Source organism: Saccopteryx bilineata, chromosome 9 (assembly GCF_036850765.1).
Source record: "Saccopteryx bilineata isolate mSacBil1 chromosome 9, mSacBil1_pri_phased_curated, whole genome shotgun sequence".
Taxonomy (NCBI): Eukaryota; Metazoa; Chordata; class Mammalia; order Chiroptera; family Emballonuridae; genus Saccopteryx; species Saccopteryx bilineata.
The window spans coordinates 71,411,133-71,472,080 of NC_089498.1; the positions used below are offsets into that span (position 1 = coordinate 71,411,133).

At 40.3% G+C, this 60,948-nt stretch overlaps 1 protein-coding gene and 1 pseudogene across 1 annotated transcript; one reads left to right on the top strand and one right to left on the bottom strand.

Annotated features, from left to right (window-relative positions):
- The first annotated feature begins 14,534 nt into the window (after positions 1–14,534).
- On the top strand, positions 14,535–59,745 carry VPS26A (VPS26 retromer complex component A). The gene is made up of 9 exons (XM_066242794.1): positions 14,535–14,684; positions 22,141–22,290; positions 40,062–40,137; positions 41,742–41,898; positions 42,863–43,027; positions 45,245–45,351; positions 51,496–51,564; positions 54,168–54,310; positions 57,459–59,745. Exons 1-9 carry the CDS (start codon positions 14,682–14,684, stop codon positions 57,570–57,572), a joined length of 984 nt encoding a protein of 327 aa, XP_066098891.1. The 5' UTR covers positions 14,535–14,681; the 3' UTR covers positions 57,573–59,745.
- On the bottom strand, positions 31,789–32,030 carry LOC136313009 (small ribosomal subunit protein eS27-like; annotated as a pseudogene).
- Positions 59,746–60,948: the final 1,203 nt, after the last annotated feature.

Consider the following 60,948-nt stretch of genomic DNA (forward strand, 5'->3'; position numbering starts at 1 on the left):
AGCTCTAAATTCAACTAATCCCAATAAAAATCACAGAGCTTTTTTTTGGTAGAAGTAAGTTAACAATTCAAACATTTATGTGTGAATACAAAGAATTTAGAACAACAAAAATATTCTTGAAAAAGAACTAAGTTGGAGTATCTATACTTTTCTTTTTTTTTTCATTTTTCCAAAGCTGGAAACGGGAAGGCAGTCAGACAGACTCCCGCATGTGCCCGAACGGGATCCACCCGGCATGCCCACCAGGGTGGGGGGGGGTGCTTTGCCCCTCTGGGCGTCGCTCTGTTGTGACCAGAGCCACTCTAGCGCCTGGGGCAGAGGCCACAGAGCCATCCCCAGCCCCAGCCATCTTTGCTCCAATGGAGCCTTGCTGCGGGAGGGGAAGAGAGAGACAGAGAGGAAGGAGAGGGGGAGGGGTGGACAAGCAAATGGGCACCTCTCCTGTGTGCCCTGGCCGGGAATCGAACCCGGGACTCCTGCACGCCAGGCCAACGCTCTACCGCTGTGCCAACCGGCCAGGGCCTACTTTTCTTGAAGTAAGGCTTACTTTATAAAGCTACAGTAGCCCTGGCCGGTTGGCTCAGCGGTAGAGCGTCGGCCTAGCGTTTGGAGGACCCGGGTTCGATTCCCGGCCAGGGCACACAGGAGAAGCGCCCATTTGCTTCTCCACCCCTCTGCCGCGCTTTCCTCCCTGTCTCTCTCTTCCCCTCCCGCAGCCAGGGCTCCATTGGAGCAAAGATGGCCCGGGCGCTGGGGATGGCTCTGTGGCCTCTGCCTCAGGCGCTAGAGTGGCTCTGGTCGCAACATGGCGACGCCCAGGATGGGCAGAGCATCGCCCCCTGGTGGGCAGAGCCTCGCCCCTGGTGGGCGTGCCGGGTGGATCCCGGTCGGGCGCATGCGGGAGTCTGTCTGTCTGTCTCTCCCTGTTTCCAGCTTCAGAAAAATAAAAAAAAAAAAAAAAAAAAAAAAGAGAAAAAGAAAAAAGAAAAAAAAATAAAGCTACAGTAATCAAGACAATGTGATATTGCATAAAGATAGACAAAGAGATCAATGAAACATAATAAAAAGTCCAGAAATAGATCCATAATTATATAGTCAAAAGATTTTTGACAAAAGCACCAAAGCAATTTAGTGGAAATAGGAAATTATTTCCAACAAATGGTACTAAAACCATGTGAACACCAATAAACCTTCAAATCCTACCTCACATTATTTTCAAAATTTAATTTGAGATGGATCACATACCTTAATATAAAAGCCAAATTCTCAGGTCATCCAAAAACATTATTAAGAAACCAAATAGGCAGGTTACAGATGGGAGGAAATATTTGTAATTAATATATCTGATACAGATATTTAATAATAAAATGATAAATATATTTAATAAACTATAACTTAATATAATAAGAAGGCAAACCTCTGAATAAAATATCAGCAAAAGTCTTACAGACACTTTAAAGGGAAGGGATACTAATGGCCCAGAAGCACATGAAAAATGCTTGACATCATTAATTATCAGGGAAATGCAAATTAAAACCACAGTGAGAAAACCACATACCCGTAACAATGGCTAACATTGAAAACATTGACAATATGAAATGCTGGTAAAGATGTAAAGATACAGCACTTTCATATACTGCTAATGGGAGGGTAAAATGGCATAACCATTTTGTAAAATGGTGTGTGGTAGTTTCTTATAAATTTAAAATTACATCTACTGTACCCAGCAGTTCCACTTTAGCTTTGTTCATAGAAGGACTTGTACATGAATGCTAATAGCACTTTATTCACAAAACAGATGTCCATTAACAGAAAAAAAAGATAAATATTCTGCAATCATTCAATGGAATACTACTAAACAATAAAAAAGGGACAAAGTGCTAATACATAGAATAACATTAATTTCAAAATCATTATCCTTAGTAGGTAAAGTGAGACACAGAAGAGTATTTACTATATGATTCCATTACTATGACATTATTATAGAACACTCAAAGCTAACCAATACTGAAAAATAATTAGAATAGTGGTTGCTTCTAGGAAATGGGATTGACTGAGAAGATATAAGAAAGTTTTCTGGGGTTGATGGCAGCATTCTACATCTTGAGAGGTGTGAGTTGAATGAACATATGCATTTGTCAAAACCAATCAAACTGGACACTTCGGATACCCACATTTGTAAGATGTAAATTATATCTTTTTTTTTTTTGTATTTTTCTGAAGTTGGAAATGGGGAGGCAGTCAGACAGACTCCCGCATACGCCCAACTGGGATTCACCCAGCATGCCCACCAGGGGGCAATGCTCTGCCCATCTGGGGTGTCGCTCTGTTGCAACCAGAGCCATTCTAGCACCTGAGGCAGAGGCCATGGAGCCATCCTCAGCCTACGGGCCAACTTTGCTCCAGTGGAGCCTTGGCTGCGGGAAGGGAAGAGAGAGACAGAGAGGAAGGAAAGGGGGAGGGGTGGAGAAGCAGATGGGCGCTTCTCCTGTGTGCCCTGGCCGGGAATCAAACCCGGGACTCCTGCATGCCAGGCCGACGCTCTACCATTGAGCCAACTGGCCAGGGCCTTTTTTTTTTTTTTTTTTTTTTTTGTAAAGATAGGAGGGGAAGCGGTAGAGCATTGGACCAGCGTGTGGATGTCCTGGGTTCAATTCCCTGCCAGGGTACATAGGTGAAGCAACCATCTACTTCTCTACCCTTACCCCTCTTTTTTCTATCTCTCTTTCTTTCCCGCAACCAAGGCTCCATTGCAGCAAAGTTGGCCCTGACACTGAGAATGGCTCCATGACCTCTGCATCAAGTGCTAGAATGACTCCAGTTGCAATGGAGCAACAGCCCAGATGAGCCCAGATCATCACCTCCTAGTGGGCATGCCAGGTGGTTCCTGGTAGGGCGCATGTGGGAGTCTGTCTCTCTGCCTCCCAACTTCTCACTTCAGAAAAATACAAAAATACAAAAATAAAGATAGGAGGGGAGATAGTGAGACAGACTCCTGCATGCACTCCAACCAGGATCCACCTGGCAGCCACTGTCTTGGGCTGATGCTCCAATCAACTGAGCTATTTTTAGTGCCTGAGGCTGACGCACTTGGACCAATTGAGGGGGAGGGGAAAGAGGAGGAGGAGAAGGAGAAAGAGGAGGAGAAGGAGGAGGAGGAGGCCATCAACAGAGCCCATCTGACTCTTTTATTTATTTATTTTTTAGAGGAGAGAGAGAAAGGGGGAGGAGCAAGAAGCATCAACTCCCATATGTGCCTTGACCGGGCAAACCCAGGGTTTTGAACTGGCGACCTCAGCATTTTAGGTGGACGCTTTATCCACTGCACCACCACAGGTCAAGCCAGCTGATTCTTGAACCAATCGAGCCACTAGCTGTGGGAGGGGAAGAGAGGGAGAAGTGGGAGAGGGATGAGAAGAGAATCAAATGATCACTTCTCTTGCATGTCCTGACCAGGAATTGAACCTGGGATGTCCACATGCTGGGCCGATGCTCTATCCTCTGAGCCAACTGGCCAGGGCTTATATCTTTAAATAAGTAACTTATATTCAATAAAAAAGAAAAGGGGAACAGTGAGATAAAACATTAAGTATGGGTACATTTAAGAAAAGAACCATATATTGTGAAAGAAACATTTGGCATTTACAATGGTAACTCAAAAAAGGAAACAAAAATGTTTACCATAATTACAGAAGTGCTGTCTGAAGCTGTTAAACAGAATATATTCCATCTGGTCTGGGAGATTAAGGGGAAAAAGTGTTATACTACACATTGACATGGTTTAAATTAGGTTTTCTCCTCCTCCTCCTCCTCCTCCTCCTCCTCCTCCTCCTCCTCCTCCTCCTCCTCCTCCCTCCTACTCCTTCTCCTTCTCCTCCTCCTCCTCCTCCCCTCCTCCTCCTCCTCCCCTCCTCCTCTTCCTCCCCTCCTCCTTTTCCTCCTCCTCCTCCTCCTCCTCCTCCTCCTCCTTCTTTTTCTTCTTCCTTTATTTTGTTGGTATATTTGTCTTTGGCTCTTTTTCCTTAGCTTTGGCTGTCAACTCTGCAAATAGCTGCTTCTTGACACTCACAATTATTAATCATTTTAGCCTTTGTGAATTTTGTTCCTGCTAGACAGAGGCTCAAATTATTTTTTAACCTAAACCTGGTGCTTTTGTTTGTGAAAGTTAGTCATATTTTTACCTACATGTCTTTTTTTATTCAAAAGGAAAATTTAGGGATGCCACAGTTCTTGGCTGGCAAAACACTATAAACTAGCCCTGGGTAGGCAGTGGCGCAGTGGATAGAGCATCAGACCGGGACACAGAGGACCCAGGTTCAAAATCCTGAGGTTGTTGGCTTGAGCGCGGGCTCATCTGGTTTGAGCAAGGCTCATCAGCTTGAGTCCAAAGTTGCTGGTTTGAGCAAGGGGTCACTCACTCTTCTGTAGACCCTGGTCAAGGCACAGATGAGAAAGCAATCAATGAACAATTAAGGTGCCGCAACAAAGAATTGATGCTTCTCACCTCTCTTCCTTCCTGTCTGACTGTCCCTATCTGTCCCTCTCTCTGTCACAAAATAAATAAATAAATAAATAAATAAATAAATAAATAAATAAATAATTCTTAGCCTGACCGGGCGGTGGCGCAGTGGATAGAGTATCGGACTGGGATGCGGAAGACCCACGTTCAAGACCCCGGGGTCGCCAGCTTGAGCGAGGGCTCATCTGGTTTGAGCAAAAGCTCACCAGCTTTGAACCCAAGGTCGCTGGCTCCAGCAAGGGGTTACTCGGTCTGCTGAAGGCCCGCGGTAGAGGCGGTAGAGGCACGTATGAGAAGGCAATTATTGAACAATTAAGGTATTGCAATGCGCAACGAAAAACTAATGATTAATGCTTCTCATGTCTCTGTTCCTGTCGGTCCCTGTCTATCCCTCTCTCTGACTCTCTCTCTGTCTCTGTAAAAAACAAACAAACAAACAAAAACACACTATAAACTTCTCACAATCTAGCTTGAACTTTCTGGCTTGCCAAATATATAGATAAGTAGAAAGATAACTTGCTCAACAGTTCTGTTACTTCTTGCATCTATTACAATAGCACAATTATTGGGTTTTGATCAGTAGAGTAAATAGTTAGTACAACTTGGTCTCTGTGTAACCTTCTTTGCCAGCTCTCATTTATACTTGGCTTCACCAGTGTTTCTTTGCTGCTGCTTTACTTTTATTTATTCTCTTTGATGTGTTGAAATTTAAGCCCCTAGACCAGGGGTCTCAAACTCAACTCAGCATGTGGGCCGCAGAGCAAGATCACAGCCGTTCGGCGGGCTGCACTAGGTCTACAAAAGGCAACTGTTACGCAACACTTTTCTCACTGCAGTTGAAAACAAAAAAAATATCAGTACAACAAGCACAATCGTACATGCAGTTTACTCAGTGTCACAAAACAACCAGACACTGTAGTTCGCATCACAACTGCTGTTAACTAAGCTAATATCTAGCTAGCATGCTAGAGAAATGAAAAATACAAGTAGGCCCCTAGGCTTACTTAATTTTATCCAAAATATTTTGAACTTCGTGGATTAGTCTGTGGGCCACACAAAATTGTTCAGCGGGCCGCATGTGGCCCGCGGGCCGTGAGTTTGAGACCCCTGCCCTAGACTAGAGTAGGTAGGAAACAGAATAGCTATCAAGGTAATAGGGAAATCTTTTAAGTGAAAAAAAAAATCATCTTCCTTTTTCACTGATAATGTCTTATTTGATGAAGGTTTGCATTGTTTTTTAAAATTTATTTTTATCAGTATTTTTATTTTTTTTATTCATTTTTAGAGAGGAGAGAGAGAGAAGGGGGGAGGAGGTGGAAGCATTAACTCCCATATGTGCCTTGACCAGGCAAGCCCAGGGTTTTGAACCGGCGACCTCAGCATTTCCAGGTCAACACTTTATCCACTGCGCCACCACAGGTTAGCCTGCATTATTTTTACTGTTTTCTTCTCACAGTTTAAATAGCAACGATACCAGTGTCACTACCATTATGAATAATACACTAATACCTAATAAAACTTTTAAATAGGTTTTAGAAATCATTGGACCCCATCAGATTCTATATAGATTATTAAATGTGTTTTGACTATAGTCTTATTCAGATATTTTAACTGGTGTGCCACAAGAATTTTTAAAACATTCAATACCTGACTAGTCTGGGACACTACCTCTTTTCCCTTACACTGTCAAATAATAATAATAAAAATGACAGCAGCCAGCCCTGGCCGGTTGGCTCAGTGGAAGAGCATCAGCCTGGCGTGCAGGAGTTTCAGGTTCGATTCCCGGCCAGGGCACACAGGAGAAGCGCCCATCTGCTTCTCCACCTCTCCCCCTCTCCTTCCTCTCTGTCTCTCTCTTCCCCTCCTGCAGCCGAGGCTCCATTGGAGCAAAGTTGGCCCGGGCGCTGAGGATGGCTTTATGGCCTCTGCCTCAGGCACTAGAATGGCTCTGGTTGCAGTGGAGCAACGCCCCAGATGGGCAGAGCATCGCCCCCTGGTGGGCATGCCAGGTAGATCCCGGTCGGGCTCATGCAGGAGTCTGTCTGACACCCCATTTCCAACTTCAGAAAAATACACACACACACACACAAACACACAAAAAATGACAGCAGCCAACACAGTAGCCATCCAGCGCGAATACCCTGTCTTGAACCATAAATACATAGGTCATATAATAGAGTTGCATTTTATTGGTCATGGTACATAATAAGGTTACATTTGATTGATTAATTCTTTTTTTTTTTTCTGAAGCTGGAAACGGGGAGGCAGTCAGACAGACTCCCGCATGCGCCCGACCGGGATCCACCCGGCACGCCCACCAGGGGGTGATGCTCTGCCCATCCGGGGCGTCGCTCTGTCGCGACCAGAGCCATTCTAGCGCCTGAGGCAGAGGCCAAGGAGCCATCCCCAGTGCCCGGGCCATCTTTTGCTCCAATGGAGCCTTGGCTGCGGGAGGGGAAGAGAGAGACAGAGAGAAAAGAGAGGGGGAGGGGTGGAGAAGCAGATGGGCGCCTCTCCTGTGTGCCCTGGCCGGGAATCGAACCCTGGACTTCTGCACGCCAGGCCAACGCTCTACCACTGAGCCAACCGGCCAGGGCCTTGGCTAATTCTTAAGCTACCAGAAATCCTTATATACAAGTATAGGCCATTGAAAATTTTTTTTTCTTTGAGAAAGGCAGGGAGAGAGAGACAGGAACATCACGCTACTCCTGTATGTACCTGGACTGGGGAATCCAACTGGCAACTTCCATGCTCCAGAGGATGCTCCAGAGGATGATAGTTAAGCTATCAGGCCAGGGCTTAACTTCTTCTTTTTATTGATGAAGACAGAGAGGGGAAGGGAGAGAGAGGGGAGGGTGAAGGAAGAGAGGGGAGGGCGAAGGGAAGTATTCATTTGTTGTCACTCAGTCGTTCATTCATTGGTTGCTTCCTGTGTGTGCTCTGACTGGGGATCAAACCCTCAATCTTCTTGTTTCCAGATGATTCTCTTAACCAACTGAGTTAACCCACCAGGGCTACAATTGACTTTTTAAAAAATCACTTTTGCCCTGGCCAGATAGCTCAGTTGGTTAGAGTGCTGTCCTGACAAGCAAAGGTTGCAGGTTCAATCTTTGGTCAGGACACATACAGAAACAGATTGATGTTCCTGTCTGAAATAAAAAAGGTCACTTTGGAACAAAAAGGATAGATAATTACTAATATTATTGTTTTTTATAAATCAATCAAAATTATGCCTATTTTTTTTTTGTCAGATCAGCAGAAACATTTTTTGGTGTGCTGTATAATTTTATTTTTTTATTTTAATTTTTTTTTACAGGGATAGAGAGAGAGTCAGAGAGAGGGATAGATAGAGAAGACAGACAGGAACGGAGAGAGAGATGAGAAGCATCAATCATTAGTTTTTCGTTGGGACTCCTTAGTTATTCACTGATTGCTTTCTCATATGTGCCTTGACCGCGGGCCTTCAGCAGACTGAGTAACCCCTTGCTCGAGCCAGCGACCTTGGGTCCAAGCTGGTGAGCTTTTTTTTGGCTCAAGCCAGATGAGCCCGCACTCAAGCTGGCAACCTCAGGGTCTCGAACCTGGGTCCTTCTGCATCCCAGTCCGACACTCTATTCACTGCGCCACCACCTGGTCAGGCTGTCCTGTAGAATTTTAGTAATTAGTTTATATATGCCATGAGATAAAAAAGATTGATAATCACTGGTCTTATTTACTAATGTCAAGTGGGCAGTTTGAGAGAGTTAAAAAGAACTCTGTACTGGGAATCAGGACATCAGCATTCTACACTAATCAGTTGTACGATCCTAATCCTAATAAAATTAAAAAGTTAGACTTGTTGATCTCCAATTAGGTCTACAGCTCTAATTGAAAATAAAAACAAGGCCTGACCTGTGGTGGCGCAGTGGATAAAGCGTCGACCTGGAAATGCTGAGGTTGCCGGTTCGAAACCCTGGGCTTGCCTGGTCAAGGCACATATGGGAGTTGATGCTTCCAGCTCCTCCCCCCTTCTCTCTCTCTGTTTCTCTCTCTCCCTCTCTCTCTCCTCTCTAAAAATGAATAAAAAATAAATAAATAAAAATAAAAATGCAAGTTATAATTTAAAAAAATAAAAAATAAATAAAAACAAAATATTTATCATGGGTTTACTGAGTTTTAGGTGCTATGGTTGGTCAGAGAAGTGTGAGATGAAGTTGTAGCTTTTAGCCCCTTAGCTCCACCTTCCCCTAAGTCTGGTAGGGAAGATAACTTATATTAAATGAGAATAAACAGAGTGCTCAGTTAGAATGAGGATGGAAGACAATACTTTTCCTCATGGTTGTGAAGAGATATACAGGCAAAAATCAGAATGTGTTGCTTTAAAACTCTAACTCAACAATCCTTATCTGGAGGAAAGAGAGCAATATCTATGAATCTCCTCATATTCAACTGGATTACTGTGTCTCATTCTGTATTACTCATCCTGTATTACTTAACTGTGCCTGTTATTCAGTAGGCTTCAGTTACATTGTCTTTCCATTCCTGGGAAGAACCAAGCCTTTTCCTAGTTCAGGACCTTTGCATTAGATGTTCTTTCTGCCAGTAATGGACTTCTTTCTTCAGTTCTTCTAATAGGTAGCGCACCCTTTCAGATTTCAGTTTAACAGTCAGGTTCCTATCACATATCTAAAAATAGCTCTTTCTAACCTATCATGTCTCCAAGTTTATTTCTTTTAGTGCTTTTTTTTTCTACAGAAAATGTTTTATTTAATTACTTGTCTCTTGATCTACTCTAAAATTTAAGCTCCTTGGGGGCTGAACCTTCTACTTAATATTATTTTTTCTAACTAGATCTATCCGCACAGCCTACAACACCTGGCATTTAGTGAGCACTCAGTAAATATATATTTAATGAATGAATGCCAGGATCACTGACTACAAATATCTGGCTCCAGCAAATATGCTCAGTTACTTGACAGAAACTTTTATAATAAACACAATCTAAGAAGGGGAAAACATGAAACATTCTTTCTCCTTTGATTTATTCTTGTTTCTGTTACAGTCTTATATAAAAGGGTTCTGCATGGCCCTGGCCGGTTGGCTCAGTGGTAGAGCGTCGGCCTGGCGTGCAGGAGTTCTGGGTTTGATTCCCGGGCAAGGCACACAGGAGAAGCGCCCATCTGTTTCTCCACCCCTCCCCCTCTCCTTCCTCTCTGTCTCTCTCTTCCCCTCCTGCAGCCAAGGCTCCATTGGAGCAAGGTTGCCTGGGCGCTGAGGATGGCTTTATGGCCTCCTCCTCAGGAGCTAGAATGGCTCTGGTTGCAGCAGAGCAACACCCCAGATGGGCAGAGCATCGCCCCCTGGTGGGCATGCCAGGTGGATCCTGGTCGGGCGCATGCGGGAGTCTGTCTGACTGCCTTCCCGTTTCCAACTTCAGAAAAATACAAAAAAAAAAAAGAAAAGGGGTTCTGCACTTGTTTCATTGCACATTTTATCTGTATATCATAATGCTGACTTGAGTATTGGCAATAATAGGAACACATTTTAAAACTTGTATAAAGATGTCCCACTCTAGTAAAGAGGAATTTTTCAGGTACAAAAAGGAATTTTGCAGGTACTCATTTAATCAGGGTGTAGGGCCAATCCATAGATCACTGTTTTCACAGAAATCTCTGTTAAATTAACTTTACTTAGGATTTTTGTAGCTAAGTTTATGAAGGCTATTGAGATGCAGTTTTCTTTTCTGTGATGCCCTTTTCAGATCTCAGTCTTAGGGTTTTGCTGGCCTCAAGAGAAGAGTTGTGTTCTCTCTTCCGATATTATCTGTAAAGGTTTGTGTCAAAAGCTTGGTATTATTTCATTACATTTTGGTAGAAGTCATCAATGAATTCTATGGTGTTTGGGAAGGTTCAGTTTAACTGATGCAGGACTGTTTGAATTTTCTGTATTCTCTTATGTTCATTTCAGAAGTTGTGTTTTATGGAAGGTGTCAAAACTAGGGGCATAAAAGTTGTTCATATATTTCCTATTATTCTTTTGATGTCTGTAGGATCTGAAGTAATGTCCTCTTTTTAATTCATAATATTGTTAATTTGTATTTTCTTAATCAAAGAACTAACTTTTGGATTTCTTGATCTCCTGTGTTTGCCTATTTTCTATGTTATTAATTCTGTTCTTATTTTTGTTTTTCCTTCTGTCTACTTTTATTAACTTTATTTTATTATGGTAAAAAATGCATAATGTAAAATTTACCATCTTAACCATTTTTTTAAGTCTATAGTTCATTAGCATTAAGTATATTCACATTGTTGTGAAACATGTCCATAACTTTTTCATCTTGCAAATCTGAAACTCTATACCCATTAAACAACAACTCCCCTTTCCTCTTACCCCCAATCTTTGGTAACCACCATTCTACTTTCTGTTTCTATGAATTTAACTACTTTAGCTACCTGATACAAGTAGAATCATACAGTATTTGTCTTTTGTGATTGGTTTATTTCATTGAGCATAATGTCTCGAGGTTTGTCCATGTTGTAGCATGTGATACAATTTCCTTCCTTTTTAGAGGGAACAATAGTCCATTCATCTGTCCGTGAACATTTGGGTTGTTTCTACCTCCTGGCTATTATAAATGAACATGAATGTTCACATATGTTATAAATATGCGTATGCAAACATCTCTTTGAGACCTTCCTTTCAATTCTTTACGGTATATACCCAGAAGTGGGATAGCTGGATCATATGGCAGTTATAGTCTCAAGTGTTTGAAGAACCTCTATACTGTTTTCCATAGAGTCTACACCATTTTGCAATCCAAACAACAGTGCATAAAGATTCCAATTTCTCCACATCCTCATTCACACTTATTTTTTTATAGTAACCATCCTAATAGATGTGAAGTGATATTGTGTGGTTTTTATTTGCATTTCTCTGATGATTAATGATGTTGAGAATCTTTTCAGATTCTTGTACATTTGTATATCATCTTTGGAGAAATGTTTATTCAAGTCCTTTGTTTTGTCAGGTTATTGAGTTGTATGTAGTTCTTTATATATTCTGGATACCTTATCAGATACATGATTTAAAAATATTTTCTTCCATTCCATTACTTTTTCACTCTGTTTGTCCTTTGATGCACAAAAGTTTGATGTAGTCCCATTTGTCTATCTCTGGTTTTGTTGCCTGTGTTTTTAGTCTCACATTCAAGAAATCATTGCCATGTCTAATATCATGAAGATCTGTCCCATGTTTTCTTCTAGGAGGTTTATAGTTTTAGATTTTATGTTTAGTTCTTTAATCCATTTTGAGTTACTTTTTTATATGGTGTAAGAGAAGGGTTCAAATTCATTCTTTTGCATGGAAATTGTTTTCCCAACACTATTTATTGAAAAGATGGTCCTTTCCCCATTGAGTTATCATGACACCTTTATCAAAGACCATTTGATCACATATATGAGGGCTTTTTACTTTTAAATAGACTTTATTTTTTAGAGAAGTTTTAAGCTCACAGCAAAATTGGGCAGAAAGTAATTTCCATATACCCTTGCTCCCTCCACATGTTAATATACTTTTTTAAAAGCTTCCTTACATTAAAAAAATAATAAAAGCTTCCTTACGTGAACTTAGATTTCTGATTTTAAACCTTTCTTTTTTATAAATATATGCATTTAAAGGTATGTTGAGAGGGGAGAAACCAGAAGAATGCAGGAGAAGAGGCCTGCAGGAATGACTGGCTCAGCCAGTTAAAGATTAGCCACATCCTATAGGTCTCTAACTGACTTCCTGGAGACTCTTACAATGTTCACAAGAAAAACAAGATCTGTAAATAGATAGGGCCAGGGGTCTGGAAACCCTTTTCCCCTTGCTGCCGGACCCAAACTCCCCTTCCCCACCTTGAATCATGAGGTGCACACAGGACCTCAGACAAAGGAACCACACACCCCCTGCATAGACACTGTAATATAAGATGTAAGACATCTAACTTTAGGGAGCTAGTGCTTTGGTGCTACTAGCCTCATGTGCTACGCTGGCTGCTAATAAATTCTCCTTCCTCTATTATCCTCCATCAATGTTGTTTCCTGCAACAATGTATATTCTATAACAAGCTTTATTGAAAGGAAGAAAGGAACCCTGCTGGGCACTCCCCTCCCCCCCAGAAGAGCGCCAGTTACAGACTAGGGGCAAATTATATAGTGTTTGGGAGAGCCTGAGGGGATACTGTGTCAAAGGTTCTGGTATGTTCCCTTTTATGGTTTTAGGATTTCAGCTTTCTGGAATGTTTCTTCTTGGGGCAGCTTGTCAGCTTCTTGGAATTCCTGTCTCAGGTGCGATAGTCCAGTAAGGGTGAGGTCTGACAGATAAGCGGAACATCAAGAGGGCAGTTTGGAATACACATATCTGTCACTATCTTCCTTTGAACACTACTTCAGCTGCAGCCCATAAACTGTATTTTCATTATCTTTTAGCTGAACCTTTTAAAAATTATTTAAATTTATTTGTTTTAGAGAGAAAGAGGAGAGTGAAGTGTGTGGGGGAGAGAAATCGATTTGTTTTTCCCATTATTTATGCATTCATTGGTTGATTCATGTCTGTGCCCTGACCACAATCAGACCATGCTCTAAGCAACTGAGCTACCCAGCCAGGACTGAAACTATTTTTAAATTTCCACTGATGTCTTCTTTGACACAGAGGTTTAGAATTATGTTGCTTAGTTTCCAAATATTTTTGGGTTTTCTGGATAACATGTTATTTCTATCTGACTCTATTGTGGTTAGTGACTATACTCTAATTTCAAGTCTCTTAAATTTAAGACTTGCTTTGTGGCCCTGCTTTAACAATTTGTAATGATGGATTATTATTTTTTTTTTTCTTTTTGCATTTTTCTGAAGCTGGAAACTGAGAGACAGTCAGACAGACTCCCGCATGCGCCCGACCGGGATCCACCCGGAACGCCCACCAGAGGGCGATGCTCTGCCCATCCTGGGCGTCGCCAAGTTGCGACCAGAGCCACTCTAGCACCTGGGGCAGAGGCCACAGAGCCATCCCCAGCGCCCGGGCCATCTTTGCTCCAATGGAGCCTTGGCTGCGGGAGGGGAAGAGAGAGACAGAGAGGAAGGCGCAGCGGAGGGGTGGAGAAGCAAATGGGCGCTTCTCCTGTGTGCCCTGGCCGGGAATCGAACCCGGGTCCTCCGCACGCTAGGCCGACGCTCTACCGCTGAGCCAACCGGCCAGGGCCTGTAATGATGGATTATTATGGTGCACTCAGACTTTATTTTTTCTGCTTTGGTTATGTATAGAGAGCAGCACTGTGATGGTTAAACACTAAGTTCTGAAATCCTGAAATGGTATTCCATCACCGGGAGATCCTTGAGGCTTACACCGCAGTGAGATTAAAAACACTGCTCTTTAGCTCCATCATAGAACTTTTCAGGAAGGCTTTCTTTCCCCTCTCACAAACCGCAAGGTGCTCTACAAACCGACCCGAGCGCCCTCTACAGCTCGGGGTGCACCGTTCACGATCCGTGTACTGGGGAAGTACGTATATGGTACTCTAACTTTTTTTCAATTGGTCGTCCCTTCAGAGGAAAGAGCTAGTTAAATTCTCAAAACTCGGAGAGGAAGGTGGGTCGAGTTCCAGAAGGGGGAAAGAATGCCTCACCTCTGGATTGAAGAGAGCACGCCTCTTGCGAGGCCTAAGGAGGCCGCGACTCTAGTAACAGCTTCCCTTCTCATCGGTGGCCAGTAACCCACCCACGGACACCGCCTCCCTGACTGTTCGCCTTCCCTTCCCAGCTACTCAAATTTAAACCAGGAAGAGGAACTGGTTGGAGCGAAGAAGCCTGTCAGCAACCGTCCGACACGTGACGTAAAGGACCTCGAGGAGGACCTGCAGAGCTTGGACCACCCTGGCTCCTCCCACTTTACGACATCTCAGTGCACCGCCCTCCGCCGCAGGGTGGAGCGCTGGGCCCCGCCTCCAAGCGGCCTCTCCGGTACCACCTAGCTGGCCCTTGGGGTCGCGAGAGAGGCCTGGAGGAGGGCGGTGCAGGGGGAGGGGAGGGAAGGAAGAGAGGGGTCACGTGTGGTCGGCGGCCCGAGGTCACGTGACGGAGCGCGGGGGCTGGGAGTTCTACTGAGGGAAGCGGAGTGAATCGCGGGGGACGCGGCAGCGCGGCTGATAATGGTGAGTGTGCGGCGCCCCGCGCGCTTGCCTGCAGCCCTCGCTCCGGAGCGCGCTGCGGGACGGCCAACGGCGGTCTCCGCGTCGTGAGAGGGGTCTGGGGGAGCGGCGGGAGGAGGCAGGAGAGTGGGGCGGGGAGCCAGGTTAGGCCTGTCGGGCCACGGCGGGGTCTCTTCTCGGGCTCAGCGAGGCCCCAGCACCTGCGGGCGGCGGCGCGCTCTCCCGGCCATGTCGGAGCCTTTGCCCGCGTTCCTCGACCGGCTGTGGGGGCCCTGGCTGGGCGCTCGGACCCCGCCTCAGCGGGGGCTCGCCGCCGCCTCCCCTTCCAAGGTAGCCGGTCCCTCCGCTCCCCCCAGGCGGGCAGCTTCGATTTCTCAGACGTGGGGTGACTCTGGACTCCCCCAGTCCGGACGGGGGAGGAGGACGCGGTCACTCTCTCCCGGAGTATCATTAGCTTGATAAACTACGTGATTATTTTGTGTTTAAACACAGGTATGGTGACATTCTGAGGTTTCCCGACCCCAGTTCCTCCTGATGTTGACACTTGTAGAATGGAAGAGAAAAAGAAAAGGACGTTGGAATAGGGAACGTCTTTAATTCAAAGGACCAAGTTTTGTGCCCGCTGGTCTAAGCACTGGAAGCATTTCCTTCCTCAAACCATTTCTAGAAACTTGGCGCTTTGGGATGTTGAAACGGCCTAGGAGCAGAGGGAGGAGAAGCAGAGGACTGGGACGCAGTGGGAGCGCGGCGTGGGCACCGTGGCCTTTACCTGCCTCTGTGCTGGCAGTCTCTGCATATTCCCTCATTTGGCTCATTTAGGGCAGTGATTTTCAACCTTTTTTTTTCATGGCACAAACACACACTAATTATTAAGGTCAGTGTCCCCGACTAAATACAACCATTTTCATCTCATGGCACAAATAATTTAGTTACTAAAGAAGAAGAGGTCAGGGCCCCTTTTTCTTTAGTAATTAGTTTGAGTGCGTGAGAAACAAAGGTTGAAAATCACTGATTAGGGTACTATTCGTTTCTTCGTTTCATTTAACAAGCATATATTGAGCGCCTACTGTATGCTCTTTTTATACTACCTGCTTTGCCAAAGCTCACCGGGTCAATAAATCGCATGACGCTTTTCACCAAAGACCAAGCTACGTTTTTTTTTTAATTGATTTGAATAAATACAAGTAAAGACAGACATGTTCATTCTTCAACTTGCAGCATTTTTTCCTTTCATTCAAGAAATACTTACTTAGGTATGCTCAGGGGCCCAGAGCAAGACTGAAACAGCCCTTGCTCCCGTAGTTTCCAAGAGAGAGGGAGATAGACATTTGTGTAATTATTTGTATAACGTGGGAATTGTAGTTGCGATAAATACCAACAAGGAGGTGTTGGGAGACCTTGCCTAGTCAGGAGTTAGGGAAGTCTTCTTTAGTTCAATGTAATTTGCAAAGAAAACTTAAAAGGCCCTCCTATTTTTAGCTTACATTTAAAATTGTTACTTCTAATAAATTTTTGAATTATGCTCATGAGCAGGTTTTTTTTTTTTTTTTTTTTTGTACTTTTCTGAAGCCGGAAACGGGGAGAGACAGTCAGACTCCCGCATGCGCCCGACCAGGATCCACCCGGCAGGCCCACCAGGGGCGATGCTCTGCCCACCAGGGGGCGATGCTCTGCCCCTCCGGGGCGTCGCTCTGCCGAGACCAGAGCCACTCTAGCGCCTGGGGCAGAGGCCAAGGAGCCATCCCCAGCGCCCGGGCCATCTTTGCTCCAATGGAGCCTTGGCTGCGGGAGGGGAAGAGAGAGACGGAGAGGAAGGAGGGGGTGGGGGTGGAGAAGCAAATGGGCGCTTCTCCTATGTGCCCTGGCCGGGAATCGAACCCGGGTCCCCCGCACGCCAGGCCGACGCTCTACTGCTGAGCCAACCGGTCAGGGCCAGAGCAGTTTATTTTTATTTTCAAATTAGCCCTCGTACTAAAGCTTATAACCTTGAAATGGACACACGTGTAATATACGTATGAAAATTTGCTGTTTCATTGCTGTGTATGGGCTAAGTGAATAAATTTTGAGTCTCCCACTCACCTTGAGTTTCATTTCTTTACATTCACTGGACTTAGTGAAATTTTTTCAGTGAGAGCTAAAAAGTTTGTCTTTTAATGTAGCTACATGTACTTTTGCTAGATGGTAATACACAATGTTGGGTTTACAAGTTATATGAACAATCTTAAGTTAACCTAAAGTCAATGATAGGAGGTTTAGGTCACGATTAGAAAACTGTAAGAACAGTTGCTATATAGAATTTTAATAGTCATATATGCAGTCTAGTTATTTAAAGGCTAAGATGTGTGGCGCAGTGCCTGGTCAAGGCACATATGGGAGTTGATGCTTCCTGCTCCTCCCCTTTCTCTCTCTCTCTCTCTCTCTCTCTCTCTCTCCCTCCCTCTTCCCCCCTCTCTAAAAATCAATAAATAAAATATTTTAAAAAATTAAAGGCTAAGATGTTTCGCTTATCTGTTAATTGCTTAGTATTGTTCGTGAAAATCTCATATTTTAAGTGCTTACTTGAAGATATCTTTTTAAGAAGAATTGAGTAGTTTTTCACTTTAAAGACCTCAAAACTGCCTTATGTTAATACATGCATCCTAACCTTTTTTACAATTTATATTCTCTTTCTTCAAGTCTTCACCATCGTGACAATTCTGTATTTTGTATCCTCTTTACATATTGGGAGAAGTATTTTAATTTGATTGTGAATAATTAAAAGATTTTAATTTTATGACTTTTTGTTTGAAGTGACAGAAGGTGCACATCTTGAAATAAATAGCAAGACTTAGGGTTGAGCATCTTTTCTCCAACTCCTTTTAGAGGGAAAACAAAAAAGACAAACGTTTTTCTCAGATATTTTTCCTCTCTGTTATCTACCTGTTAAATGTAAGAGATCCACAGTTTTCTGAAGGCTTTTTGTAAATCTGATTCCTTTTGATAATACCTAGAGTAAAAAACTGGATGTTAACCCAGTGCTAAATTCTCATGGCATCATTAAACCTTGTTAAAGTGTTGTAGTTTATTTTTCAAACTGTTATTCTGCATATGCAATATTATGTTTTAAAAATATTTCTGATTCCTCCCAAATCTTAGTTTTGATTGTGTTGAAAATTAAGTCTGCTTTTAATTTGTAGTTATGAAATATGTAAAGAATACAGAAAATAATAAAGGATGACTTTTTTACATGTTTTAAATGCCTAGGAATTGTTAATTTTTATGTATTGTGTCAAAATAAGACTTATTGTTTAATTATAATGTTATTGTGACGTTTTATAAGGACTTTTAAGTCTATTTTGCATTTTAATTAGTAGCAATTTTGATATTTTTTTGATTACTTGATTTTTTTTTAAATTTATTCATTTTAGAGAGGAGAGGGAGAGACAGAGAGAGAGAGAGAGAGAGAGAGAGAGGAGAGACAGAGAGAGAGAAGGGGGGAGGAGCAGAAAGCATCAACTCCCATATGTGCCTTGACCAGGCAAGCCCAGGGTTTCGAACCGGCGACCTCAGCATTTCCAGGTTGACGCTTTATCCACTGCGCCACCACAGGTCAGGCCTGATTACTTGATCTTTTAAAATCGGCCTTCAAATCCAAAGTTTTTAGCTGTATGTGTTAAATATATGTATGTGGAAAAATGTTACCATCATATTTTCTTTTATCTGTAAAGTAACTTTTATAGTGTGCAAATCTCATTTTTCGTTGAGGCAGCTCTGGAGAAGTATTAAGGGGAAATGAGAAAATTAAATTTTATTGTCCTGTTTCTATTTTGTAACTCAAGTGAGTCTGTTGTTTTCTACCCTTTCCTAATTGCTACACACACCCCCACATACCCTTGGCTCAGTGCATTGCACATTATTGATTAATTTGTAAATATCAGATGATATATTGAGCTGCTATACATTTTTATATTTATAGCACTTAGGAGAAAATTTAGTATTTTGAGTAAATTTTGAGTTTAAACCTTGGGGTATAAAAGCTAACTAGGAAAGGACCAGTGCATGTGACCTATCTTTGATGTTTTCCAGTCTCTAAATTTGTTAGTTTTCTCCCTCTTGAAAAGATTTTATTTATTGATTTTGAGAGAAAGAGAGAGTGAGAGAGGTAGCAACTTGTAGTTGCTTCACTTCAGTTGTTCATTGTTTGTCGTATTCATTGTTTGACTCAGCAAGCCCAGGGATTTGAACCTGGGATTTTGGCATTCCAAGTTGACTCTGTGCACTGCGCCAAAACAGGTCAGGCAGAATAGTTTTCTAATTAAAATTTTCTGGTTGAAATTGAGTTTGTTATTTGTAATGTTGCCAGGAAAGATTAAAAACATCTTGTCAGAAGGAAAATTTGCTGTTCATGTCTTTGGAATATGTCAGAAGTATTAATTGGCAATTTTTTTAGTTTATTTCTTGAAATTAGAATTCTTTTGTTAATACAGGATTAATAAAATAAGCTCAGAATTTAGGAAAACACTGTCTCCTCTGACCATAGTGTTATCCTGTGACCTACATAGCTAGTTTTAGGAAGATCATTAGCTTGCTTGCTGTTACCCTGCCCCCTGAGGACAGAACTGAGACTTAATGCAAGTACCTTGTTCAAGACTGCTTCTGAACCAATGCGGACTTTGAAGGAGAGCTAGTTTTACCAGATATTCCACATTTTAGGTTCTTTTGTGTTATTAGTACAGTATGTATTCAAAAATTAATTTACTATTCAACAGGTATTTGAATGCCTTCTACCAAATGCCACACACTGCCCTTAGCCACTGTGATGAGCAAACAATAAGGTATCTGTCCTCGTGGAGTTTACAGTCAGGGAGGGAATCAGGTACTAAATAAGCACTAACACAGATTATAATAAATGATGAAGGAAAACTACTTGGTGGTGTGAGACCTATATTTGGAGAATCTGTGTAACTTTGATTAAAAGTTAGGGAAAGCCTCTTCTTTATGGACGTGAGTCAAACAGACTCAGATGAATTAGTTTAAGGATACTTGATTTAGGACAAGAAGGAGACTGATAAATGTGATGAACTTGGATCATTTGAGGATGGTAGGGCTGGAGAAATGGATAGAGCCAAGTATATGTTAGGCAATATTGTGTGTATGTGTGTTTAAAATAACATTTCATTGAAGAAAATATTTGCTATATAAAAGTGCACAAATAAATGTACACCTTGATTAATTTTTTTTAATTAAGTGAGAGGTGGGGTGGCAGAGAGACTCCCACATGCGCCTCAGACTGGGATCCACCTGGCAAACCCTCACCAGAGAGATGCTCTGCCTATCTGGGCCTGCTGCTCCAGTGCTCTGCTACTGAGCTATTTTAGTGCCTGAGACGAGGCCATGGAGCCATCCTTAGCACCTGGGGCCAACTTTGCTTGAATCATTCGAGCTATGGCTACAGGAGAGTGAGGAAGGGAGGGGGAGAGAGAGAGAGGGTGAGGGAGGGAGGAAGGAGAGAGAAGGGGGGCAGAGAAGCAGATAGTCGCTTCTCTTGTGTGCCTGGGAATTGAACCCAGGACTTCAACACACCAGGCTGCCGCTCTGCTGCTGAGCCAACCCTGAGCCAACTGGCCAGGGCCACCTTGATTAATTTTTACAAAGTGAATATACCTTTGTAACAAGCACTCACCTAAAAACAACAGAACATGCTAGCAGCATCCAGAAGTTACCCTTATGCTTTCTTCAACCAGTTCTTGACTTCTAATACTAATTATGTATGTTATATGTTTTTTACTTTAATTTAAAATTTTAATTTATTGTGTTGACATGGTTTCAAGTGTCCTACTCAATATAACGCTTTACACCCCTCATTGTGCCCTACCCCATGCAAGGTCTCTTTACACCCCCATTTCCCTCCCTTGTTTTTGACTTTTTAATAAATGGAATCATATAGTATGTATTTTTGTGAATGGCCTATTTCATTCAACATTATGTGTGTGAGATTCATCCTTGTTGTTTGTGGTTATATTTCATTCCACTGCCCACTGTATGAATATAGATTAAAATTTATCCTTTTTTTTTTGTTGATGTGTATTTCGATTGTTAACTGGGGCTATTGTTAATAATGATGTGAACATTCTTATATTGTCTTCTGGTTCACGTGTGTACGAGTTTCCGTTTAGGGTTGATACCTAAGGGTGTAATTGCTGGGTCATGGGATATGTCCATCTTTACTAGATAATGCCAACTATTTTCTAAATAGGTGTTCCAGTTTATATTATTACCTGCACATTGAAGGATTTTACACAGAATGATCCGATTTATGTTTTTAAGAAATCATTGGTTGTTGTTAGGGCAGAGTAAGAAGGGATGTAGGACAACAGGATAGGAGATGATTCTCTGTAAATTTTTAAATAGACTGGAAAACTATCTTTAGTGACAATCCACATTTATATCTGATACTGGAATTACTAATGGATTCTGTATTAATATTATGCTTGGGTATTCATAAGCAGTTGATCTTTGTCTTTTAAATTCAAGATTTATAGAACATACTTTACAGAATTATCTGGTCACATTCAGGATTTACAGAACAAGGTATATACATTTTCTTTGGAAAATGCACAGAAATGTACTCTCTTCCATTAGAGCCAGTTTTTTTTTACAAGGGCTGTAACACATCCTGTTCAGACCTATATAGTAGTAGATTTTACAGGAAGTAGCATATCATAATTCATTTGGATTTGTACGAGTAATTTGGATTTATGAGTTCTGCTATAATGAAAGAATCTTATAAAAGTATAACTAGACCCTGACCAGTGGTTCAGTCAGTGGATTGAGCGTTGACCTGGTGTATGGACATTCCGGGTTTGATTCCTGGTCAGGGCACCAGGAGAAGGAACCATCTGATTCTTGCCTTCTCCCTGTCTTGTTTCTCTCCTTCCTGTCCCACAGCCAATGATTCGATTGGTTTGAAAGTGGCTGTGGGCACTGAGGATAGCTCAGTTGGTCCAAGTGGTCAGCCTCAGGTGCTAAAAATAGCTTGGTACTTGAGCATTAGCTCCAGATGGGGTTGCTGGGTGGATCCCAGTCTGGATGCATGCAGGAGTCTGCCTCACTATCTCCCTTCCTCTCACTTAAAAGAAAATTTAAGTATAACTAAAGGTAAGTTAAAATCCAGATGTTAATAATAACTTTTTAGATTTCTGATATATGTATTTGATTAGTGGTTATCTGTAGAAATGATTGAAATGATAGTATGATTAAATTTGTGTAGTTTTTATCTTTTTTATTATAAAAATATGAATTTATCCTCTTAACAAATTATTAACAGTATTAACTATACACATTGTATTAAATTTAAGTTCTATCTGTGAATTTACAGATTTACAGTCTCATGAAACTGTAGGTCATAGGTAATTAAATTTGAATTGCAAAACATAGTGACTGACAAAACATCATTTTGAGCATTTTTCTTTTATTTCAGAGTTTTCTTGGCGGCTTTTTTGGTCCCATTTGTGAGATCGATGTTGTCCTTAATGATGGGGAAACCAGGAAAATGGCGGAAATGAAAACTGAAGATGGCAAAGTAGAAAAACACTATCTTTTCTATGATGGGGAATCTGTTTCAGGAAAGGTAAATCGTTTGTAAAATGCTAGAATTAGTTATCAAAGTGGTCTGTGCTGTTTTTAAATTTGAATGATTTCATTAGGGATGGAATCCTTTATTGGAGGGTCAGCTAAAATCCTTGATTCATTAGTGCATTCACAGGAAGTGTTCTTAAACTGGAAGGGTTATGGGGCAGAGTCTAAATTAAATTGTGTGCAAAAATTTGTGTGTTTGTGACTATCTGCTTGAGACAGTTTCTCCAATGAGGCTGCACTCCATGCAAAGTTTGTTCTGTAACATAGAGTTGAATTACAGAGATTAAGGATAATTCTCTAGTACAGTGGTTGGCAAACTCATTAGTCAACAGAGCCAAATATCAACAGTACAGTGATTGAAATTTCTTTTGAGAGCCAAATTTTTTAAACTATATAGGTAGGTACATTCCTTATCAAGGTAGCGCCTGCCTGCCTGTGGTATTTTGTGGAAGAGCCACACTCAAGGGGCCAAAGAGCCGCTTGTGGCTCGTGAGCCACAGTTTGCCGACCACTGCTCTATTATACCTTTTTAAGTTTCTTTCTCATTCTTTATCTCTCTGTACTACTACCATTGTATCTCTTATTTTTTGGTACCCTGTAGAGGACTCAAGTATATACATAATATTTGAAGGTTTCACTTTCTCTCCTTTTCCATATCAAGTGATATATAAGATTCTTATACCTAGAGAAAATGATTGACATTCATTAGTGTGTGATACTGAGGAATGGTAATACCATAGACAAAATCAAGCTATAAAACATTTGAAATAGTTAGCATACTTTTTCCCTACTATTGGATATTTAAGTAGTTTTTATTTTTCAGATGGCTTGTAATGTGTCACTGTATCTTTGGAAATACATCTATATAGATAATTTCTTCTCTAAATTTGTGTTGGATAAGATTATTGTTTTAGAATGAATTCCTGGAAGTGAATTGTTGGACCAGAAGACATGAATATTTTAAGGGTGTTGATACATATGAATTTGGAAAATATGCATCAAATCACATTTCCACTTATAATATCTTGTTTTACCCAGAGTAATGTTGAATATGATCACTTTTTAATCTTTGCTGTTTTGATAGGCACAATGATATTCTTATAATTAGCATCTCTTTGGTTGCTAGATAGGTTGAACTTAGGTCTGTTACTTCTGTTGCCACCTTAGTGTTATATCTGAAACTAGAAAGCCCGGCGGTCATACGAAATGACCGCTGTTCTAGATATTATAAATTGTAATTAAAATGATTTTTGCAAAGGTGTCTGCTAATTCGAACTGAATTACCCAGGGCAGGCAGCTGGACATTATACCGGCTTTTATTTATTGTTTTTTTGTTTGTTTGTTTGTTTTTTATGTACCTTGACCGCGGGCCTTCAGCAGACCAAGTAACCCCTTGCTTGAGCCAGCGATGTTGGACTCAACTAGATGAGCCCTCGCTCAAGCTGGCGACCTCAGGGTCTCGAACCTGGGTCTTCTGCATCCCAGTCCAACGCTCTATCCACTGCGCCACCGCCTGGTCAGGCTATACCGGCTTTGATCTAAGTTACGATCACAGACAATGGCCATGGCAATGCTGATTGCTGGCTCATTGCTTGCTATAGCATTAGAGGCCAACTTTTTTTCAACTTCGTGCATCATTTTATATGCAGTAGCAAATGGGTTAATGTCTTGAAATAATTCCCCCATTTCATTAAGTAAGGTCTCAGGAACTCTTTTATTCCATTCTAAACGTGCCAAACTGGCTTCTGAGGGATCAAGTATATATAATTGAGCAAACTTTCTTTTCCCGTCAGAAGGATGCAAAGTTCCAGTTTGATAGTAAACTTGACCATGAAGTCGAAAGCAATAAAGTCCTGGTCCAGGCAAGTCAATTGGTTTGTTTCCCATGGACGCAAAAGCAAACGAACTATTAATGGATCGAATGCTATCCATGTACTGTTTACTATTTGGATGCTGATTAGTCAATAATTCAAGAGTGGTGGATAATTCTCAATTAGTGGAACTACAATGTTTCTGTACTTGCAACATTGAGAAAATCCTTTCTTGCCAAGGTCAAATCGATTAGTTTCTAACTTGAAGTTTAAGGACTGACAGTGTTCACATTTAATATTCATGTCACCAGAGGAATTCTCAAAAATTAAAGTTTCTCTGTTTGAAACTGTTTTAATCCTTTTTGCGTTTCGGTCAGCATTACTCTGTCGTTTTTTTTGCATTTCTCTGCTGCCTTTGTTCAAGGGACTCATTTTGTCGAGACAGGCTTTTTTGTCTTGCATCTGAGGCAAGCCTTGTTTCTCTATGCTTATCAGTTTCATTTTTTTTTTTGTTTGTATTTTTCTGAAGCTGGAAACGGGGAGAGACAGTCAGATAGACTCCCGCATGCGCCCGACCGGGATCCACCTGGCATGCCCACCAGGGGGTGACGCTCTGCCCACCAGGGGGCGATGCTCTGCCCCTCCGGGCCGTCACTCTGTTGCGACCAGAGCCACTCCAGCGCCTGGGGCAGAGGCCAAGGAGCCATCCCCAGCGCCCAGGCCATCTTTGCTCCAATGGAGCCTCGGCTGCGGGAGGGGAAGAGAGAGACAGAGAGGAAGGAGAGGGGGAGAGGTGGAGAAGCAAATGGGCGCTTCTCCTGTGTGCCCTGGCCGGGAATTGAACCCGGGACTTCTGCACGCCAGGTCGATGCTCTACCTCTGAGCCAACCGGCCAGGGCCTCATCAGTCTCATTTTGCCGAGAAAGACACATTTGCTCTGCAACTGAAGCAAGCCTTGTCTTTCTCTGCTCAGTGATTTCTTTTTGTCAAGAAAGCTGTTTTTGTGCAGCTTTAACTCCTTTTCTCTCCTCTTCAGTGCTGTATTTTCTAGGAGTCATTCTTAAATTACGTTAAGACATAGTTTTTATGTAAAACAGATGATTGCCAATGCAAACAAATGTTCACCTTCCCCCTGACCCACTCAATTTGCGTTCAGCCGTGGCAACTTCACCCCATTGGCTAGTACAGTTATGCAAGCAACCAATAAGCTATCGGCGACAAACAGACACTTAAGCCACATATAATAAAGATGTTTTGGTTTTCATCTTTACTTTTCTGGTACTCTTTCTTTAAAAAGATGGAGAGGAAAAGAAGAGGCCTAAAAAAGAGCAGACAAAATTATCAAAAGGATGGAACATGTCAAATGAAAGAAGAGTAAAGGAAATAATGTTGATTTATTGAAAAGACATTAATATGGTAGGGTTGGAGGGGTAGGGATACCAATCTAGTCTAAGGAGAGATTGAACCTGCTAATATCTCAGGTATTTAATTTATAGATATGACAAGTACATTTCTCTCCTGCTAGGTTAAAAGCTTTTTAAGATCAGGGAATCCGTGTATGCTCTTATATTCTCCATAAAGTACATTATTGTTTGTTTATATAATAAGCTTTCACTAAATGTTTGTTTTATTTGTTTACTGTTTTGAAGTCCAGTAGGGAACATTCCCGGTCTGGTTTAAGGTAAGCTTATGCCATCTGGGCCAGTTAGGCTGATGTTTATGGCATAAATAAAGGAAGAAGGGAATGTTTAAGGAAATAAAGCTACCTCAGTGTGGTTTTTAAAAAATGGCTGACATTCAAATTACATTTTTGGAATTTCTAGGGATCATATGTAGGCTTAATAATTATAGAGTATATTTTTTATATATATATATATTTTTGGTATTTTTCCGAAGCTGGAAACGGGGAGAGACAGTCAGACAGACTCCCACATGTGCCCGACCGGGATCCACCCGGCACGCCCACCAGGGGCGATGCTTTGCCACTCTGGGGGGGAGAGGGCTCGCTCTGCCGCGACCAGAGCCACTCTAGCGCCTGGGGCAGAGGCCAAGGAGCCATCCCCAGTGCCCGGGCCATCTCTGCTCCAATGGAGCCTCGGCTGCGGGAGGGGAAGAGAGAGACAGAGAGGAAGGAGGAGGGGGTGTGGAGAAGCAAATGGGCGCTTCTCCTGTGTGCCCTGGCCGGGAATCGAACCTGGGTCCCCTGCACGCCAGGCCGACGCTCTACCGCTGAGCCAACCGGCCAGGGCCTATAGAGTATATTTTTTAAAATGATACACCTCTTACAGGTAAATAATTGCTCAAAGGATATTGTATCTGGTATCTGATTATTTATTTACCAGAGTCTGTTTTTCATTTTTAACCTTTTTATTGTGAAATAAAACACATACATAAAACCACACAAAACAAAAATAAATTATTATAAGACATATTTTCTTGTGATCACCATTCAAGTCGAGAAGAACTTTCCTAGCTACCCCATAAAAGTAACCACTATGCTGACTTTTAAAATAATAAACTGTGTTTCTTCATTGTTTAGTCTTGCTTCTTTAAAAAAATTGGTATGGTGTTTAAATGTCTTTTAATCTCAGGTTCCTTCTTCATGCCTTTCTTTTCCTTATAATCTATCTGTTGAAGAACCTGGGCATTTGAACTGTAGACTTCTCTCTCATGGCATACTCATGATATAGTTATTGCATGTAAATTGGCAGCTGAATCCAGAAACTTGATCAGAGTCAAATTTTATTCTTTTGGCAAGAATACAGGTGATTGTATTGGGGGGTACATGGTGTCTGATTTTCTCTTTCTTTTTCTTTTTTGCAACTCTTGTAACTGTTGTTAATATTGACTCCTGATGTAGCTCTAGAACAGGTTATTAAATATGATTTATGAACACTTTGAAAAGAAAGCTTAACAGAAAAAAGAAAACAAGCGTTGGTTATCTGCGACCTAGCGTGGGTCACTAAGAACATGTCTTACCACACCAGTCTAGGCTTTCTGAAATGTCTGAGTATAATAAAAAGATCATTGGGATAGAGTTGGGAGATTCGGCCTTTATTTTATTTATTTTTTAAGTGAGAGAGAGACAATGAGACAGGGACAGACTGATGGGAAGTTTGGAAAGAGATGAGAAACACCAATTCGTTGCGACACCTTAGTTGTTCATTGATTGCTTTCTCATACACTATTTGCCTGGACCTGGAGGACTACAGCAGAGCGAATGACCCCACCCCTTTCTCAAGCCAGCGATCTTTGAGCTCAAACCAGCAACTAAGGGGTCATATCTATTACCCCACGCTCAAGCCAGTGACCCCACACTCAAGCTGGATGAGCCTGTGCTCAAGCCAGCGACCTTGGGGTTTCGAACCTGGGTCTTCTGTGTCCCAGGCTAACACTGTATCCACTGCACCACTGCCTGATCAGGCCAGCAGATTTAGTTTTGACTTTACCACTGACTTAGTAAATAACTCTAGGCAGTCATTTAGTTTTCTCTATCTCACTTGTAAATTCAAGAGGTTGGACTGAATTATTGGTTTCTAAATTTGACTTTACATTGTAGGATTCTCTGATGAAAATGCTTCATATATTAGATATAATCTTGGAGACCTGAGAGGTCTGACATCCTACTCACAGCAAGTAAGTTTCTTTTATGATATATCTGACATGCAAGCTTCTGTAAGTATACTTTTTTCCCCCAGATTTTAAAAATGACTTAATTTTTTTAGGTTTACATCAATATTGAGAGGGAGATACAGATATTTTCCATATATCCCCTACTCCCACACATCATTCCCTAGAATGGTATATATATGTATTTATTTATTTTTAGATTTTATTGATTGATTTTTGAAAGAAAGGGGAGGAATGGGAAGCATCAACTCATAGTTGCTTCTCGTATGTGTCTTAGCTGGGCAAACTTGGGCTTTTGAACCGGTGACCTCAGCATTCCAGGTCAATACTTTATCCACTGTGCCACCACAGGTCAGGCAGAATGGTGTGTGTGTGTGTGTATTTATATTTTTTAATTAAGGATGCATCTACTCTGGCACATCATAATCACACAAAGCTCATAATTTACCTGAGGGTTCAATTCACTCTTGGTGTTGTATCTGTGGGTTTGGACAAATGTATGATAACATATATCCATCACTGTATCATACAGGATCCTTTCATTGCCTTAAAGTCCTCTTTGTTCATCTCTCCCCCTGCCTGCAAAACCACTGATCTTTTTATTGTCTCCATAGTTTTGCCTTTTCCAAAATGTCATATAGTTGGAAATCACAAAGACTGAAAAGACTATGTACAGTAGTCTTTTCAGATTGACCTCTTTCACTTAATAAAATGCATTTAAGGTTCCTCTGTGTCTTTTCATGGCTTGATAGCTCATATCTTTTTAGTGCTGAGTAATAGTCCATTATCAGGATATACCACAGTTTATCCATTCACCTACTGAAGGACATCTTGGTTGCTTTCAAGTTTTTTTTTTGTTTTTTTTTTTCATTTTTCTGAAGCTGGAAACAGGGAGAGACAGTCAGACAGACTCCCGCATGCGCCCGACCGGGATCCACCCGGCACGCCCACCAGGGGCAACGCTCTGCCCACCAGGGGGGATGCTCTGCCCATCCTGGGCGTCGCCATGTTGCGACCAGAGCCACTCTAGCACCTGAGGCAGAGGCCACAGAGCCATCCCCAGCGCCCGGGCCATCTTTGCTCCAATGGAGCCTTGGCTGTGGGAGGGGAAGAGAGAGACAGAGAGGAAAGTGCGGCGGAGGGGTGGAGAAGCAAATGGGCGCTTCTCCTGTGTGCCCCGGCCGGCAATCGAACCCGGGTCCTCCGCACGCTAGGCCGACGCTCTACCGCTGAGCCAACTGGCCAGGGCTTGTTAAGCCTGTTTTTATCTCTGTAAGAAACTACCAAACTGTCTTCCAAAGTAGCATTATCATTTTGCATTTCAACCAGTAATAAATGAGAGTTCCTGCTGTTCCACATTCTTGCTAGCATTTGGTGCTGTCAGTGTTTGGAGTTTGTCTAATAGGTGTGTAGTGGCATCTCATTGTTTTAACTTGCAATTCCCTAATAATACGGTCTTGAGCATCTTTTCATACATTTGTCAGGTGTATATCTTCGGGGAGATGCCTGTTCAGATCTTTTGCCTAAATTTTAATTGGGTAGTTTGTTTTCTTGTTAAGTTTTAAGAATTTTTTTGTTTCTTTACCAGATATGTCTTTTGCAAATAAACCTCTCTGCTATGTTGCATTGATCTGACATACTTTCTTTTCATTTTTAAAAAAATAATTTTTTTGAATTATTCTCATGCCACAAAATCCACCCTATTAAATATATTTTCAGTGATTTTTACTATATTTATTACAAACTTGTGCAATATCACCACTATCTTAATTCCTTAACATTTTCATCACTCCAAAGAAATAACATATATCATTAGCAATCACTTTCTTGGTGCCATAGACTAAATGTTTGCGTCCTCACATGTTGAAACCTAATCCCTAACGTGATGGTACTTGGAAGTGGGGACTTTGGGAGGTAATTAGGTCATGATGGCAGGGCCCTCATGAATAGAATTAGTTCCCATATAAAAGAGACTCCTGAGAAATCCCTCCTTGACTGCCATGTGAGGACACAGTAAGAAGACAGCCATTTATGAACTAGAAGGCAAGCTCAGACACCAAATCTTTTGGTCCCTTGATCTTGAACTTTCCAGCCTTCAGAACTGTGAGCAATAAATTTTTGTTGTTTATAAACCATCTATGGTATTTTGTTACAGCAGCCCAAATGGACTACAACACCTATCAACCACTAATCTACAAGTCTGCTTTCTTTTACTATGGGTTTGCCTATTCTGGACATTTCATGTAGATGAATTTATAAAATATGTGTCTGGCTCTTTCACTTAGTATATTTTCGAGATTCATACCTTTTAAAAGGTTTTGGTAAAAAATATACAAAATAGGTCCTGACCAGTGGCTCTGTGGATAGAGTGTCTCTGTGGATAGTGTCAGCCCAGTGTATGGACATCCCAGGATTGATTCCCGGTAAGGGCACACAGGAGAAAGGAGCATCTGCTTCTCTTTGTCTCCCTCTTCCCCTCTCTCCCTCTTCTTTTCTCTCCCTCTCCACCTCTCTCTCTTTCCCTCTGGCCCCTCTCCACCTCTCCCCATCTCTCCCTCTTCTCCTCCTGCAGCTAGTGGCTTGATTGGTTCGAGTGTGGCCCCAGGCACCGAGGATAGCTTGGTTGATCTGAGTGGGTCAAACTCAGGTGCTAAAAATAGCTCAGTACTCACGCATCTGCCCAAGATAGGGTTGCCAGGTAAATTCTGGTAGGGGCGCATGTGGGAGTCTGCCTCACTATCTCCTCTCACTTAAAAAAAATTTGTGTGTATGTGTGTACATAATAAAACTTGCTATTTTTACTATTTTTAAGTGTACAATTCAGTGGCAATTACGTTCACAATTTTGTGCAACCATCACCACTGTTTCCAACATTTATCAACCCAAACAGAAACTCTGTACCCATTAAGCAGTAACTGCCCATTTCCCTTTCTTCCAGTCCCTGGATTCCTCTAGTCTACTTTGTTTTTCTATAAATTTGCCTGTTCTAGACATTTCCTATAAGTGGTCATATAAGATTTATCTTTTTGTGCCTGTCTTATTTCATTTAGCATAATGTTTTCAAGGTTCATTCATGTTATAGCATGTATCAAAACATTCTTTTTTATGGCTGAATGATATTCTAATATATATTCATATAGTATATGGATATAACATCCTTTTTTCATTCATCAGTTGAGAAAGTGCGAGTTTTTACTTTTTGGCTCTTATGGATAAGGCTGGACTTTTGTGAACAAGTTTATTTTGTTTGTTTTAAGTGAGAGGAGGGGAGATAGTGAGACAAGACTCCTGCATGTGCCTTGCCTGGGATCCACCTGGCAACTCCTATCTGGGACTGATGCTTGAATCAACCGAGCTATCCTCAGTGCCTAGGGCTGACACTCAAAGCAGTCAAGCCACTGTCTGTGAAAGAGGAAGAGAGAGAGGGAGAGAAGCAGATGGTCGTTTCTCCTGTGTGCCCTGACCGGGATTGAACCCGGACGTCTGCACCCTGGTGGACGCTCTATCCACTGAGTCAGCTGGCCAGGACCTTGTGAACAAGTTTTGTGTGAATGTATGTTTACATTTCTCCTGAATGTACACCTATGAGTGGAATTATTCAGTTATATGTTAACTCTATGTTTAATTTTTAGAGGGACTGTCAAATTCTTCCAAAGCTGTTCCACCACTTTACATTCTCTCCTGTTCCTTCACATTCCTGGTAGTGCTTATGGTTGTATTTTTTTATTATGGCCATCTTGGTGGATATGCAGTGGTATCTTAGGGTTTTGATTTGCATTTCTCTAATGACTGACTATATTGAACAGTTTTTTTGTGTACTTATTCCCAGTTGTAGATCTTTGGAGAAGAATTTATTCCTATTTGTTGACTATATATATATATATGCTATATATATATATATATAGTATATATATTGTGTGTGTGTATATATATAGAGAGAGAGAGAGAGGGAGGGAGAGAGATATGTCTTTTTACTGTTTTGAGTTTGTTTTTTGTATCCAAAATGTGTATATTGGGATGGTTCCCCACTTACCTGACTCATGGTACTTTTAGTGTTGTTTCTTTCTGAAGGAGCCTCCTTTTGTAAGCCTTGCTTTTCCTTTGTAGGCTGAGAAGACAGTGGAGCAGCCAACACCCAAAACTACTGTTTGTGCATGGCTCAAGATGGTAGGGACTTTATAGCTTCCTGAGCATTTCACATCCATGAAGTAAAAATTGGGACTCTGCATCAGGCACTGCTTGTGTCCCTCTTTACTTCTGGAGAGGAGTGGAGATCCTTAGTGAGAAGCATGTTGTGGGGAGGTCTTCACTGCTGGAAAAGTGTCTTTTTATTGTTGAGTTGTAAAAGTTCTTTATATAATCTGGATACAAGTCTTTGATCAGTTGTATTTTACAAATACTTTCTCTTTGAGTTGTTTTTCTTTTTATGTTCCTATGGAGTCTTTGAAGCATGAAAGTTTTAAATTTTAATTAAATCCAGTTCATTTTTTTTTTTTTTGGCTGCTTGTGCTTTTTCTGTCGTCTAAGAAAGCATTGCCTATCCAAGGTAATGAAGATATATACCTATGTTTTCTTCTAAGACGTTTGTAATTGTAGCTTGTACATCTAGGTATTTCATCCATTTTGAGTTAATATTTGTATATGGTGTGAGGTTGGGATCCAACTTCATTCTTTTGTACGTTGATATCATTCTAGCACTTTCTGTTGAAAAGAATATTCTATCCACATTGAATTGTCTTGGGACTTCTGTAATCTATACTTTTGTTAAAAGTATTTTTTTATTGATTGATTTTAGAGAGAGGAGAGAGAGAAAGAGAGAAGGGGGCGAGGAGTGGTAAGCATCAACTCATAGTTGCTTGTCATATGTGCCTTGATTGGGCAAGGCCAGGGTTTTGAATCAGTAACTTCAGCATTCCAGGTCGATACTTTATGCACTGCACCACCACAGGTCAGGCTGTAGCGTATACTTTATAGGATAAAATTAATTGCTGTGTATGTCAAAAAATGTTCTGGAGAGTGTTTGAGTCATTGCTTAAGACAACTGGAAATATTTACGTTATCACAAGATAAATAGGGATTTTTTTTTAAGTTGAGAGGAGGGGAGATGGACCCCTGCATGCACCCTGACTGGGATCCACCCAGCAACCCCTGTTTGGGCCAGTGCTTGCAACCGAGCTATTATCAGCACCTGAGGCTCACATGCTTGGACCAACCAAGCTGTCCTCATTGCTGGGGCCAATGCTCAAACCAGTAGAGCCACTGGCTGCAGGAGGGGAAGAGGGAGAGAAGGGGGAGAGGGAGGGAGAGAGAAGCAGATGGTTGTTTCTCCTGGTTACCCTGTTTGGCAGTTGAACCTGGGACATCCATATGCTGGGTCAATGCTGTATCCATGGAGCCACCAGCCAGGGCCCAATAGGAAAATTCTTAAAAGCTACTCACTTAGGTTCTTTTATCTTTAGTTAGAATATTTACTTCTTTGGCTCATATAACAAGTCTAGAACAGTTGGACTGTATTACTATACCTTCTGAGTAATTGAGAGTTTTGCTGACTATGTGTAATTATTGAGATACATTTTTTAATTTTTGGAATTGTGAAAAATTTGACTTAGTACCGTGGTTTTCATTCCGTAAGACGCACCTGACCAAAGTCTAGGGTTTTTTTAATTTATTTTATTTATTTATTTTTTTTCCATTTTTCTGAAGCTGGAAACAGGGAGAGACAGTCAGACAGACTCCCGCATGCGCCCGACCGGGATCCACCCGGCACGCCCACCAGGGGCGATGCTCTTCCCCCCAGGGGGCGATGCTCTGCCCATCCTGGGTGTCGCCATATTGCAACCAGAGCCACTCTAGCGCCTGAGGCAGAGGCCACAGAGCCATCCCCAGCGCCCGGGCCATCTTTGCTCCAATGGAGCCTTGGCTGCGGGATGGGAAGAGAGAGAGAGGAAAGTGCGGCGGAGGGGTGGAGAAGCAAATGGGCGCTTCTCCTGTGTGCCCTGGCCGGGAATCTAACCCGGGTCCTCCGCACGCTAGGCCGACGCTCTACCGCTGAGCCAACCGGCCAGGGCAAAGTCTAGGGTTTTAAGGAGAAAAATAAAAAAAATATTCTGAACCAAATGGTGTGTTAAAATATTTAATAAAATACCGTATGTTTCGCTCCATAAGACGCACAGGCATTTACCCTTCCACTTGGGGGGGGGGTACGTGCATCTTATGGAGTGAAAAATACAGTAATTTATGTGGTGATTTTGTGTATGTGTGTGTAGGGGGATCATAAATTATAATTTCTTAATCAGGACAGTCTTTTAGATATTTTAACATTGGGCCCCTTATAGCTTCCATCTGTTGAGACTGGCCATATCCCCTACCCCCTTTTTAAAGTTGATTTTATATAGAGAAAGGGGAGGGGAGAAACATGGATTTGTTATTTTAATTATTTATGCATTAAAACTTTTCAAGGCCCTGGCCGGTTGGCTCAGTGGTAGAGCGTCGGCCTGGTGAGCAGAAGTCCCGGGTTTGATTCCCGGCCAGGGCACACAGGAGAAGTGCCCATCTGCTTCTCCACCCCTCCCCCTCTCCTTCCTCTCTGTCTCTCTCTTCCCCTCCTGCAGCGAGGCTCCATTGGAGCAAAGATGGCCCGGGCGCTGGGGATGGCTCCTTGGCCTCTGCCCCAGGCGCTAGAGTGGCTCTGGTCGCGACAGAGCGACGCCCCGGAGGGGCAGAGCGTCGCCCCCTGGTGGGCGTGCCGGGTGGATTCCGGTTGGGCGCATGCGGGAGTCTGACTGTCTCTCCCCGTTTCCAGCTTCAGAAAAATACAAAAACAAACAAACAAAAAAAACTTTTTTCAAATATTTACTTAGTGATTTTAGTGAGAGAGAAAGGGAGAGAGCAAGGGAGACAAGAACATCTGTTCCTGTATGTGCTCTCCTGGGGATGGAATCGGCAATTTCTGTGCTTCCTGGCAATGCTCTAACCCAGTGGTCCCCAACCCCTGGGCCATGGACCGGTACTGGCCGTGGGCCACTTGGTACCGGTCCGCAGAGAAAGAATAAATAAGTTACTTTATTTCTGTTTTATTTATATTTAAGTCTGAACGATGTTTTATTTTTAAAAAATGACCAGATTTCCTCTGTTACATCTGTCTAAGACTCACTCTTGATGCTTGTCTCGGTCACATGATACATTTATCCGTCCCACCCTAAAGACCGTTCATGAAAATATTTTTCGACATTAAACTGGTCGGTGGCCCAAAAAAGTTTGGGGACCACTGCTCTAACCAATTAAGCTATCTGGCCAGGGCTATTTATGCATTCATTGATTAATCCTTTTTGTTTGTTTGTTTTTGTAGAATAGACAGAGCCAGAGATGGGGCAGATATGGACCGACAGGAAGAGAGAGAGATGAGAAGCATCAATTCTTTGTTGTAGCACCTTAGTTGTTCATTGATTGCTTTCTCATAAGTGCCTTTTCCCCCAGGGGTTGGCCTCCAGCTGAGCCAGTGACACCCTGCTCAAGGCAGCAACCTTGTGCTCAAGTCAGTGACCATGGGGTCATGTCTGTGATCCCACGCTCAAGCCAGCAACCCTGTGCTCAAGCTGAATGAACACATGCTCAAGCCAGCCAGTGTCCATGGGGTTTCGAACCTGGGTCTTCTGTGTCCCAGGCCGACGTCCTATCCACTGTGGCCACTACCTAGTCAGGTCATTGGTTGATTCTTTTTTCTTTTCCAGTGAAAGTAGGGAAGGCAGAGAGACAGGCTCCCGCATGCACCCAGACCAGGACCCATCCAGCAAGCCCTCTAGTGGGCAATACTTTGGCCAGCTGGGGTGTTGCTCCATTGCTCAGCAACCAAGTTCTTCTTAGTGCCTGAGGCGGAGGCTATGGAGCCATCCTTAGCCCCCAAGACCAACTCACACCAATCAAGCCATGGCTGCAGGAAGGGAAGAGAGAGAAAGAAGAGAGGAGGAGGGGTGGAAAGGCAGATGGGTCCTTCTCCTGTGTGCCCTGACCGGGAATAAAACCCAAGGCATCCACACTCTGGGCCAAGGCTCTACCACTGAGCCAACTGGCCAGGGCCTGTTTTTTTCTTGTATGTGCCCTGATGGGGGATCAAACCTGCAACCTTGGTGTTATTGGGACAATGCTCTAACCAACTGAGCTACCTGGTCGGGGCCAGCCTTTCCCTATGAAGCAAGAGAATAAGAAAGATTTTTTTCCTCTTTGACAAACTGTTCATTTAATTTTGTGTCAGTATGGGATGTTTCCTATTGTATCCTAGAATACTAGGATTCAGGGAAGTGGAAAGTGGCAGTGATGATGAGTGAACTGTCTTGAAGTGGTGGTACCAGGGCCAAGCCATCGATAATGAACTCTGCATCTATTCCTTATTGCAAAAGTGAACAGAGTCTGAGATTATAGAAGTTTATAGATTAGACCTTTAAGCAAGGAATATTATTGTAGAATCTTTTTTTCATTTTTTTTTGTAGAATGTCATGTCAACATGATATGAACCATATCTAGCAGCATTTGGAAACTAATCTTGGATAAACACAATCTCCAACAACAATAATGTACAGATATCTTGGTGTGCACTATAAATGACCCTATAAATGGCATGTAGTACACTGGTAAATATTTATCTTAAATATAGCATAAATGAATTTCATTCCTTAAATAGATCCTGAGAACAGCATTATTTGAGACACCTGTGGAATAATGTGTATATGCTGAAGAATGAGCTTTGAGATTGGCTTGTTGGAGCAGTGAATGTCATGTAACTATAGATTGTTTCTCTATATTGTGTTTTCACAGCCTTTTAAACATATAGGTATAGTTTCAAGTTTCTCTAATTACTTATTAATAGCAAAAGGAAAAATAGTAACTTTAAATTGGAGAAATCTGGAAGGTCACCTTGACCAAGTGATCAAAGTTAACATCTCCAGTACTAAAACAATCTGGCATCATGTGCCTCCTAATAAGATACACTGAGAAGGACACAACTTCACTTCTGGTGTTCTTGCCAGAAATGCATATAAGTTAAGTCTAATTGTGATAAAATACCAAACCTAAGAGCAGGAGTCCCCAAACTACGGCCCACGGGCCGCATGCGGCCCCCTGAGGCCATTTATCTAGCCCCCGCCGTGTTCCGGAAGGGGCACCTCTTTCATTGGTGGTCAGGAGAGGAGCACATTGACCATCTCATTAGCCAAAGCAGGCCCATAGTTCCCATTGAAATACTGGTTAGTTTGTTGATTTAAATTTACTTGTTCTTTATTTTAAATATTATATTTGTTCCCGTTTTGTTTTTTTACTTTAAAATAAGATATGTGCAGTGTGTATAGGGATTTGTTCATAGTTTTTTTATAGTCTGGCCCTCCAACGGTCTGAGGGACAGTGAACTGGCCCCCTGTGTAAAAAATTTAGGGACCTCTGCCTAAGAGGGACATTCTATAAAGTAACTGACCTGTATTTTTTTTTTACCTGTATTCTTAAAAATATGAAGTTCAAGAAAGGTAATGACTGAGGAATGTCCTAGATTAAAGGCGACTAAAGAGACATAACTATGTGTAATGTGTGATCCTGGATTGGAGCCTGGACTGGAGGAAAAAAGGATATAAAGTACATTATTGGGGCAATTGATGGAATTTGAATATATACTATAGAATGTTAATTTTCCTGATTTTGACTAATTGCACTGTGGTTATTTCTTTTCAGGTACACATGAAGCTTTTAAGGGTGGAAGGGCATGATGTCGCCAGTTTATTCTTGGTTATAAAAAATAGTCACGTGGCCTGACCTGTGGTGGCGCAGTGGATAAAGCGTCAACCTGGAAACACTGAGGTTGCCGGTTCGAAACCCTGGGCTTGCCTGGTCAAGGCACATATGGGAGTTGATGCTTCCTGCTCCTCCCCCTTCTCTCTCTCTCTCTCTCTCCTCTCTATAATGAATAAATAAAATCTAAAAAAAAAAAAAAAAAAAAATAGTCATGTGTTTATATGCATGCATATATGCATATAGAGCAGGGGTCCCCAAACTTTTTATACGGGGGGGCCAGTTCACTGTCCCTCAGACCATTGGAGGGCCGCCACATACAGTGCTCCTCTCACTGACCACCAATGAAAGAGGTGCCCCTTCCGGAAGTGCAGGGGGGGGCCGGATAAATGGCATTGGGGGACCGTGGGCCGTAGTTTGGGGACACCTGATAGAGAAAAGATGATAAAGCATATGGGACAAAATATAAACATCTGATTGGTCTGATTAAAGGTTTTGTGGCATTTCCTTGTGCTGTTATTGCAACTTTTCTTTCAGTTTGAAATTATAATAAAGGTTACAAAAATATAACTTAAGTTGGTGTTCAAATTCTTTAACCTAGTTCACCGTCATAATTTCATTTATTTTCCTGTGCTCCCTTGCAGATTAGCTTTTAAACCAGTATACTTAACTATTCCTTTTTATTCTGGGATTCTTCAGATTCCAGAATAGCTTAAATTAGGTTTAAAAGCCACTAACACACACACACACACACACACACACACACAACTTTAGCAAGAGAGAGAAGATAGGAAAAAGCAACTATATTTTAACATCAGTAGGAATCAAGGAAAATTTCAAAGTTTAGGCAGTTTGGTGGGAAAACAGAACAACTTTGCATTTCTAACTTTATGCAGTTCAAAGTGTTTTTTAAAGAACTATGAATTTAAAAAATATCAGATACAGCCATGTTCAAACAAAGATATTACTATAAACTGTTCCTAAATAGACATTGTTTAAAGTATACTTTTTTTCTATGTGTTTTATTAGTACAAATTAGAGAATAGCTCTAGTTACTGTTTGGCATATAAAACAGCTGGGAGTTATGCTTGTGTTATTTGCAGTTCAGACCTAAAATTTAACTTGTTAGTGTATGGGAAGCATCTTTAAGTACTACCATTTTTTCTTAAAATAGATATTTTTCTGACTTTGAAAGTATTATTTGCCTATTAAAAAAGAACTTTTGAGAACTACAAAGATGAAAACAAAATTACTCATAACCATACATTCCAGAAGTAACTGCTGTTTGTAATCATTTCTTTTTTGTAGTTTTAAAGAATATAATTGGCATTTTAAGTTGTATATAGTTTGATCATGCTTCCTTCATGTAACATATTATGCATATCTTCCCACATCATTAAAAATTCTTTGACTATATTATATTTAAACTTAAATATAACCCATTATATGATGTACTACAATTTAATTATTTACTTCTTTTCTTGAGATAATAATTTGGAAGACAAGTAACTAACTTATCCTGGTTACAAATATGGGAGAACAGAAGAGTGATTATTTTAATTTTTTGTTTAAACAGAAGTAATTGAACCTCTTTTTTTTTTTTTGGTCCTTGATTTCTATTTTCTTTTGAGAAGCATTCTTTGGAAGAAAAGTTTGTTTTAAACATTTTTTTTAGTAAAGAATATGCTTTTTTGTTTGTTAGCTAATTCTTAAACATTTAGAATTTTATTTTTATTATGTATTTTACAGATATTTTATCAAATTAAAAACTTATATAATTAAGGTTATTTAGCAGATATGAATTCAGGGATTTTGAGATTATATTATTTTACTTCATAAGTATGTATGACAAGTCATTCAAAATTTAAATCTTTAGATAGTCTATTTTTAAGGTGAGTAGCAGACTCCGGGCAACAAGCATTGCTTTTAAGATTAGCAAGTATAACAATACAGTGTTTTTAAATTTTTTTTTTAATTTAAATATTTTTTTATTGCTTTCAGAGAGAGAGACAGAAACATTGATCTGTTTTTGTATGTGCCTTGACCAGGGATCGAACTGTCAACCCTTTTTGCATATGGGAATGATGCTCCAACCAGCAGAGCTATCTGGCCACAGCAACAGTGTAGTCTTGTTTACAAAAGTTGAAAGTGATCTTGTAGGTCAGTTCTTGGAATTAGTGATTATCTTATATTAAAATGTTATTGTAGAATTGTTTAACTATTTGACCAGAAAACACTTGAATAGTTGAAATCCCCCCCCCTTTTTTTGATTGAGTCTTTATAGTTTTTCAGCTATAAGAAGAGTTCCTTCCTAACAAAGCAAATACTTCAAGTGTACATATAAGTAATAGGCTCCTTAGTGATTGTATATGAGTAAGTTACACATTCTCTGGTGCTGTGGTCATCATGATCTAGGTATGTGGTGGTTGGTCTCAAACTTCAGAAATAAATACCTGAATTACTTACATTACACTTTGCATTCATCTAGAAGGAATTAACTTGCAGGTGTACTCAAAGGATTAATGTCTCCTACAATTTCATGTTTTGGCAGGTAAACCTAGCCTTTAAGCAACCTGGAAAGAGGCTAGAGCACCAAGGAATTAGAATTGAATTTGTAGGTCAAATTGGTGAGTTGGAAAATAGTATTACTTTTTTGTTGTTTGATAATTGAGTTTGAAGAGGGTTGGATTTAGCACTTAAATAATTGAATTAGAGCTTAATATTGTGGAAGGAATTGATTTTGCATAATAGAAGAAGATTCATTTTATAAACACATTAAATCATGTTTCTCTTAATTATATTAAATATTTGACTCATCCTGTCTTTATAGTAAAAATTAATTACTAAAAATGAGTTGTGTAAGCTACTAACCTTGAAAAACTAGAGGTAAATTAGTTGACTCACTGAAATTTCCATCTGCCTACATTTTTTCACCAGCTTTATTCACAATTACTGTCACCTTCATCTGTCACTTTCTTTTTTTTTTTTTTAATTTCTGAAGCTGGAAACAGGGAGAGACAGTCAGACAGACTCCCGCATGCGCCCGACCAGGATCCACCCGGCACGCCCACCATGGGGCGACGCTCTGCCCACCAGGGGGCGATGCTCTGCCCATCCTGGGCGTTGCCATGTTGCGACCAGAGCCACTCTAGCGCCTGGGGCAGAGGCCACAGAGCCATCCCCAGCGCCCGGGCCATCTTTGCTCCAATGGAGCCTTGGCTGCGGGAGGAGAAGAGAGAGACAGAGAGGAAGGCGCGGCGGAGGGGTGGAGAAGCAAATGGGCGCTTCTCCTGTGTGCCCTGGCCGGGAATCGAACCCGGGTCCTCCGCACGCTAGGCCGACGCTCTACCGCTGAGCCAACCGGCCAAGGCCTGTCACTTTCTTTTAAAAAAAAATTTTTTTTTAAAGACTTTATTCAATTTTTAGAGAGGAGAGAGAAAGGGAGAAAGAGATAGAAGAAGGGGGGAGGAGCAAGAAGCATCAACTCCCATATGTGCCTTCACCAGGCAAGCCCAGGGTTTCAAACCTACGACCTCAGTGTTCCAGGTCGACACTTTATCCCATTGTGCCATCACAGGTCAGACCATCCATCACTTTCTAAATACCCATGCCATTTGTCTTCCAAACCGAGTGTGTGCCTGTAGCCACTCAGCTGTCAACAGAAATTCCTTGTGGAAAGGAAAGTTATAATTTCTTCTTGACTTAGATCAACTTGTGTACATTTCCTTACATGTATGTCAGAGACATTCTTGATTTAGCAGGAGTTTAACTGTGTCAATCTTTTGGTACTACAGATTGAGAAAAGATAAATATATGTCTTTATAATACTGTATACACAGCTAGTTTTTAAATCTAGTTTTCTAAGTTTTACACATTTTTGAAGTATCAATTGGAATGGGTGGATTTTTTTTACATATCTATTCTAGACAAGACTTTACTTGAGGGACAAATTATAGTAATTAAGTGATAGTTGATTTTAGTATTTTGTGTTTCATAGTTTTATCAAGGTAATATATATATTTGCCTTGCTAAAGCAAAAGAATAAAACATTCTTTGCCTTAAAGGGAAGAAGTTCAAATAATTGCTGGAAAAGTATCTTTTAAAACAGCTTTATATTGGGCAGACCCTAACTAGGAATGAGTTCATTTATATTTGCTTTGGAGGTGGTAGTTTGAGTTTTAATGAAATGATATTAAATATAATTGGTCTTTTGCTTTTTAAAATTTCTTAGAACTTTTCAATGACAAGAGTAATACTCACGAATTTGTAAACCTAGTGAAAGAACTAGCCTTACCTGGAGAACTGACCCAGAGCAGAAGTTACGATTTTGAATTTATGCAAGTTGAAAAGCCATATGAATCTTACATCGGTGCCAACGTTCGCTTGAGGTATGAATTAGGTATATTACAAACTGCAGGCAGAGTCACAATGAGAAAATAATGATTACTACTGAATGTCATATTAGAACTTCTAATTATACTGTGTTGGAAGACTCAAGATTTAAAAAAATTCTGTCAAATATTTTGTTTTGTTTGGCTAATGCTGATCTGAGGTAATAAGAGCCGCCTATTATATATTTAGAGAACCACATAATGAGAAATTTTAGTTATACTTCTTTTGTACTTTATTTGTTGTGTAAATAGAATTATCCTCTAAATCCATTAGTTTTCCAACAGATCTCATTTACTATATCAGAGGTCCCCAAACTACAGCCTGCGGGCTGCATGCGGCCCCCTGAGGCTATTTATCTGGCCCGCAGCACTTCTGGAAGAGGCATCTCTTTCATTGGTGGTCAGTGAGAGGAGCACATTGACTATCTCATTAGCCAAAAGCAGGCCCATAGTTCCCATTGAAATACTGGTCAGTTTGTTGATATAAATTTACTTGTTCTTTATTTTAAATATTGTATTTGTTCCCGTTTTGGTTTTTTACCTTAAAATAAGATATGTGCAGTGTGCAAAGGGATTTGTTCATAGTTTTTTTTATAGTCTGGCCCTCCAACGGTCTGAGGGACAGTGAACTGGCTCCCTGTGTAAAAAGTTTGGGGACCCTTGTACTATATGGTTAAGGAGTGATCTAGAGAGATTTGCTCCAGTAGGCTTGACGATAACACTACAAATTCATTTAAAAAGTATGTATGTACACCATTCTTAAAATTGAACTTTTTTTGTTTTCACGGTGGGGGCATTTATTTAAAAAATCAGAACTCCTTCCTTCATTAAGTAAATGAAGTAAGTTGATCCCAAAGGAGTTTCAGCAAAGAGAAAGCTGAGTTACAGTTAATGTTTGATTTTTAAAGACACTGATATTTATCCTAGGAGATTTAACTTGACTTTTTTATTAACTTTGTAGGTATTTTCTTAAAGTGACAATAGTAAGAAGACTGACAGACTTGATAAAAGAATATGATCTTATTGTTCACCAACTTGCTACCTATCCTGATGTTAACAACTCTATTAAGATGGAAGTGGGCATTGAAGATTGTTTACATATAGAATTTGAATATAATAAGTCAAAGTAAGTACCTTTCACAAACAGAGGTAACTTAAATGTTCAGGGGAAATTAAGAAATAAGCTTTTCAGGTTTTTGTAAATTGGTCAAAGTGAGGGTAGAATTGACATTAATCTGATGTTAACAGACAGATCTCTGAACAGAAGGAAACTGTAGTGTAGGAGTTTGTTTTGGCTTCTGACTCAGTGCAAGCGTCTTTCATACTCTATTCCTGATAGGTCTTTGCTTGGTCATATTTTGTAGAGGATCTTTTCTCAGAAGGCAGCTGATTCCTATGTCTGTAAAAATTTTACTGGCCTGACATCACTTTAGCCTTGTCATCTTTTTAAAACTAAACAAAAATACTTTATTTTTCTGACAACATAAACAATAAATACGTTTTCATTATTGAAAATTTTGATAATGTAGGAAAGTCAAAGGGAGTAAAAATATCACATATTTTCACCTTTACCTTTTAACCACAATTAATATAGTCTCTCATATCTTTCCATGTGGGAAGAGGAGGTATATATGTTTATATATGTTGTATTTTTACAGAAATAGGTTCTTGTTTTGTTTAATGCCTTTTTAAAGTATATTATGAAAATTCTCAAACATATACCAAAGTATATGAACAGTATAACGAATCCTCATGTACCCATTGCCCAGCTCTGACTGTTCAGATTTGTTTTGTCTATATTCAGCACTATACTCCCCATAGATTATACAGCAGCAAATTCCACATATAAAATTTCATTCATAGAAATTATGTATCATTTTTAATATGACCATAGTGTTCTATCTGAAAATGTTAATAATTCTTTAATATCTTCACATATCAAGTCAGTGTTCACATTTCCTAAATTGTCTCATACATGGTTTGTTCAGATCAGTATAAAATGTTCAGATCCAATGTGTGCAAACACATGGCTTTTGGTTATTTGATCTTAAATATGATTTATAGTTGTTTTTCTCCTATTATTTTCATTAAAGTTTATTTGTTGAAGAAATGGATGTACACACTCTTTTATCCTCTTCCTGTGCACTCTTTTGTTACCTGATTTTTATTGTTACTCTTTAGTTTGTTTCACTGAAACTATGATATACATGCCTTCAGAGTCTTAAATTATGTCGTTGATAAAATTATCAGATAGTTTAGGACCTAAAAACTTGTCACTGGGAGCCTCCCTTCAGACTGACATAATTGCATTAACCAACTTTTTGGGATATTATTATTTTTGGGGGGGATATATATTATTTTGAGATCCAAACCTGGGAGAAGGCTTAAAAAGCCCTCTAGGAATATTGTAGGAATTCCCAGTTTTATTATCACTTCATTTAAAGGTACTTGGGAAAGGTCTTTGATTGTTAGATATTGATCAGCAACAAATTCAACTAGGGAGTTTCTTTGAGGGCAGGTGATGTGTTAGCTACACTATTCTAGCACTCGGAGTAATAATGATACTAAACTCTTGTGTAGAATTTTTATTGCTCAGAAACATTTTCATATACTAAATGAATATTTTTAGCATAAGAATCTTAATTTTCCATGCTTAAATTAAGTTCTTTGGAAACTAAGTTAATTTCTGAGTAAGGACCAAAAGGCTAATTCTTCCTTCTGAGGTGTATTGATAATCAAGTAATAGTTTGATTCCTTATTTTTATGATACACTCATGTGCTGTATAACAATGTTTCTTTCGATCAGCACACTGCCTGTACAACGGTGGTATACCATAAACTTCAGTGTGTAGTAGGCTTATACCAGTGTTTTCAACTGCTGGTCCATAGACCAGTAAGTCAGAAATTTTGGGCTGGTTTATGAAAGAGTTAACTGCCCTGATGTTGTAAGAAGATTATAGACCCAATGATCTTAGTCAAATTTACTTGTGCTCAGGGTGATTTTTGCTTTAGCAGTCCAAAATAATTCTATTTTCACTGGTCTACAAGTATAAAAAGATTGAAAACCACTTGACTGTATCATCGAGGTTTGTATAAGTGTACCCTATGACGTTCGTACAATAACAAAATGGCCTAATGATGTATTTCTTAGAATGTATCCCCGTCATTAAATGGTACAAACTGTAAATTGATTAATATTTTTTTGAAAAAGAGGAATATGAATAGTCAAAAAGGTATTCTTAAATAGTTATTAATATAAAGATGTCTAATAAGGACTTTCAGGGCATATTTTACTTTTTCTTTGTTTTTTATATAATAAGTGAGATAAATTTTTTCCCTAAAGGTATCATTTAAAGGATGTGATTGTTGGAAAAATTTACTTCTTATTAGTAAGAATAAAAATCCAACATATGGAGTTACAACTGATCAAAAAAGAGATCACAGGAATTGGTAAGTTGAAAGAATATTTGAATGAAAAGTCCTGTTTTAGTTGAAATTTTAAAGTCTTAAAATATTATTTAAACAAAATAAATATTCACATTGGGTACTAACTTTGATAATATTGCTGGCAATAGGTTACTCATTTACATTTTTTTTAAAAATCGATTTTTGAATACAATAGTTCCCCCTTGTCTGTGGGGGATACAACTTAAGATCCACAGTGGATACCTAAAACTACGGATAGTACCGAACCCTATATAAACATTTTTTTCTGTACACACAGACCTAATTTGTAAAGTTTAATTTACAAATTAGGCACATAAAAGATGAATAACAATAATAATGAAATAGAACAATATAACAATATACTATAATAAAAGTTATGTGAATGTGGTCTCATTCTCTCACAATGTCTTATTGCAGTGTACTGACTCTTGTTCTTGTGATCATGTGAGGTGATGCAGTGCCTATGTGATGAGATGAAGTGAGTGGAATGATGTAGGCATGGTAACATAGCATTAGGTTGCTATAAGGGTTACTTGAACACAAGGACTGCCAATACCATGAAAGTTTATCTGACAACTAAGATGGCTACTAAATGACAAATAGGCAGCTTATACACGTGGATACACTAGACAAAACAGTGATTCCTGCCCCAGACAGAATAGAGCAGGAAGACACGAGATTTCATCATGCTACTCATAACAGCAAGCAATCTAAAAACTTATGAATTATTTCTGGAATTTTTCATTTAATGCTTTTGGACCGTGGTTGACTGCAGGTAACTGAAACCATGGATTAAGAGGAGAACTACTATAGGTAATAAATTCACATAAAAAAAGTGTGTAAGACTATACAGTAAAAAGTATCTTATTTCTGTATTCTAGCTGCTCATAGGCAATATATTTATGTTTTTAAGTCCTTCTAGACTTCCTTTTTAAAAAAATTTTCCATTGATTTAAGAGAGAGAGAAGTATCAACTTATTCCACTTAGTTGTTCCAATTAGTTGTGCATTCATTGGTTGCTTCTTGTATGTGCCCTGCTCTGACTGGGGAACACTGTGACCTCAGTGTACTGGGATGACTCCCTATCCACTGACCCACCTGGCCAGGGCCCTTCTAGACTTCCTTTTTGTCTGTTATCAAGGCAGCAGTAGTAACAGTTGCTCTTCAAGTTTCGCTATGCTGCCTAAGGATGACAAGAGGAAAGATGCTGGAAAGTCATCCAAGAAAGAAAAGGCCAGGCCCCGGCCGGATAGCTCAGTTAGTTGGAGCATTGTCCTGAAGCGCAGAGGTTTCCGGATCCGTCCCTGGTCAGGGCACATTCAGGAACAGATCTATGTTCCTGTCAGTCTGTCTCTCCCACTCCCCCTCTTTTTTTTCTCACTAAAATCAATAAATTAAAAAAAAAGAAAAAAGAAAGAAAGGAAAAAAACAGACCAGTGAAGAAATCTGGGACAAGGTGAAAAAGAAGTGGTCCAAAGGCAAAGTTTGGGACAAACTCAATTACCTAGTCTTGTTTGGCAAAGCAGCATATGAGAAACTAAAAAGGTTCCCACCTGTGAGCTTGTAACGCCAATTGTTGTCTCTGAGAGATTTAAGATCCTCAGTTCCTTGGCCAGGGCAGCCCTGCAGGAGCTCTTTAGTAAAGGAATTACTCAACTAGTTTCAAAGCACAGCTCAAGCAATTTACACAAGAAACACCCAGGTTGAGGATGGCCCATCTGCTGATGAGGATGCATGAACAACAGGTCCCACTAACTGTGCATTTTGAAAAATAAAACTTAGTTTTTTAAAGTGAATTTATACTACTTGATTAAAAATCTTTTAATTTGCTTTTAGAGGAAAAAAAACATCGATTTGTTGTTCTACTCATAAGCATTTATTGTTCATATACTAAGTGAATGTTTTGAGCACAAGAATCTTAATTTTCCATGCTTAAGTTCTTTAGAAACTAAGTTAACTTCTGAGTAAGGACCAATAGGCTAATTCTTCCTTCTGAGGTGTATTGATAATCAAGTAATAGTTTGATTACTTATTTTTATGATACACTCATGTGCTGCATAACAGTGTTTTGATCAGCACACTGCCTGTACAACATTTATTGTAGTTATTGTTTGATTCTTGTATGTGCCCTGACCAGGGATCGAACCCACAACCTTGGAGTGTCAAGACAACTCTCCAATCAACTGAGCTCCCTAGCCAGGGCAAAAAGTAAAACTTTATTAAAATAAAAATTCTTCTAGGGATTTATGCATGTACTTCTATATTATGCCTTCTCCGTTTTTAGTTAAATGGTTAACATACAATAAAAACTTGCTTTTTCACCTAGAGATATATCATAGCAATCTTTTCATATCAATATGTAAGGAAGAAAACTTCCTCATCATTTTTTTTTTTTTTTTGTATCTTTCCGAAGCTAGAAACTGGGAGAGACAGTCAGACAGACTCCCGCATGCGCCCGACTAGGATCCACCCGGCACGCCCACCAGGGGGTGACACTCTGCCCACCAGGGGGCGATGCTCTGCCCCTCCGGCTAGCGCCTGGGGCAGAGGCCAAGGAGCCATCTCCAGAGCCCGGGCCATCTTTGCTCCAGTGGAGCCTCTGCTGCAGGAGGGGAAGAGAGAGAGAGGGGGAGGGGTGGAGAAGCAAATGGGCACTTCTCCTGTGTGCCCTGGCCAGGAATCGAACCCGGGACTTCTACATGCCAGGCTGACGCTCTACCACTGAGCCAACTGGCCAGGGCCTCCTCATCATTTTTTTTTTTTTTTTTTCTTTTTCATTTTTCTGAAGCTGGAAACAGGGAGAGACAGTCAGACAGACTCCCGCATGCGCCCGACCGGGATCCACCCGGCATGCCCACCAGGGGCGATGCTCTGCCCACCAGGGGGCGGTGCTCTGCCCATCCTGGGCGTCGCCATGTTGCGACCAGAGCCACTCTAGCGCCTGAGGCAGAGGCCACAGAGCCATCCCCAGCGCCCGGGCCATCTTTGCTCCAATGGAGCCTTGGCTGCGGGAGGGGAAGAGAGAAACAGAGAGGAAAGCGCGGCGGAGGGGTGGAGAAGCAAATGGGCGCTTCTCCTGTGTGCCCTGGCCGGGAATCGAACCCGGGTCCTCCGCACGCTAGGCCGACGCTCTACCGCTGAGCCAACCGGCCAGGGCTCTCCTCATCATTTTTTATAGTATTGCAGTTGTATGTACGTACTAGAATTTAACCACTCTGCTGTTGATGGACATATACGTTTCTAGTCTTTTGTTATTACAAAAAGTGTTTTAATAGTTATTTTACCTGTGTGTGTATGTGTATGAGCAAGATAAAATTTTAGAAGTGGAATTGCTGTTTCAAAGGGTATATTTATTTTTAATTTTTATACATAATACCAGTTTGTCCTCTGTATGGTTTGTAACAATTTTCATCTACCAGCAGTTAATGTAGGGGAGTGCCTCTTTTTCCTCTCTTCTCACCAATATAAGGGTATAAAACATTGAGCTGATCTGGTGGAAAGGGGGAAGAAGTACCCCATTGTAGTGTAAAGTTTTCTCATTCTGAGTGAGCATGAGTATATTTTCATGTGTATAAAAACTGTATTTTGGCCCTGGCCGGTTGGCTCAGTGGTAGAGCATCGGCCTGGCTTGCGGAAGTCCCGGGTTCGATTCCCAGCCAGGGCGCACAGGAGAAGTGCCCATCTGCTTCTCCACCCCTCCTCCTCTCCTTCCTCTCTGTCTCTCTCTTCCCCTCCAGCAGCGGAGGCTCCATTGGAGCAAAGATGGCCCGGGCGCTGGGGATGGCTCCATGGCCTCTGCCCCAGGCGCTAGAGTGGCTCTGGTCGAGACAGAGCGACGCCCGGGATGGGCAGAGCATCGCCCCCTGGTGAGCGTGCAGGGTGGATCCCGGTCGGGCACATGCGGGAGTCTGTCTGACTGCCTCCCCATTTCTAGCTTTAGAAAAATACAAAAAACAACAACAACAAAAAAAAAAACTTTGAATTTTTTGTAAAGTGCCTATCCATATTCTTTGCCCCATCACTATTGGATTACCAGTCTTATTTGTAAAAACTATTTACATATTAGGAAAATCAATCCCTATTTCTACAAAAAAAATAATTTTTTTTCTTTTCATTGTCTTGCTATGGTGGTTTATGCCATGTAGAGGTGTTTGATATTTATGCAGTTGTTGATTAGTTTTTCTCTTTATGGACACTGAGTTTTGTGCCACAGTTAGAAAGCCCTTTTTCATACTGAGGTTCTAAGAATAATTTTCTTTGCTTGATTCTACTAAAATAATATGTTACAGTTTAGGGATTTTGTTTAAATTTTTAAATTATTTGGAATCAGTCCCATGTAAGATAATGAGGTATAAATCCAACTTTGCTTTTTCCAGATGGCTGACCAGTTGCCCCCAAATCATTTATTGGTTCATAAACTGCTTTTTAATTTTAATTAGTATATCGATTTAGTTTGACCCCTGTAGCTTGTTTGTTTGTTTCTTGTTGAAAATAATTTTAGGCAGTACATTTTAAGAATTTATAATTGGGCCTGACCAGGCGGTGGCGCAGTGGATAGAGCGTCAGACTAGGATGCAGAGGACCCAGGTTCGAGACCCGAGGTCACCAGCTTGAGTGTGGGCTCATCTGGTTTGAGCAAAAAGCTCACCAGCTTGGACCCAAGGTGGCTGGCTCGAGCAAGGGGTTACTTGGTCTGCTGAAGGCCCGCAGTCAAGGCAAATATGAAAAAGCAATCAATGAACAACTAAAGTGTTGCAACACACAATGAAAAACTAATGATTGATGCTTCTCATCTCTCCGTTCCTGTCTGTCCCTGTCTATCCCTCTCTCTGACTCTCTGTCTCTGTAAAAAAAAAAAGTTTATAATTGGTGGTAGTCATAAATATCTGTGATTTCTTTTATTTATTGACTTGAGATAGTGAGAAAGGAAGAAAGACAGAAACTTTGATCTGTTCCTGTATGTGCCCTGACCGGGGATGGAACCCACAGTGTTTGAGTATCAGGACCATGCGCTAACCAACTGAGTTATCTGGCCAGGGCTACATCTGGGATTTCTTAATCTCTATATTTTCCCTGCTAATAAAAGTTTTAAGTGATTTAAAGATATTAAAACCAAACTTCAGGTTCCCATTTGTTTCAAAAAATTATTTACTGAATTTTTTTTAAATATAAAAATTATGTTTCTAGAAAATTTTAAATAAAAAATAATCTGTTCTCATAATCCGGAGTACAGATCCATATTTACAACATTGACATCATTACTGTATGTTTTGGTATACTTTTTTCACTTATCATATCACTGACTTTTTAAAAATGTCTGGATTCAATAATTTCTTAAGAGGGTGAATCTCCAAATTTAAAAGAACTGTATGTCAATCAGATATTTAGTTTGATATTTTATGTTAAAGTTAACTGCAAGAGAAGACAGTTTGGGTGTTGTAGAGAAAACTAGCAAGTCAGTAGTTAGTTCTGACGTGTATTGCTAGTTTCCAACGTATCAGTTATCAGAAGGAATTCTGTGAAGAAGATTCTTGCACTGTATATTATCTTAGAGAGGAAAGGAGGTAACATTCTGTTGAGTGTTAAGTACATTATTTATTAAGGTGACCAATCACCCTCCTTTAGGGATGACAGTACTTCTTTTGTAAGTTCCGTTCTCCCTTGAAAAGTGTCGTCCTACATGTCCTCCTTTTTGATATTGGAAGACTAATTTGTAAATGTCTGTATTTGATCATGCAGAGTGGATCCATTGCGTGTGATGTGACGTATTTGTATCTAAATGAGTCATTTTTTCTTACAATTATTAAAAATTAATAGGCATGTAAGCCTAATTACAATATAAAATATTACAAATGTTTTTATTATGCATTTATCACATTATAGTGTATTATTGTTGCAATGAATAAAATGTCTTTTATTTATGATTGTTTTCTTCAACTTATTTTTGTCCTTTTCATTGTAAAAACGTTGGTCCCCTTATTATTTATAGATTAGGAAACAGAAAAGAATAGTCACCATTTTTACAAAATAGAAAGATAAATTAGTACTAAAATAATGTAGTGGGAAGGAAAGTAGGAAGAAGGTATAAGACTGGAAATTATGTTCCAGAAATAATTTAAATTAATATTATTTACATTTTTGCACTAGGACCCAGTACCACAACAGAAACAGAAACAATTGCTAAATATGAAATAATGGATGGTGCACCAGTTAAAGGTAACCCTCTACATTGGTTTCTTCTGTGTTCTAGGTAGTGCAAACAGCAGTGTTCATGCAGTTTTGTTTGAAAGTTTATGCAGTGTGAGAATATTTGTGAATTCTTAACACAATTCTTACAATGATGGCTTTTATGATCACCTTTGTACATATACTGAGAAGACTGTAATAGTACTTACAAGTGTGAAATAAGGTTTAATTTTTTACTCCATTTAAATTTAGAATTTAGAGACGTGTATAATCTATAGTTCTGAATTTGTAATATTTTTATTGTATTCTTTATAATAGTTCATTTCTGTAAATATATTTTATTCTTGATGAACATAAGGTACAGTCTAGGTAAGCATTAATTTCTGTGGGATTCTAGAGTCTGTATAGCACCCAGAAAAATAAGCAGTTCCATTACTACTAGATAATCTTCAGTGTGTCAAATAAAAATAACTCAAAACTGATGGCTTAGAATTTCAGCTTATATATAAGTCACCTTCAAAAGAACAATAGCACAGAGAGAAATGACTAGACAAAAAAAAGTAAGCTTTAGGCTTCTAAGGGTAGCAAACTGAGAAGGTAGATATATGAGAAGAAACTAATGGAATAAGGTTGGTTTGTAGATTCTTCTTGTGCCATCCCTGGACTGATGAGTCTGTCTCTAGTAAAAGAATTTATGTCCTGATTTTAGGCAGTAAAGGGGGAGCCTTTTCTGCTTTGGCTGCTGCTTTTTAAAACATTTTTAAATTATTTTTTATTTTTTATTCTTCAGTGAGAGGAGAGGAGGCAGAGACAGACTCCTGCATGCACCCGACCGGGATCCACCCAGCAAGCCCACTAGGGGGCGATGCTCTGTCCATCTGGGGCACTGCTCTGTTGCTCAGCAACTGAGCTCTTCTTAGTGCCTGAGGCAGAGGCTGTGGAGCCATCCTCAGCACCCGGGGCGAACTTGCTCCAATCAAGCCATGGCTGCGGGAGAGGGAGAGAGAGAAGTGAGAGGAGGTGGGGTGGAGAAGCAGATGGGTGCTTCTCCTGTGTGCCGTGACTGGGGATTGAACCCCAGACATCCATATGCTGGGCCAGTGCTCTACCACTGAGTCAACCGGCTAGGGCCTAATTTGTTTTATTTTTATATTTTAATTTTTCCATTGACTTGAAAGAGAGAAAGACGCATCATCTCTTTGTCCCACTTAGTTGTTTTGTTTAGTTGTGCATTCATTGATTTCCTCTTGTACATGCCTGGACTGGCTATTGAAACTGTGACCTTGGGGCACAGGGATTAGTTGTTACCCTCTGAACCACCTGGCCAGGGCCTGCGTTTGTTGCTTCTTAACTGCCTGGGGCTCAAAATACTTTTTATATCAGGCATATTTTGTGGTGACATAGAACTCTTCAATACCTAATTATTGCAGGGTTGGAGATTGAGCCTAGGCCTTTCTGACTCTAAGACCCATATGTTTATACTTTTATATTATGCAATTATTACTTGGTAAAATTCCAGCAGTCACAGTTTTTTATGTAAAAAGATTCCAAACACGATATAGAAGTAGTTACCCTTAGTAAAAGAGAAGCCATGAGACTGAATAGCAATCTTTTCCGTATTGAAGGAGTGTCATCATTTTGAACATGTTGCTTTGGATGCATTAGTAAAAAATACTCAAGAATTTACAAAATTAAAAATTATGGTAAACTTCATGAAAGGAGAAAAACACTAATGCAGCACTTATCTACTGGCCCTGTTGTATTTTTTTCCATCTAGTCCTAACAAATTCTCTTCAAGATTGGTATTCTCCGTTTCACAGATGAGAAATTTGAAACACAATTGTGACTTGGTCAAGGTCACGCAGCCAGTATACCATAGAGTTGGGATTAGAATCCAGGCATTCTGGCTCTAGAACAGTGGTTCTCATCTATGTGCTATTTTGCCATTCCCCCTCTTTACTCACCACCCCCACGCTAGGACATTTGGCAATGCCTGGAGACATTTTTGGTGGTCACATGTGGGGAATGCTACTGGCGTCTAGTGGATAGAGGCCAGGGATGCTGCCAAAACCTCTTACAGTGCATAGGACCTTACCCACAATAAAGAATTAGCAAACTTGCCTGACCAGGCGGTGGCGCAGTGGATAGAGCATTGGACTGGGATGCTGAGGACCCAACTTCGAGACCCCGAGATTGCCAGCTTGAGCGCGGGCTCATCTGGTTTGAGCACTCACCAGCTTGGACCCAAGGTTGCTGGTTCCAGCAAGGGGTTACTTGGCCTCCTGAAGGCCTTGGGTCAAGGCACATATGAGAAAGCAATCAATGAACAACTAAGGTGTCGCAATGCGCAATGAGAAACTAATGATTGATGCTTCTCATCTCTCTGTTCCTGTTTATCCCTCTCTCTGACTCTCTCTCTGTCTCTGTAAAAAAACAACAACTCCCCCCCCAAATTAACAAACTCAAAATGTTAATATTACCAAGGCTGAGAAATTTTGGTTTAAAGTTTTAGTTATACTGCCCAGTCTTGAACTGAAGTATTAGTACCTTCTCTATAATGATTATTTCTAGTTATATAACTATATATTATTTAGTAATCTTTTAGAATTCAATGGAAATTGCTTTCCTTTCAGGTGAATCAATTCCAATAAGACTATTTTTAGCAGGATATGACCCAACTCCAACAATGAGAGATGTGAACAAAAAGTTTTCAGTAAGGTACTTTTTGAATCTAGTCCTTGTTGATGAGGAAGACAGAAGGTACTTCAAGCAGCAGGTATGGTGCCACCCAGGCTGGTATTTTGTTAAATGGCAGTTCTAAAATCACCTGTGCAAACTCATTTTTCTAAGCTTTATTGTACTGAGTAAGGAGGTTACTAAGTGAAAATACTGAGAGTATGATAAGGAAGTAGGCATGAATGCTATTTGTTGTGATAGATAGATCCCTTCCCAATCATTCTGCAGGACTCCAGAATGGGCTACAATTTAGCAGGACTTTTATTTTTCTATTGAAGGTTTTGTTTTTTATAAAAACAATACTCACTGTAAAAAAATAAAATTGGAAGAACAAATTGAAGGTCATCAAAAATTACACCGACATTGTGATTAATTTTCCAGATAAAATTGTGTGTACGTTGAGATCACATAATGCATGATGTTCTTTATTTTTTCCTTATCAACAAACATGAATTTCCATTAACACTTTTAATGACTGCATTAACTTCATGAATTTTGGGGTCTCCCTTTTTTTTTATTCTATTATAAATGTTCATGAGATGACCCAAATCTAATACTTTTTTAAATAAACTGTTTATCATAAAACCTATTCTCATTTTGAAATCAAAGCCTTTGCTGAATTATGAATGAAGATTTTGATTACAAATTTTTTTTGGTATTCTGAACCAGATTAATAAATATTTTAGATCTCAGCTGAGTGTTCAAAACTAATTAGAAATTATTTTGTGCTGAGTACTATGAAGGATACAAAAACTACCTTTTTAAACATGGATTGTCCTCAAGGTTTCACATTGCACATATATGGAAAAAAGAAAAATTAATAGTTTGACAGTAATTTAGAAGAGAAAAAATTCTATTTAATGCTGCCATATACTGTGTAATTAAACATAGGTAATTTATAACTTCAAAATAGATTGTATGAAATTTACAATTCCTAAATTAATTACATATTGTGGCCCTATTGAATAAGGATACTGCTTCCCATGGGCATTCATTTGGGTGTTTAAATTCTGATATGTTTAAAAAAACCAGTTTTTCATGACTTTATGAAGCAAATAATTTTAGGAATTCGGAAAAGAGATCTCAGGATATGATAGGCTGAGAAATAGTGTTGGAGCATATAGGAGAAGATGTAGGGCAAGCTTATTTGAAGTGTACTGGAGGCAGAGAATAGTTTGGCTGGCGGGGGTGGGGGCCGAGGGAGGGAAGGGAGTGATGTACATTGGATCAGGGTTTTGGTTTATCTTATAGGCACTATGGAAGAGCAATCCAAGCACTGTTTTAATCTGGTAGTGATAGGAAGGTTGTACTTAGAAGGGGCCTCAGACAAGTGAGGCAGTCTTCTACCTGGAAGGTACACTGCTCACAAAAATTAGGGGATATTTCAAAATGAATATGAAGCGATAAAAAAAGCATTTGATTTTTTAAAATTAAACAAAATCAGAAAAGCAAATGACAAATGAAAGTTTGATTATGCAAATGAGATGCTACTCGTGATTGAATAGCGAGTGACATATTGGTGGGGGTGAACAGAAGCATGTCAAACTGGACGAGAGTGCCACACACTGACTGTTCAGTAGGGTGTATGATCACCCGAGACTGCCAAAACACACTGACAGTGATGGGGCAGGACAGGATCAGATCGTCCAACAGTTCTTGTGGGATTCTCTGCCACTCTTGCTCCAGGGCAACTTCCAGCTCAAGAAGTGTTGTGGTAGGCATTGGATGGTTTGCAGACGTCTTCCCAGTGCATCCCAAACATGTTCAATGGGATTCAGGTCTGGAGAACATGAAGGCCAGTCCATGCATTTGATTCCTGCCTCCTGAAGCATGTTGTTCACGAGATGTGAATGGCGGGGCCTTGCATTATCATCTATGAAAAGAAAGTTTCCAACAGCTCCAGCACAGGGTACTACTATAGGGTGCAGGACCTCATCTTGATATCTGACAGCAGTCAGCGATCTGTTTCTGATGACGTGGAGGTTGGTACAACCACCAATACTGATGCCAGTCCACACCATGATTCCACCACCTGAAGGAGTCCCTTTCTTGCATGAAACATGGATTCTCCCAAGTTCCTTGTTCATGCCAGATCAAGACACGATGATTGTCAGGCTGCAGACTGAACCGTGACTCATCAAAGAGGACAGTTGACCACTCATCACGGGTCCAATGACGATGCTCATCAGCCCACCCTCTGTAGGTTTTACAGTGTTCAGCAGATAACAGAATGTATACCATTGGTCACTAGGCATGCAGTCCAACAGGATGGAGATGATTTTATATGGTCTGGGTGTATATTCGTTGTCTAGTGGCAGCAAGAAACTGTCCCTGCAGCTCTGTTGCATTGCTGCGCCTGTTCCCTTCTTGCCAGTCAAGTCAAGTAGCGGTCATCTCTTGCTGTTGTAGCAGATGGGCGACCCTGCCCTTGTCTTCTTTGTACTGTGCCAGTCTCTTGAAAGTGATTCCCCAGTCTGTTAATCATGCTTTGGGATGTTCCAAGTGCTGTTGCCACTGTCGTCTGTGTTTGACCAACTTCAAGACATCCTATGGCTTTCCAGGCTTTGCATTCGGGCAAATCATGTTGCAGGGAATGCATTGCAAGGGCTGGGAAATTGCAGGATGTGCACGTTCAAAATTAAGGAACATGCAGATACCCCAGTACTTTCAGTCTTTTGTATAGTGCATTTTCACCAATGAAATAGAAGTTGGTTTTGCATCTTATTTGCATAATCAAACAGCTTTCTTTGACTTGTTTGCTTTTTTGATGTTCTTGTTTAATAAAAGAATCAAGTACTTTTTTTTATTGCTTCATATTCATTTTGAAATAACCCCTAATTTTTGTGAGCAGTGTATTTCAGTATCTTAGACTGAAGTGACAGGGCTTGAACTTGGACAAGGGTGGTAGAACAGCAAACCAAAGGATAGATTTATTCTTTATATCAGTAATAGCTAGAATTTTGTGCCAGATTGGATTGGTGGTGGTGGTGGTGTGCATAGGTACTGGTAGGGGGAGCAGAGTTGACAGAGGCATTCTGAGATTAGAATTAGAAGAAAGTGCATCTTTAGTAGGGAAGTCTTTCATTTAGTTTGGGTTAAAATTTGAAGTAGCACTATTTTCATGGTGAAAATTTAAGGTATAACATGAAAACATTAATTTATTGATATCTTGAATATTTTTTTACTAGGAGATCATTTTATGGAGAAAAGCTCCTGAAAAACTTAGGAAACAGAGAACAAACTTTCACCAGCGATTTGAATCACCAGACTCACAGGCATCTCCTGAACAGCCTGAAATGTGAACTGAATAGGAGGAAAAAAACAACAACTCTCACAACCGTTGAGATTAAGTTCGGCAAGTTAAAGATGGTTGCAGCAGGTAGCGGGGGAAAGGCCAAAAGTCTATGTATAATAGTCTTCTTTATCTTACAGTGCTGCATTTATTTTATGATATAACTAAATATTCTTCATGTACATACATTTTTAAAAAGTGCTTTCTTTGAAACACTGGAACTTTCTTAAGCTGCCGGGCTTTCTTTTTTTTTATTACTGCGCACTTTGATTTCATGATAAGGATTCATATATGCATTGGTATAAACTTTAAAGATTTTCATGAGTAGGCTGTATTTGTAATTTTGCTTTTTTTCTGCATAATGTTGATTATAAATCCATTCTTTTTCATGCTAATGATTACCTCTTATTCTCTATATGCAAAATTAAATATTTTGTGTTCAAATAAAATTAAAACCTGCGTGGCCCTTACATCCTACAGCAATTTAAAACATGGCATCTCAATTTTTGAGTACTACATTTATGACTTTATGTACATGAGAAATGCATATGGAATGTCTCACGTTAGGTGCTGCTGAGTCTGCCATTCCATAGCTTCCTGAATTTTATTCTCTTTGAAGTCTTCTGTGGTAAGAATTTTTTTCCCCAAGGAATATGTGACATCACTGCAGCCTTCTTTTGGTCATGTTAACCATTTTGCTACTACTATCCAGCAGGTCTACTGTATGTTTTCTGCAATGTGGAGTTAACTATTTAGAAGTTGTTAAAACTATACAATTTTTCCATTAATACTTTGAAATTATTCTTAATTTAAGGAAATCTTTGTACCATATACATGCAAATATAATTTTCTTGACTTCACAAATATTGTCTTCCCTTTTCAGGGAAGAATATGAGGATGGGGCAATTCAGGTGGATATGTTATTAAGCATGTAGTCATCCATTTCTGGACCATATTATGTTTGTTTTATTGGAACTTCAGCTCATTCAAACTTAATTTTAAATCTTGCCTACTCTTTACATTTTAATACTAAATTAAAGTCATTTGTTCAGAGTCTATAAAAAAAGAAGGCTGCAGTCATGTGCATTAAGTTTGGTCTCAGATACACTCAGTGTGGGGTGAAGGAACTAAAGCCTGTTATGTGAACTGCTTTTTCACTTATGGTTCATTGGATTTTGTACCAATATTTTTTATACACTTCAGTGCAAGTCTTGTCAGTTAATCTTACTTTATGAGTAAGCTAAGTAATCCAAATTACATTTCTTTAAACTTGTTTTACTACTTTGGCACTTTGATAAAATGGTCAGTAACCAATTTCTTTACTGACAAAAGGTTCTATGTACCATGTGCTGGAGCATCTATTTTAAATATGGTATCTGTGAATGGTAATGTTTTTCTTTTCATATAAGTGCCTGTTCAGAGATTCCAAAATTTTAAAATGCCAAATATTTTCATGGTCATTTGCATGTAATAATCTACAAAATACTCAAGAAAATTTGAAAACCAATTGTATTTATCCAGCCTCGAATTGTGCAACCACGATGTATAATAAAGACTTTGAAACAGATACTGAACTTGCTATTTGAATGATTAAAATGATTAAAATAATTTCTATTCTCAGCTCTTTCCTCATTTTCCAATTTATCATTGTGGCCAGGATTGCGGAACACTTCAGGAAGCTATAATTATGACAATTTTGAGTTTTTACAAATAATGTCAATTTGTTTTAAAGCTATAAAATGCTTTTAATTAGTTGGCTTAAAAGACTCATAAATAGGATGCTTATTCACTTTGCTTGAGATGTTGTTTTATAACCAATTTGAAAAATAAAAATTTGAATCAGTATTTGGTGAACTAAGTAAAAAGTTGGCCGGTTAATCTGAAGTGAACTTGGAAAAGGAATTTATGTTTTTATACGGTACTATATCTAAGGTGGTTCTCAGTTCTGGCTACATGTTTAAATCACTTTAGCAGTTTTTGAAAATCATACCAGGTCCTACCCAGACCAATAGAATCAGAATTTCAGGGGCCCAGACATAACCATTAAAAACAGCTACCCAGGGTTGAGAACCACTGTCTGAACTATTTATTTTTCTCATTAGTGAAAATTTTTCATTGTTTTGAAATGTTGGGGAGGAAAGCTTTTTTCTACCTCTTCCATGTTTGGGAGCCTGCTAATTAAACTGACAGAAGACATAAGAGAAAAAAATTGATTTGAGTATAGGGGAGTTCACAAAAATGTGACTTATAAAGGGGTGGTTAGAATTTGGGGCTTAAATATCATTAATAGGGGAAAGGGGGTGAAGAACACTAGGGGAACTCATTAAAGAAATGCAATATGGCTCCAGCAGTACAGACATCTGGGAAGTGCTGTGTTCTCTGTGACACTACAATCTCAGGCTGGGTTGACTGCTCTGCCCAAAGACAAACATGTCCCAAGAGGTTATTCAATGTATAGAGTGTAATAACTGCCTTATGGTATCTTTTAACTTAGAAATGCATTGTTATTTCTGGTGGTCTATGTGACTACCCACCATATGGTTTTGCTGTATAAAAAGGAACCCTGTTCTGGGAGGGGTGTGGATTTTGTCCTGCCATGGGAGGAAGCAAGCAGCTGCTGTGCCCATGTATGTAACTTTCTCCTATTAAAGCTTTTATGAATTTGGATAAGGCTTTGTGTCAGTTTTTTGGAATTGATCTTGAATTTAGACTTTTGAGGCTTTCCGATACTTATAAATGACTTTTTTTAAAAAAAAATTTTTTTCTGAAGCTGGAAACGGGGAGGCAGTCAGACTCCCGCATGCACCCGACCGGGATCCGACCGACCGGGATCCACCCGGCCCGCCCACCAGGGGGCGCTGCTCTGCCCATCCAGGGCCTCGCTCTGTCGCTACCAGAGCCACTCTAGCGCCTGGGGCAGAGCCCATGGAGCCATCCCCAGCGCCCGGGCCATCTTTTGCTCCAGTGGAGCCTCGGCTGCGGCAGGGGAAGAGAGAGACAGAGAGGAAGGAGAGGGGGAGGGGTGGAGAAGCAGATGGGCGCCTCTCCTGTGTGCCCTGGCCGGGAATCAAACCCAGGACTTCTGCTCGCCAGGCCGACGCTCTACCACTGTGCCAACTGGCCAGGGCCTATAAATGACTTTCTAATGGGAATTTGTGGGGAGGATGGACACATGGAAAAGCAAATGACTTTTAGGAAAAATAGTAAGGGTTCTTAGGAGAATATAATGGTAGGTACAGTTTTGTGACAAAGTCTGTCTAGGTGTGGTGCCGACTTCTGTCTGGTGTGGAGTTCATCTTCCCTGGTTGCTCCCTGAGGAGATTTATGACTACTGAGTTCTTTTGGGAAGCTATGCTTTTAGGCAGATAGGGGATTTCAGGAACTCA

Coding starts and splice junctions, on each gene's coding strand:
- VPS26A (XM_066242794.1), top strand. Junction 22,291..40,061: donor GGGAATCTGTTTCAGGAAAG/GTAAATCGTTTG, acceptor ATGTTTTGGCAG/GTAAACCTAGCCTTTAAGCA. Junction 54,311..57,458: donor GAAGGTACTTCAAGCAGCAG/GTATGGTGCCAC, acceptor TTTTTTTACTAG/GAGATCATTTTATGGAGAAA.